This window comes from Nicotiana sylvestris, chromosome 9, assembly GCF_000393655.2.
Source record: "Nicotiana sylvestris chromosome 9, ASM39365v2, whole genome shotgun sequence".
Lineage (NCBI taxonomy): Eukaryota > Viridiplantae > Streptophyta > Magnoliopsida > Solanales > Solanaceae > Nicotiana > Nicotiana sylvestris.
In genome coordinates this window covers 77,477,419-77,549,507 of record NC_091065.1, presented here as the reverse complement: position 1 = coordinate 77,549,507, position 72,089 = coordinate 77,477,419, and the positions used below count along the sequence as shown (strand labels likewise).

The 72,089-nt window shown below is 38.8% G+C and overlaps 1 protein-coding gene and 1 long non-coding RNA gene across 2 annotated transcripts; one reads left to right on the top strand and one right to left on the bottom strand.

The window, feature by feature from the left end:
* Positions 1-23,967: 23,967 nt before the first annotated feature.
* On the bottom strand, positions 23,968-35,762 carry LOC104232716 (mediator of RNA polymerase II transcription subunit 33A-like). Its single transcript, XM_009785975.2, has 12 exons — positions 35,308-35,762; positions 34,437-34,547; positions 32,523-32,870; positions 32,028-32,347; positions 31,540-31,631; positions 30,855-31,191; positions 30,267-30,477; positions 29,234-29,348; positions 27,603-27,764; positions 26,520-27,177; positions 25,851-26,057; positions 23,968-25,395 (listed from the first exon to the last, which is right to left on the bottom strand). The coding sequence occupies exons 1-12, from the start codon at positions 35,595-35,597 to the stop codon at positions 24,263-24,265; spliced, it is 3,984 nt and encodes a 1,327-aa protein (XP_009784277.1). The 5' UTR covers positions 35,598-35,762; the 3' UTR covers positions 23,968-24,262.
* Positions 35,763-56,914: 21,152 nt separating this feature from the next.
* LOC138876995 (uncharacterized) lies at positions 56,915-58,830 on the top strand. The gene is made up of 2 exons (XR_011402320.1): positions 56,915-57,151; positions 57,816-58,830. It is a non-coding gene; the product is annotated as an uncharacterized lncRNA (long non-coding RNA).
* Positions 58,831-72,089: the final 13,259 nt, after the last annotated feature.

Below are 72,089 nucleotides of genomic sequence, written 5' to 3'. Positions count from 1 at the left end.
AAAGACCAAGGGTAGATAAGCTGGTTTATCCGAGTCAGGAACTCCGACCTGATTCCTGCTGAGAGGATGCCATTCCCCGAGGAATGGAACATGAAACGTAAGTACATGCCTTTTGATAATAACTTATCCTTCTTCCTCTTCTCTTTATCGACTTCATATTTTTCTCGATCTAACTCTTCTCCGATGGTGTAGCCGTTGCTTGGTTTCCTGGCGCGGTCCCAGGCCTTGAAGATTGGGTCCAAAAACTAGCCTGTACTTCCTCATACGTGGAGCGTTGCTGGCATGACCTTGCCAAGGGTCGATGGGAGGTTAAAAACCATAGTGAGTGCCTTTGTTTGTTTACTTGTGTTTCTCAGTGAAATACTTACTTTGTTCTATATGCAGGCCTCGAAGATGTCGTTGCTATGCGACCACCCCCACCTGGCAAAGAAGAAACGCCAAAGCCTTCCAAGGAAAAGAAAAGAAAGAGGAGGTTGCCTGCAAATTCCCCGAAGCCAAAGAAAAGCAAAGATCGAAAGCCCAAGGCTGACACCATGGCCCTATCTCCAGAAGCGGCCCAATGCCTTCGGGATTAAGAAAAAGATAAAGAGGATGATGACTGCCTGCTGGTAGCTCAGGAAAGAGTAAGCTCTGATGCTCCGAAGGCCGCTAAACCGACGACGACGGAGGCGGTTCAATCTTGAACAGAAGAAATTTCAGAGGGGAGCTCGAGCAAAGTCCCCGAGCCATCAGGTAGAAAAAGTGCGCCTTGTCCCCGGGGATGCTTGGTAGATGAGCTCGAAGAGCCTAACTCCGAGGTTCTTCAAGGATAGGATAATATCCCAAGTGAATCACTTGGGGTAATCAACATAGATGACTCGCCGCAGGGCCCGATGTTCTCTAAAGGGCAATTCCGAGATGCCCAAGACATGGGGACTCCTGATGTGGCAACGACTCATGAAGGGAGAGATATTTTTCCGGAGTGTCTTGCGGGGATCGAAGAAGGTCCCAATCCCGATGCCTCATTTATTCTTGAGGAGGCCGAAAAGCTTCTCAAACAAGTAAGTTTTGCCTTTCAATACTTCGAGTTTAATCTTCATCTTTCTGAGTCTGACCTTCTTTTCTTGCGAGAAGGCCTTGTCGCTTCACTGACAAGCATTTGCCAAATCTCGTACTGAGCTTGCCCAATGCAAAGCCGAACTTAAGAAGCTCGTGGAGGAGAGGGACAACCTTAAGATCCTTTATGTCAAAAAAGAGGGGGAGATCAGTGATCTCCGAGTTGAATTGACGAAGGCTTGTCAAGAACGGACCGAGCTCGTTGAAAAGGTAATATATCCTTTGAGGGTTTGCTATGTACTTGTTTGTTTTAACGACTAATACTTCAATTTGCAGTTTCAGCAGAAGGGCGAGTTGGTGGAGCAGCTTCGGGAGGAGCTCAAGATGAAAGAGGCTGAGACCCTGGGGTGGAGGCAAGGAATGGACAGTCTTGCCTCGGAGAAAGATACTCTTTGGGAGCAGTTGGCTTCAATCAAACGCCAGCTTCAAAGTGTGAAGGAGGAGAGCCTAGCTCGAGTCTACAAAATCGAAGAGCTTAAAGCTAAATCAGTTGTTGAGCTTGCCAAGGCCAAATCTGACGCTGAGGCATTTATATCTTCGTACCGAGCTGACGTTGAAGAAGCCAATACCCGGACAAAGGAGATCTCTGCTGTGGCCAAAGGTAAGTTATCATGCGCACTGGACCACGCCAGGCGACAGCCCCGAAGGGAAACCCTCGAGGAGGTGCATGCTTGCGGCTTCGACCTCTCTGTCGATATTGAAAGGGCAAATATTTTGGAAGAAGGGGCTGCCGCTATGCTTTTTGATGAGGGTGGTTCAGCCAGTGGCTCCAATAGTGGGGGAGACGAAGGTGAAGTCCTCGAGGAGGAGACTCCCGCAGATGCGGCCCTCGAAGATGCAGTTACCGAAGATGTGGCCCCGGAGTAGCTTTAGCTTTCTTAATTTTGTTTTTGTGTTTTTTGTGCAAGGACCCCTCGTAGGTTATGTAAATATCTTATGCAAACATTTCTTGGAAATATAAAGGAAACTCTTTGTTTCATCTTTGAATTGTGTTGAATTTTATTTTGTCCTTATTTATGGAAATCTCGACTGTTTGATTTGAATGGTCGGTCCGAGTACTGGGCTCAGAACATAATAAACCCTTAGGGTTTTTATTGGTTAACATAATAATTCTCAGGGATTTGGTTAATCCTCGAGCTAATCTTAAATTGATTTGATGTGGGCTCGAAATAATGGGACTCTTGAGTCCGAGTTAAGTGAGGACGAGGTCTCGAGCTCTATATGTTTTGGCCCTTAAGCATTTTACGATGGCCCTTAGGATCTTATATACTGGCCCTTAAGCTCTTCTAAAATTGGCCTTTAGGCTCTTATATACTGGCTCTTAGGCTCTTTAGGTTGGCCCTTAGGCTCTTATATATCGGCCCTTAGGCTCTTTAAGTTGGGCCAATTCGGCCTCTAAAGTGGATACAATTTTTCCCTCTTATCGGCTAAAAAACTTAGTGAAAATTATTGTATACCTTAGCACGTGCTTTTTGTACCTGTTGGGTTTTTCGAGGGTTCGACGTATCGGAACCTTATTAGTAACTTGTTTGTCTAATGATAATCGAATACCTCTTGAGGTTTTTTTTCGAAGGTTGACATTATCGAAGCCTTTAAATTATTCGAGTGTTGACTTTATCGAAGCCCCTTTATTTTTCTTTTGTCGAGGGTAGCCTAATTTAACCAGTTTTTTCAAAGTGTTTGAAGGCCTTTAATTTATAGCGGAAGTTGGACGTCTCCGAGCCGCATTATTTCTGCCGTAGCCTTTTTACATGACCGTAGTCTTTAATGTGGTCGTAGCCTTTGGGTATGTCACTTGGACTTGTTTCCTGATAACTCTTCGAACTTGTTCGAAGTGTTAGTCCCCGAGTATATTGGCCTTGGCCTTTGTTTCGAGGGGATTCCTCTTTGAGGTCTTATGAGTCTGAGTTTTCGATGACTCGGATGTGCTGACTGTCGATGACAGTCCCCGAGTATTTCGGGGTGCATTTGTGTTTTGGCTCTTAAGCCGCATCCCATAGGATTGTAAGTGTAGAGCTCATATAGTAGTAAACTTCTTTGAGACACAAAATGTTTTTTATATAAACAGAATGCTTCTTCAAATAATTGATACATGCGTACATGTTTTGCCGTCGGGGCTCGACTATTCTATATGGATACGGTTCATCTGACCGTTTGGTCCATTACAAGGTTCTCCTATCAAGGCCCTCTTAGGCGTGAAGTATTTTCCTTGAAAATATAACCTCGGAGGATGATACCCCCAGTATTCGAGGTTGATTGAAAAGAAGCCTTGGATACTATTGAGTTCCTCTTAGGTAGCACATAGTTGTTGCCTCGTTAAAAACCTTGCGGGTAAAACCTATTTGGGACAAAATTCTATCTAAGGGAAAAGAATGCAACGCATGCTTTAAAACCTAGGGTCTTCGTGTAAAAAGGGCGCCTTCGAGATTGTATGCCTTCGATAGCTTCGATCGAAAATCTGCAATGAGTTAGTTTTAAACTCGAATGGACAAAAGGAGTCATACCTTAGCAGTATTATCGTTTGAGTAATGATATGTTCCAATTGCTTGGCAGTTGTTTGTGGCGCCCCTTTTTTTCTCTTTTTACGGGGAAGTCCGGGTTTCGACATTTATGGGGGAACAACTCATTTCCTTTTGGTAATTTGGGTATTTAAAGAGTCGTCACCTAACGTATTATGGTGCGTTAGGGCACCTAGAGTAATTAACTCTTGTGACTAGTTTGCATTACCAGAGATTAGGGTAAGGTCTCGAAGTAACCTTGAGGGGAAGGTGTTAGGCACCCCTCGTGGTCCACAATGGTGGGTCCCAACCGAACTTAAACTATATGAATTAGTCAATTATCAAACAAGCAAGTATTTGCAGATAAAGTAGCTTTCCCCATGCATATATGATCAAGGAAGTTCAAATAATGAAGGTAAAGAGATTTGGACCGCTTATGTATATGTAAAGGAGGTTCAGGGAATTTAAACACATATGGGAATTGGGAAAGAGGAGTCCTAGGTTGGTTAGCCTATAGGATCATACCCATGCAATGCCCGGTAATCACTCCTCAATGAGGGGCTACACGTGATATTAGCGCGCATGTCATCATATCCTTACTACCCAATTCCCTCCTCTTGGTCATGACCTAAAGCGTTCTAGCAACCTTAACATATACCCTATGTGTGCACTACACGTCCCTTCCTTGTGGCCCTAAAGGTATTTAGGACCTCTAATTTAGGTAGTTCTAGACTATCCTAAGGTACTTAAAGGAGAAAAATATAGGCGACAACCAAAACAATTAGGACTGGACCAAAGATAGAACAATTAAAGGCTCAAGTTTTACCTCCACAAACAGAGCAAACAAGTGCACGTCTTAAACACAATTTCAGATATTTAAGAGAAGCCCTAGAACAAGATATCTAGGTGAGCAGAAAATATGCAGTATTGAGTTAAGACCAAAGTTTCAAAGACCTATTCAGTTTGCCTACTGATTTTAGACCTGTTGAATATGAGCAGTCACAAATAACAAAGCGTAGTTTTAGAGTTTGTAGGATTTTAGTCGCCCTACAGGTTTGCCCAGGCGTGTAATAGTGATTTCCTATGAGCATGGTATCTAATTATTAATCAGGAATGCAGTAAACCAGTAAACAATTTTAAAGCGGGCAATTTAGATCCTATATGCATGCTTTCTAGTGATATTAATTAACACAGCGTTGAAGACTATTAAAGAAACGAGTAGGTTAGTTAATTAAACTGATTCAGAACCTACAGGTATGATTTCTAATTAACTGATTTTAGATCTTATAGGCATGATTTCTATAATTAAAGCTGATTTTTAGATCCTGTAGGCATGATGTCTAGTCATGTAAAGTAAAGTAGGCAGAACTTATTTCAACCAAAGCAAACCCTATAAGCAGGTTGTCTAACAAAAACCAAAATGAACCCTATAGGCATGTTATCTACCAAAACACATTTGCATCAAATGAACCCTATAGTCATGTTATCTAGCAAAAACCAAAATGAACCATAGAGGCATGTTACCTATGTTACATCTCGCATTTTTCGTACATTAAAATTTCGTCTCTAGTTAATTGACGTAGACTCGGGGGTGAGATTATCTTGACGTCAATGTTTTTACGCTATTTATAAAAAATGATAAATAAGTGTCATGAAGGATAAAGGATGCACGAATTAGAGAAAATGAGTTTCGTTAAAAATGGCCAATTTGGGATAAAATACGGATCAAGTAATAATACCCGATAATTATAAACTAGTACCATGCAAGGTACCATATGACCACGGTAGTATAATATATAAAGTATATATGAAGTATTTTGAAAATAAATAGAATTTTAAGTAATTTGTGATAATTTTTAAATTATGCGGGTAACAGATTAATTACCGAGTAACGAAACATTACCTGGTTAACTAATAAGTGGATAAATTAACAAAATCATCCCCTCTCCCAAAGAGAAATGTGGCAGCCCCCCCCCCCTTTAGTATAAGGTGAGTCATTGTTGAGCTTTACATGTGTCAAAAGTCTAAATTACAAACTCCTATCAAGACTTTTTGTAAGCATTATCAATCAAAAAGGGATAAACATTTCATTTCAAGATCAAGAACCATTTTTACATTCTGTCCTTGACCAAAATGTGAAAGAGAAGGAACATGTCATTCAAATTCAATCCTTAACCAACATTTCATTCAAAAAATGTTAAAAGCAGAATAAGCTGTCCGAAATTTCAAGTTTGTCCAAGTGCGAGTTTCGTCCATATTTCTAAGAAGCAGATTCGTTCAAATAATTTTGGGAACAGGTATGTTATGTCTAAGCTTTTCCTTCATTTTAGCATGATATCGTAATTACACAAGTTCGATATCAAGGCGTAAAGAAAAATTCGTATCCTGGAATTTGCGTATATTTTGCTAGTCTCGCAAATTACATATATTTTCCTAGTTTTTTAAGTTACCATATTCTTCTTCTACATATTCAGTTGAGTATTTCCTTCTTCCGGTCAAAAGAGTAGAGAGTTTACACATATACAGTATTAAAAGTATTTTCATTACCATCGAGCTATAATCGATGGGCAGGCCTCTATTGGGCAACCTCTGATCAGATGGTAAGTTATATACCGATCCTATTATGGCCGAGCGCCTATGAGCGAGCCCAGTTGGTTAAGATACAGAGCCTAGTATGGTCAAATGCTTATGAGCGAGCCTACTACGGTAGAGCAGATATATATGTATACCGAGCCTTATAGGGCCGGACATCCATTTTACTAACAATATTGAGAGAATTGAGTTAGCATCAGCATATGAGCATATTTTTAAATTTTCTTTGACTCCAGTTGTTTTTAGTTATTATATTATCAGTTCAGTTTCAGCTTCAGTATATTGCCTTACATACTCGGTACATTATTTCGTACTGACGTCCCTTTTTGGGGGCGCTACATTTCATGCGTGCAGATTCGGACATACAGACGAGTAGACCTTCTTAGTAGGTGTATGTCCAAGTTTAGCCTTATCGGTAAGCTCCCCGTCTTTCGGAGTTGCCGAGTCTAGCAGTTTAGAGTACATCTTGTGCATATATGTAGATAGGTTAAGGGTAGGTCGGGGCCCTGTTCCGATCACAGTACATCTATCAGTAGAGGCTTATAGATATATCCGGTCAGTTAGTGCAGTATGTTGGACTTGTAGGCCCTATACATATATTTTGTTGTCTTGTCAGTTGTAGTTATTATGACGGCCTTGCCAGCCCAGCTTTATGTTGATGTTTAGTCAGCGTTAGTCTCTATTTAGTTTTATATTTTGCATCGCACATTATCTTGCAATGTGGCCCATGGCCAAAATATGACATTACATGTTTAGAGTCTCTTAGTCGTCAGTGGTATGCAAGGATAGGTGAGGCACTGGGTGCCAGTCTCGCCCCCAAGCTCAAGGCATGATAAAAGTGGTATCAGAGCAGTTCTGTCCTAGGGAATCTACAAGTCGTGTCTAGTAGGGTCTTATTTATAGATGTGTGGTGCGCCACATTATATAAGTAGGGGACTACAGCCATTTAGGAGTTGGTTACCCTTCTTTCAAATCTAAATCGTGTTGTTGCACTGAGTTATAGGAAATTTGAGTTAAACTTACGTGTTGACATTTGCATGCACAGATGATGGTAACTAAGAAGGCTACGGCAAGCCAGAGGAGAGAAACAACAGTAGCTGAGGGGACTAGCAATGTACCCCCAGTAGATGGGGCCCAATCGAAGTTGCAGGGAGAGACTCCTACCCAGCGATTACCGGCTCCTCCACCACCTGAGGAGATTCCTAGGGAGACCGCACATCCAGTTCCCTCTCCGCTTCCATCAGATTAGGACTTGAGGAGTGCGGTGCATTTTTTGGCACAGTTAGTAGCTACCCAGCAACATGCTAGGGCATCCACTAGTGCAGGACCTTCTGAGGGATCTGGGAGTTCAATGGTTCGAGAGTTTATTGCATTGAATACCCCAGAGTTCACGGGGACAGATCAGAGGGAGGATTAGCAGGATTTCATAGATCAGCTTCATAGGATCTTTCAAGTTATGCATGCCACGGAGAAAGAGGCAATTGAGTTAGTAGTTTTTCGACTCCAAGATATTGCCATCCTTTGGTATGAGGGATAGGAAAGGTCTATGGGACGTGACACCTCCTGCTATTTGGGAGAATTTTTCAGATGCCTTTCTTGACCAGTACTTATCGGGAGAGATCCGATAGGCCCGACTCAATCAGTTTCTAGCCCTCAAGCAGGGCAATATGAGTGTTCGAGAATATAGTCTCCGTTTTGACTCATTGGCCAGATATGCACCATCCATAGTTGTTGCTATGCAGGATAGAATCCACAAATTTATAGTAGGGTTGGCCCTAGAGTTGACCGAGGCGTGTGCCACCGCTACATTACAGGATAGTATGGATATCTCGCAGATTCAAGCATTTGCTCAGAATATAGAGAGGGGTAGGAGTCGGCAGCAGAGTACGAAGAGGACTGAGTTAGGGCAGCATAAGAGGATGAGATTTGCCAGATCTCAGGAGCAGTCTCAGGGTAGTTACAGGACACAGTACTTTGAACGGCCACCTAGAACTCTGCCACCTCAGCTAAAGGGTTACAGGTATGACCGCTATACTCAGTCAGGACCAGGTGAGAGCTCTCAGGCATCAAGCTTGTAGTGACAATGAGGTTCGAGACAGATAGGGTTGTTTCTGCCATGATGTGTCATCTGCGGTCGAGGACACTTGGGCCAATGTCGAGCCAATTCCGATGCTTGTTAAACATGTGGACGTCCAGGGCATATGATGCGAGATTGCCCAAATAGAGATTTTGGGGGTATGGCGCAACCAGCGAATTCAACAATAGGATCAGCTATATCCGTGCATCCTTCAGGGCGCGAGTTTTAGTCTTCGGCTGGTAGAGGTCAAGGTAGAGGTAGAGGGTCTAGTTCAGGTGGTAACTAGAATCATATCTATGCAATAGCAGGTCGATAGGACCAATAGTCCTCACCAGATGTTGTGACAGGTATGTTGACCATTTGTTCTCACGATGTTTATGCCTTGATAGACCCATGATCTACTTTATCATGCATTACCCCATTTGTCGCGCAAAAATTTGGTATAGTGCCTGAAATACTAAGTGAAACTTTTGTGGTATCTACACCGGTGAGAGAATCGATTATCGCTAGATGCGTTTACCGAGGTTGTACGGTATCAGTTTGTGATCGTCATACCTCAGCCGACCTATTTGAACTAGAGATGTTGGATTTCGATGCTATCATGGGCATGGACTGGTTGGCACCACGGTTGACTGTCGAGCAAGGACAACTAGATTTCATTTTCCGGGTGAGCCAGTTCTTGAATGGGTAGGTAATACAGCGACACCCAGAGTCGGGTTTATTTCCTATCTGAAGGCGAGGAAAATGATCGCAAGAGGGTGCATTTATCATATTGTGCGATTTAAAGATGTGAATGTTGAGATACCTACACTTCAGTCTATTCCAGTAATCAAAGAGTATGCGGATGTATTTCCAGATGAACTTCCAGGTATTCCTCCAGAGCGAGAGATAGATTTTGGCATCGATTTGCTTTCAAGAACGCAACCAATATCCATCCCTCTGTATAGAATGGCACCTGCCGAATTGAATGAGTTGAAGGAACATTTAAAAGATTTACTGGAGAAGGGTTTCATCAGACCCAGTACCTCACCTTGGGGTGCACCGGTATTGTTTGTACGGAAGAAAGACAACTCGCTAAGGATGTGTATCGACTATAGGCAACTGAACAAGGTAACTGTTAAGAATAAATATCCACTTCCAAGGATAGATGACTTGTTTGATCAGTTGCAGGGAGCTAGATGCTTTTCAAAAATAGATTTGAGGTCGGGATATCACCAGGTCAGAGTTCGGGAGAAAGATATTCCCAAGACAGCCTTTAGGACCCGATATGGCCACTTTGAGTTCCTTATTATGTCCTTCAGGTTGATAAATTCACCTGCCATATTTATGAACTTGATGAATAGCCTATTCCATCCATATTTGGATATGTTCGTGATAGTCTTTATTGATGATATTCTGGTTTATTCACGTTCAGAGGATGAGCATGTGGATCACCTGCGAGCAGTACTCCAAACCCTCCGCGATAATAAATTGTATGCTAAGTTTTCTAAGTGTGAGTTCTCATTAAAGTCCGTAGCATTCTTGGGGCATATTGTATCCGACGGAGGTATAAAGGTAGACATTCAGAAGATTGAGGCTGTGAAATCCTGGCCTAGACCTACCACTCCGACAATGATTCGTAGCTTTCTAGGCTTAGCAGGATATTACCGGAGGTTCGTAGATGGTTTTTCTTCTCTTTCAGCACCATTAACAAAGCTGACGCAGAAAGTGACTAAGTTTCAGTGGATAGAGGTATGTGAACAGAGTTTCCAAGAGATTAAGAACAAGTTGACCTCAGCACCAGTTCTAGCACTTCCAGAAGGTCCAGATGGTTATGCCATATATTGCGATGCCTCAGGTGTCGGGTTAGGATGTGTCCTGATGCAATATGGAAAAGTAATTGCATATACTTCAAGGTAGTTAAGGAAGCATGAGCGGAATTATCCAACCCACTACCTTGAGTTAGTTGTGGTTGTCCATGCACTTAAAATATGGCGGAATTATTTATATGGTGTGCATGTTGATATATTCACAGATCATAAGAGCCTGCAATATATCTTCAAGCAAAAAGAGTTGAATTTGCAACATAGGCGGTGGCTTGAGTTATTAAAAGACTACAATGTTAACATTCTCTACCATCCAGGGAAAGCTAATGTTGTAGCAGATGCCTTAAGTTGTCGATCTATGGGTAGCTTAGTACATGTAGAGGCCGAGAAAAGGCAATTAATAAAAGAGATTCATCAATTAGCTTGTTTGGGGGGTTCGGTTAGTAGACTCTGGCAATGAAGGAGTTGTACTCCAAAATACTGCAAAATCATCTCTCATAGCTGAAATAAAGGAGAGGCAATACGAGGATCCAAAGTTAGTCAAGTTGAGAGAGCGAGTTCCACAACAGAAGAAGTTGTTGTTAGAACTCAAAGGAGATGGGGTTCTCAGATACAGGGGTCGCTTGTGTGTTCCAGATGTAGCAGGGCTACGAGACAAGATTATGTTAGAGGCATATTATTCATGGTATTCCATTCACCCTGGGTCAACAAAGATGTATCATGACATTAAGGATGTGTATTGGTGGAACGATATGAAGAAGAACAGTGTTGTGTATATCGCTCAATGCCCTAGTTGCCAGCAGGTGAAAATAGAGCACCAGAAGCCCGAAGGGCTAATGCAGACTATAAAGATCCTGACATGGAAATGGGAGGCAATAAACATAGACTTTATCACGGGTTTACCTCGTTCCCATCGTAAGTTTGATTCCATATGGGTGATAGTCGACAGACTTATGAAATCAGCTCATTTCCCGGTCAGATCTACATATACAACAGAGGATTATGCAAAATTACATATTAAGGAGATAGAGTGACTACACGGAGTACCTATATCTACTATATCTTACCGTGGGGCCCAGTTTACAACACATTTTTGGAGGTCATTTCAGAAAGGTCTAGGAACGTAGGTGAATCTCAGCACAGCTTTTCATCCACAAATGGATGGACAAGCCGAGCGCACGATTTAGACGCTCGAGGATATGTTGCGAGCATGTGTGCTGGATTTTAAAAGAAGTTGGGATGAACATCTGCCTCTTATCGAGTTTTCATATAATAACAGTTACCACTCCAGTATCCAGATGGCTCCGTATGAGGCTTTGTATGGGCGCAGGTGCAGATCTCCCATAAGGTGGTTTGATGTTGGAGAATTTGGGTTATATGGGCCAGACCTAGTTCAGCAGGCCATAAAAAAGTAAAGTTTATCCGGGAGCAACTGTTGACAACTCAGAGCCATCAGAAGTCATATTCTGACGTGTGGCGACGAGATTTAGAGTTCAGGGTTGATGACTGGGTATTCTTAAAGGTGTCACCTATGAAAGGTGTGATGAGGTTTGGTAGGAAAGGCAAACTTAGCCCCGGTATATTGGACCTTATAGGATCATTTAGAGAGTGGGCCAAGTAGCTTATGAGTTAGAATTGCCCTCGAAATTGGAGTCTGTCCATCCGGTATTTCACGTATCTATGTTACGAAAGTGCATTGGCGATCCTACCCGAATGGTGCCCACGAATGATGTATAGATTACAGAGAACTTATCATACGAGGAAGTTCCGATTGCCATCCTAGACCGACAAATCCGCAAGCTGTGGAATAAGGAGGTAGCCTCCGTGAAAGTACTTTGGAGAAACAACAATGTGGAAGAGATGACTTAGGAGGCCGAGGAAAGCATGAAGTTTAGATATCCCTACTTATTTCCTCCTCCGGAGAAGGGTCCGACTGAGATGTCATAATTATAAGGTACGTGTATAAATTCTTGTGTTGATTATTGTCATTGGTCATGTGAGGCCATTGTCGTTACTGATAATTGTGGTCCGGTATGGCGTTGGATTATTAAGCTTCTACAGGGAGAGTTGTTAGTAATGTTGTTATAAAGGCGACCCTGCCAAAGTTATATGGATCATAGGGAATTGAACATTCGAGGACGAATGTTTCTAAGGGGGGAAGGATGTTACATCTCGCATTTTTCGTACGTTAAAATTTCGTCTTCAGTTAATTGACGTATACTCGGGGGTGAGATCATCTTGACGTCAATGTTTTTACGCTATTTATAATAGGCGATAAATAAGTGTCATGAAGGATAAAGGATGCATGAATTAGAGAAAACGAGTTTCATTGAAAATGGCCAATTTGGGATAAAATACGGATCAAGTAATAATACCCGATAATTATAAACTAGTACCATGCAAGGTACCATATGACCACGGTAGTATAATATATAAAGTATATATGAAGTATTTTGAAAATAAATAGAATTTGAAGTAATTTATGATAACTTTTAAATTTGTGGGTAATAGATTTATTACCGGGTAATGAAATATTACCCGGTTAACTAATAAGTGGATAAATTAACAAAATCACCCCCCCCCCAAAATGAGAAATTACAACCTCCCCCTCTCCCCCCCCCCCCCTTAGTATAAGGTGAGTCATTGTTGAGCTTTACATGTGTCAAAAGTCTAAATTACAAAGTCTTATCAAGACTTTTTGTGAGCATTATCAATCAAAAAGGGATAAACACTTCATTTCAAGATCAAGAACCATTTTTATATTTTGTCCTTGACCAAAAAGTGAAAAAGCAAGAACATATCATTCAAATTCAATCCTTAACCAACATTTCATTCAAAAAACATTAAAAGCAGAATAAGCTGTCCGAAATTTCAAGTTTGTCCAAGTGTGAGTTTCGTCCATATTTCGCAGAAGCAGATTCGTTCAAATAATTCCGAGAACAGGTATGTTAAGGCTAAGCTTTTCCTTTATTTTAGCATGATATCGTAATTACACAAGTTCGATAACGAGGCGTAAAGAAAAATTCATATCCCGGAATTTGCGTATATTTTGCTAGTCTCGCAAATTACATATATTTTCCTAGTTTTGTAAGTTACCATAATCTTCTTCTGCATATTCAGTTGAGTATTTCCTTCTTCCGGTCAAAAGAGTAGAGAGTTTACACATATACAATATTAAAAATATTTTCATTACCATCGAGCTATAATCAATGAGCAGGCCTCTATTGGGCAACCTCTAATCAGATGGTAAGTTATATACCAATCCTACTGTGGTCGAGCGCCTATGAGCCAACCCAATTGGTCGAGATACAGAGCCTAGTATGGCCGAACGCTTATGAGCGAGCCTACTACGGTAGAGCGGATATATATATATGTATACCGAGCCTTATAGGGCCAGACAACTATTTTACTCACTATATTGAGAGAATTGAGTCAGTATCAGCATATGAGCATATCTTCAAATTTTCTTTGACTCCCAGTTGTTTTCAGTTTTTATATTATCAGTTCAGTTTCAGCTTCAGTATATTTCCTTACATACTCGGTACATTATTTCGTATTGACGTCCCTTTTTGGGGGTGTTGCATTTCATGCGTGCAGGTTCGAAAATACAGACGAGTAGACCTTCTTAGTAGGTGTATGCCTGAGTTTAGCCTTATCAGTAAGCTCCCCATTTTTCGGAGTTGCCGGGTCTAGCAGTTTGGAGTACATCTTGTGCATATATGTAGATAGGTTAAGGGTAGGTCGGGGCGTTGTTCTATTCATAGTACATCTATCAGTAGAGGCTTGTAGATATATCCGGTTAGTTAGTGCAGTATGTTGGGCTTGTAGGCCCTATACGTATATATTGTTGGCTTGTCAGCTGTAGTAATTATGACGGCTTTGCCGGCCCAGCTTTATGTTGACGTTTAGTCAGCGTTAGTCTCTATACAATTTTATATTTTGCATCGCACATTATCTTGCAATGTGGCCCGTGGCCAAAATATGATATTACATGTTCAGAGTCTCTTAGTCTCCAGTGGTATGCAAGGATAGGTGAGTCACTGAGTGTTGGTCTCGCCCCCAGGCTCGGGGCGTGACAAACTACCCAACTTTACCCACAGTATACAGCTACCCTCCCTTTTCACTAGTCACCCCAATATTTGTTTATAATTAATTATAACAGACCGAGGATTGAATAAATTACATAAATATAAATATACATTAAGCTATAGGGAGCCTTAAGTAGGCCCAAAGTAATTTCTTGTGTACCACGCCTTCAGTAGTCTCAAGTGCCCAAAGTTTCATAGCCAGTTTTATATCTAGGTATGTCAGAGTTCCCTAAGGACCTCAAGGATCCGGGCAGTGCTCACACCCAGACCTTCCTCAAATAAGGACTGATTTATGTGCAGTATGGAAGTGCCAGCCCTGATATGCCAGAGTTCAGAAGGATCTCAGGGACCTCTAAGCAGTACACATACCAGAGGGGCAGAACTTAATAACATAAGAATAAGTGAGAGTGCTTGAAATGATTTGAAAGAGTTTGGTAAACAGTATAAAGAAAGGTCTTAAGAGTGGAAAGATTTTCTGAAAATCAGTACTAATTTAGTGGTAAAACAGCAGTTGGAAAAGCATGGGAAATAATTTGCAATGAGAACACAAGTCACAGAACAAACAACTTTAGAAAACACTTTGGCAAATAGTTTCCACACAAGGAAAAAGGGGTTGGGGACACATAGAATACACCTTGGTAGAGCACATAAACAACAGGGTGCATAAAGTTCTCAAGGGGGTTCTACAGAACTAATAGGTTAGATATAATGTAGGTCATTGAAACATGAAGCAAAGATCACAGCAGAAACATGTTGAGGACACATAAACAACATAACTAGAGTTGCACTGGAGAGATTAGATAACTTAGCAGGAGTAAGGCAGAACAGGCAAGAACTGAAATGGACATGCTAGGCAAGTATTAACAAGTGTAGACGTGCTAATCACATACTTACAAAAACAAAGTTTTAGGCATGCTAGATAAATAGTAGTCAGGCAAACAGGCTAGTCATATGTGGAATAAGACAGTGTAAGACATGTTAAACAAGATAGTAGACAGGCAAGTAAAGTGGAGACATGCTAATCACATATTTGAATAAGGCAGTATTTGGCATGCTAGGTAAGCAGTAAACAGAAGCAAGAATGAACTCAGGTCTGATGAACTAAGGCAGTAAATAAACACATAGGTTTAGATTCTTAAAAATTAATCAGAAGCATACCAGTTAGAGAAAGAAAACACAATATGTAAGACAGGTGTTGTGCAATTTCCAGCCTTGGCTTGCAGCCGGCTAGACTAACAAAGATCACAAGTAGCAGAGAGAGCAGAGAGCTTTTTAGAGTGTAAAAGGAGTGGTTGATGAACTAATGTTCGTGTCTAGAAGTAAAAATAAAGGAGAGTATACATAGTAGTTAAGAGCAAGGAGAATAAGGTAAAGGAGATCAATCATTCAGCAAATTGAGGAAGCCACAGAATTAATTACACACAAATTAGCGTAATTTCCCTTAATTAAGGGTAATTACGCAACAGTAAAGGCAAAATATATTTAAAGAAAGAAGAATCAAGTGAAACTTAAGCATATAATGGGTAATTGGGGGTAAATAACAGGGGTTTAATTAAGGAAAAAATTAGTAAGTATCGCAGACAATTCAAATAAGGCAAGAAATGAATAGTTAAGACTCAACACATAGGTTTTAACATAACAAATTGGTAAATTAAGAATTCAAATCACCACTGATTTAAGAAGAAAAATATAGGTTTACCATGAATAGACAAAATGAATAGAGACATAGAATCAGTCGAGAAGTCGAACCAAGAACCTTAGTAGAGGCACATTAGGATAAAAATCACAAGACGTTGAATTAAGCTAAAGAAAAATCACAGGAACCAAAGCATAGAATGAAGTCGGTGCACAAGTAACCCGGACAAACTCAGAATCTAAACAAAATGTCGAAAAATTGGGGGTTTTAGCATAATCTAGTTAGGGTTGAAGCAAACTTTACGAAATCAGTTAAAAAACGTATAAGAATAGAGGACTAAATACTCAAAATTAGCAAAACGCTTTGAAGAAAGAAATTTTTGGGAAACCCTATTTTAGGAAAAGGGAAAACCGCTCAAAAATCAAAAGGTTTTTGTAAAACTCATGTGAAATAGGTTCGATCCATCTCAGATCTTGCACAGATCTGAGAAGTTCAAAGGACGAAATTAGGGTTTCGAGAAAAACAACACAGAGATGAAGAAGTAGGCTTAGAAATCCATAGGTCTAAGGTGAAATAGGAATATTTTACTCGAAATCATACCGGAATAGCTTGAAACAGGCAAGAAAGGGTCATAGGTGTAAGCGGACTGACCCTGGTCCCTCGAGGACCTTAGAGATGGCGATAACAGCATAGGAGAGGCCATTAGAGGTCTGATGGTGGTGAGAAATCACCATGAACGGTAGCATATGAGTGGAAATGAGGGTGAGTTAGGGTTAAGATTTGAGATCATTTGAGAGGAGGAGAGGTACAGATGACGACGGTGAGAGGAGAGGAAATAAGAGGTTTGGGGGGGGGGTCATTAGGGTTTAATTTAGGTAAGGGGAGATCTGGACCGTTGATCAAAATGATCAACGGCCAGGATTTAACAAGAAATGGGTCGGGTTGATAAGAGGTTTGGGCTGGGTAGATTTTGGGCCTGGTTTAATTGAACTGGGGTCGAAATTGGGCTAGGTAATTAGGCTAAATCCGAAAATAAGAGGGCCATTTGTTAAATACCCATAAAACAATTTTTTTAAAAAACTAATAGGTTGTAAAAAATGATTTTCATGCCTGGAAATATTTAAAATAATTACTTAATATTTTTAAAAATATAAAAGGCTATTTTTCGATAAAATAATGTAATAATGCATGCGTAAGCTATAATTGCAAAGTAATTGCAATTGCATCTTAAAAATACAAAATGTGGTTATTTGTGCAATAATTGAAACTTAGCACAAATGCAAATGATAAATTAAGCCACAAAAATTATTTATAAAACTATTTGTGATGCAATCAGCAATTGTTTTATAAAATAAATGCTGGGATAAATTAATTAAAATATTTTAAAATGCAGAAATTGTATGAAAAATACTAATTGATGCCAAAGCATAGTTTTGAAAATATTTTGGGGGGAAATTGGGTATCAACATTATTCACCTTCCATTGTGCTAAGTTTGTAAGATCCTTTACCGACAACTCCGAGGACTCAGTACGGTCCTTCCCAATTCGAGCCTAGTTTCCCTTCATTGGGGTCTTGAGTATTGAGGGTGACTTTCCATAGGACTAAGTCCCTGATTCCAAAATGTCGAAGGTTGGTTCTTCTATTGTAGTATCTTTCGATTCTTTGCTTCTGCACGGCCATCCGAACAAGCGCTACTTCTCGCTTTTCATCTAATAACTCGAGGCTAGCATTCATGGCCTCGTGAGTTGACTCCTCCGATGTAGGTCAAAACCTGGCACTGGGTTCTCCGACCTCAACGGGGATGAGGGCCTCGGAGCCATATACTAGAGAAAATGGGGTGGCCCCCGTGCTAGACTTCGATGTTGTCCGATATGCCCAAAGGACCTCGGGTAGAACTTCTCTCCATTTTCCCTTTTCATCGTATAACCTTTTCTTCAGGTTTTGAATGATAGCTTTGTTTGTTGACTCGACTGGTCCATTTCCAATTGGGTGGTACGGTGTCAATAAAATCCTCTTTACTTTATGTGCTTCGAAGAACTCCGTCACCTTGCTGCCGATGAATTATTTTCCGTTGTCACATACAATCTCGACAGGTATCCCGAACCGGCATATGATGTGGTCCCAAATGAAGTCAATAACTTCTTTTTCTCTGACCTTCTCGAAGGCCTGTGCTTCCACCCACTTAGAAAAATAGTCAGTCATAAACAAAATAAACTTAGTTTTACCTGGGGCCGTTGGTAGGGGTCCGACTATGTCCATCTCCCATTTCATGAAAGGCCAAGGTGATAGGACCGAATGAAGTTATTCTCGGGGCTGGTGGATCATCGGTGCAAACCGTTGGCACTTATCACATTTTTTGACAAATTCCTTAGTATATTTTTCCATACTGTCCTAGTAATACCCTGCTCTAATAATTTTACGAGCCAAAGACTCATTGCCGGGGTGATTTCCACAAGTACCTTCATGGACCTCTCGTAACACGTAATTGGTGTCCCCCGGCCCTAAACATACGGCCAATGGCCCATCAAACGTTCTTCTGTACAATATTCCGCCCTCGTCTAATGCGAACCTAACAGCCTTGGTTCATAAAGTCCTCGATTCTTTATGGTCCGATGGGAGTTTGCCATTTTTCAAATAATCGATGTACTTATTCCTCCACTCCCAAGTCAAACTTGTTGAATTTATCTCGGCATGACCCTCTTCAACCACAAACCTCGGTAGTTGGACGACAATCCCCAGGACGATATCATCTTCATTCACCGAGGAACCTAGATTAACAAGTGCATCGGCCTCGCTATTTTGTTCTTGAGTTACATGATCCAGAGTCCACTCTTTGAAGCAGTGCAAAGTTACCTGTAGCTTATCCAAATACCGTTGCATTCTATCCTCTCGAACTTCAAAACTTTTGTTTACTTGGTTTACCACCAACAGTGAATCGCACTTGGCTTCAATGACCTCTGCTCCCAAGCTCCTAGCTAGCTCGAGACCTGCAATTATGGCCTCATACTCGGCCTCATTATTAGTCAACCTAGAATTTTTTATAGATTGTCTAATAATGCTACCCGTAGGTGGTTTCAAGACAATGCCAAGCCTGGACCCCATTACATTTGAGGCACCATCTGTGAAAAGGGTCCATATCCCCGATGATGTACCCGAGCTTAGCAGGAGTTCTTTCTCCACTTCGGGTATGAGGGTCGGCGTAAAATCGGCCAAGAAGTCAGCTAGAATTTGAGACTTGATGGTCGTTCGGAGTTGATATTCGATATCGTACCCGCCAAGTTCGACGGCTCATTTGTCCAATCGGCCCGATAGCTCGAGCTTATGCAAAACATTTCGGAGGGGGTAAGTGGTTAATACACATATATGATGACATTGAAAATACAGTTTTAGCTTTCTAGATGCGCTTATCAATGCAAGCTCTAATTTTTCTAAGTGAGGGTATCTGGTTTCAACATCTCCTAAAGTTCGGCTTACATAATAAACAGGAAATTGCGTACCTTGCTCTTCTCGAACTAGTACCCCACTTACCGCTATCTCGGATACTGCCAAATATAGGTAAAGTTTTTCATCTACCTTCGAGGTGTGAAACAAAGGTGAGCTCGATAGATATTGCTTTAATTCTTCTAAGGCTTGCTGACATTCTAAGGTCCATGCGAAATCCTTTTTCTTTTTGAGCAAGGAAAAGAACCGGTGACTCCGACCTGATGACCTCGAAATGAATCGGCCCAAAGCAAATATTCGACATGTTAGCCTTTGCACGGCCTTCACACTATCCACGATCATGATATCCTCGATGGCCTTGATTTTATCGGGGTTAATTTTGATGCCTCAATTTGACACCATGAAGTCGAGAAACTTAACCGAGCTGACTCTGAAGGCACATTTCTCCGGGTTAAGCTTCATGTTGTATTTCCTCAACATCTTGAATGTTTCCTGCAAATGAGCTAAATGATCCTCTACGCATAGGGACTTAACCAACATATCATCAGTGTAAACTTTCATTGTTTTACCTATTGTTCTTCGAACATTTTGTTAACTAGGCATTGGTATGTAGCTCCTGCATTTTTTTAGCCCGAAGGGCATTACGTTGTAATAATAAGTTCCAAATTTAGTAATGAATGAAGTCTTTTCCTGGTCCTCCGGGTTCATCTGGATTTGATTGTACCCGGAGTAGGCGTCGAGAAAAGTTAGGATCTCGTGGTCGGCCGTGGCATCGATCATACGATCGATGTTGGGTAGTGGGAAAGAATCTTTCAGACATGCTTTGTTCAAGTCCTTATAGTCTACACACATTCTAAGTTTGTTTCCTTTTTTACGAACTACAACTACATTGGCTAACCATTCGGGGTACTTTACCTCCAGAATAAACCCTATTATAAGAAGTTTGGTTACCTCGTCATTTATGAATGCATGTTTCACCTCGGATTGGGGCCTCCTTTTTTGCTTCACCGGTTTAAACCTGGGGTCAGTACTTAGCCGATGTGTGGTGATTTCCGGTGGAATCCCTGTCATATCTAAATGGGACCAAGCAAAGCAATCCATATACCTTTTTCTCGGAAAAGTATTCGATCAATATGACCTGCTCCAATTCCTCGATCGTTGACTTAGTTGCATCGGACTCTTCGAGAACGACGAAAGTTCAAGGAGTAAGGAAATCCTCATCTTCATCTTCGATTACCTTTTGCTCTGATTCCGTCGAGGTTGGAGGCGGTGATTGCTGTTTGGCCGCCTGTTTATATTCGATGCTCGATTTCTCCGAGGTTGAAGGCTTTGGTATCAGTACCACTTCCTCGATTGCAGACATCTCCTTCGCAGGATGTTGCTCTCCGTAGAACATTTTTACTCCTTCCTCTGTTGGGAACTTCATCATCTGTGAAGAGTCGAAGGCACTACCCTCATGTTGTGCATCCATGGTCTTCCAAGGAGTGCATTATACCTCATGTCACCTTTCTTGTATGGTCCCGGCTACATTTACTGGCAGGATAATCTTGCCCTTTGTCATTTTGCTTGCCATATTGAAGCCATTTAGGACCCAGGATGCAGGTACAATCTGATATTGCAGGCCGAGCTGTTCGACGACCCTCGATCTGATTATGTTTGTTGAGCTACCTAGATCCACTAAAACACGTTTAACTTGAATTTTATTTAAAATGATAGAAATTACCAGGGCGTCGTTGTGTGGTTGAGATATGCCTTATGCTTCCTTATCGCTGAATGATAGGGCATCCTCGGGCACATAGCTACGAGTCCATTTTTCTCTAGTGATCGACACCTTGGTGCGTTTGAATACAGGTCGTTGAGGGACATCGAATCTGCCAATGATTATGTGGATTACATGTTGTGGTTCTTCTTGATCATTTTTCCTTGCATCTCTCTCCTTGAAGTGGTTTTTGGCTCGATCACTGAGGAATTCTCGAAGGTGACCCTTGTTGAACAACCGAGCTACTTCCTCTCTCAACTGCCTGCAATCTTCGATTTGATGACCATGTGTGCCATGATACTTGCACATCAAGTTTAGGTTTCTTTAAGAAGGATCGATTTGTATGGGCCTAGTCCACCTGGTGTCTTTGATTCTTCCAATAGCTGACATGATCCCTGATGCATATACGCTGAAATTATACTCTGACAATTGAGGTGCCTCTGTGGGGTCGGTATGCTTATCGAATCCACTCTTACTCATGAATCCCCGAGAGCTTTGACCTCGATCGCTTCATCGATCATTTCGAGGAGTGTTTTGACCCGAGATGTGGTTGCTATGATCGACATAAGGCTGATATCGCTCCTTGTTTGATCTCGACTCTCTATCTGTATCCCTCGGGGGCTTGGCTGCAAACCTGTTAGGATGAACTGAACCCAAGGGTGATCCTAACTGATCGTCTTCGACCCTGATTTTTGATTGGTAGCAGTTGTGCACATCAGACCATGTCACAGCTGGATATTCGATCAAGTTAGGCTTTAATTGTCGAGACGCAATCGAGCTCCTTTCATCCAAACCCTGCATAAAAGCTTGTACTGCCCAGTTATCTGAGAGTGATGGTAACTCCATTCGCTCCATCTGGAACCTAGACACGAACTCCCTCAACATCTCGTCGTTCCTTTGTTTTATTTTGAAAACGTCCGATTTTCTCATGGCTACCTTTATGGCCCCGGCGTGTGCTTTCACGAAGGCATCTACTAAATAGCAAATGAGTCAATAGAGTTAGGAGCTAAGTTGTGATACCAAATCATAGCTCCTTTCGACAACGTTTCTCCAAACTTTTTTAACAAGACTGACTCGATCTCATCGTCATTCAAATCATTTCCTTTGATCCCGCAAGTGTATGAAATAACATGCTCGTTAGGGTCAGTTGTCCCATTATATTTGGGTATCTCGGGCATGCAAAAAAATTTGGGAATGGGCATTGGAGCCGCGCTCTGAGGGAATGGTTTTTGTATGAATTTCTTGGCATCTAAACCTTTCAAAACTGGAGGTGCCCCCGGTATTTGATCTACATGGGAGTTATAAGTCTCCACCTTTTTATCATTGTCCTCAATCTTCTTTTCCCCGAACTTGATCCTCTTAGTGAGCTCTTCTAGCACCCTCATGATGGTGGGGTCAGTCCCCAAGTTATTTCCTTTTGACCTCTCCGGCGCTGGTTCAACACGTCGAGCGTTTTCACGTTCAGCTACACTCAGAGTCTTATTCTGACTTTGAAGTTGGGCGATGTCGATTTGCTGAGCTTGAAGCATCTCGAATATCACTTGGAGGCTGATTCCCCCATCTCCCATTCCTTGTGCTCCTTGGCCTCCAGATTGGACTTCCCTGCGTACATTCCCTTTGGGGTCCGTGCCTAGATCTGCATTCAAAGCAATGTGCGAACTAACATCAACTGGTTCCACATTTGACACTTCCCCTGAATTTATCGGTGGTACACTGACCCCTGCGTTGCTATTTTCTCCAAGACCTTTGTTGTCATGAACATGTGCGTTTTGTGAGCTAGACATGTTTCAACCTGAGAATCAAAAATTCTTAAGTGTACAAGCAACGTGTGTAATGAGAATCAGTAAAGAAATAATCACTATTATCTTTAGCCCCACGGTTGGGGCCAAACTGTTTACCTCGAAAATACGAATAACAATTAAACTTGATTAGTGGTTTTAAAGATATGTGATTTAGTTCAATACCAATTGATAATCAAGAAATATGAAGAAGAAATGAAAGAAATAAGTGAATCAAATCAATGTTACTCAGCAGTAGTGACCTCGAGCTTAGTGACCTCGAGGTGGGTTTAGAACAATAAGAACTATTAAGCAAGAAAAGTAAAATAAGAGCAGTAGAGCTAAAGGACAACGCTGATGAACAGTAGGCGAAAAAGTAGAGAGTATATTCTTTTCTCAATGATTAGATGATGTTACAAAATGATTGGGGTTCCCTTTATATAATAGGGGAACCCTAAATAAGGTATATTTCTATTTACAGTAAGGAATATTCTTGGTACAGCTGTCTAACCGCCTAGTATGGAATTGTACAATCCTAATCCGGGATTTGCGCTACGATCTTGGGAACGTGGCAGGAATCTAGCTCATTCTGTTACAAATCCATAACGGTACTATCTCAGGGTCGGGCATACTTTGCCTCGGTACTCCTCGTACTCCTATCTCCGATCATTGCATTCTATCTTCGAGTTTGAGTCTGGTCCACCGGGCTCGAACTCGACCTCGCCCGGGCTCAAGCTTAGGACGGACCTCGAGCCTATAAGTCGAAGACATATGATTTTGAGCATATACACTTACTATAGACAGTTCGTCATTATTAAATTTTTTGCTTCAGTATGAATCAAACCACAAGAAGCTACTGAGGGGAGGTGGAGGCGTTTTAGCATTTAAGTTAGACTTGCTCTTTTTAATTTCCTTCTTTTGTTTGTCATCTCCTTGCTTCTCATTTTTTTTGAACTTTTCTAAACTCATACATTATAGTATGACAAAATCCTACATACGAAATTCATTTTGTTTCGGGAGCTTGTTAATCCTTTTGCTGGTCAAATTATACTTTTGGTTTTGACCCAAATCTTAATCGTTTACTTCGATCCCCCAAGGAGAAGAGTAGATCGAACTAAATCAAGATTTTCCCGTCTAGCCCAAAACTGAACTAGCATTATTGTCGGCCACGTTATTTTGGGTCTTGTACTGAATGAATTTTCTTAACAAAATGAGGCTTTGATTAGTTCACCTTAATTCCATTCTAATAAAACGATTAACTGCTTAACACGAACTTTAGCGAAATATCATAAAATACCACTATATCTGAGACAGATTGGCAACTAACTCCCACATGTTACCACTATATCTGGGCTCAGCTACATGGTATACGTACAAAATCAAAACTTGTACAAAAGCTAAAGCTCCTCTGATGATCTAAGAGGCAATGGTACAGGCAAGTTTCTCGCTTGAGTACAAACTATTGTAGGAGTAACATTAACTGAACCCCAACTCATCTAACAAAGTTGAAACCACCTTCTATAATCATTTCTGCAGCCGTGCCCATTGCGCCAATACCACTACTACCCAAAAGAGCCAATGCTAACTCCTCCTCATTCCACTGTTTCAAACCCATACTTAGCCTCTTCAAAATATCTACATCCACCTCTAGCATCCAGCCTGGTGTGGATCCCACCATCAAGCTGACGAACCCTGAAACATAAGCTCTCCAGGTAGCTTTGTTGCAACCGAGGGATATTTTCCCATCCAGAGCACTGGCAAGGAACTCCAGGTGTCCCCCAAGAATAATTGATCGATGCTTGGATGCAGGTGATGATGAATCCACTCCCCATGCAAATGTTCCAGAGAGCACTGCAAAGTAAGCAAGGGCATAACCCCCCAGCATTGCAACTAGCCCTCCCGACATCCCACCACTGGGCTCCGACCCATGTGCTGATATGAACCAAGATGGCAAGGTTTCTTTAATCAATGATTGAACCAAAGCTACACCACCTGTGATCCAAACTAATGAAGCACCCAGTGAAGCTGCAAGCTTAACACGAGTCATTGCTGCAGCAAGAGAAACCTGACCATACCTCATACCATATTTACTTTTCTTTAGTTTCTCCAATTTCTCAGCAGGTAATCCACTACTTGCGATATCTCTGACAAAATGCATCAAAAGGGAGACGACTTCCTCGGTCATAAACATGGCATTTCGGACAGCTCTATGGATGCGCAAGTAGAGTATACCAGGGGCAACAGGAGAGATGCCACCAGAAAAATGAGAGCCAAAACCATGACCAAGAAGTGCACCTACCCCGCCATTGCTTGCGATGGAAGATGTAGTTAGACCTAGTGTAGCTGCAAAGCACATTCTAAGCAGTTGAACCACTGCATCGCTATTGTGGTGGAACACAGTCCGGGATGCAGAGAAAACAAGAAAGTCACTCCACCGCTTCACTTTTTGGGCCCATAGTGCAACCATGACAGGCATGCAGGGCCAAGGACAAGCTGTAGCCAAGTTACTCAAGGCTGGGCCCATCAGATTCAGAAAGCGGTCAGTTGATCTATCAAGTTTGTATGTAATGGTGAGGCTCACAAGGGCAGCCAGGGGCAAAGGAAGGGTAGCTGGAGAATTTCCACCTACAAACAGAAAAGCATAAGCTAGACATGCAGAAACAGATGAATGAACAGTTAAAACTCGAAACAGATGGACAGGATATGTATGAAAGTTCAGGGAAGTATAGCAAAGCTTTTGAATCCATCAATGATAGAGACCGGTTTTACACGCATCAATGATTGGGAGGTTAATCTTAGCACCAACAAGTTAGTTTAGCTGGCATAACTTGGTTCTCTAAAAGTACAGGGATCAAACCCTATTATCTGCACCTCCCACATGTGATAGCAAGAGAGAGAGAGAGGGCATTTCCACCCTCCCATGGAGAAATTATCACCAGAGATAACTGGTATATCCAGTAGGTGCCAAACCAATAGGTATGGGGAAAAGATTGCACTTAAACGAGAAGCAGGAAGCAGGTTTCTTACGCCACACTTTAGGTCTTGAGAATGTAATCGCTTCAACTTAGATAAGTGCTTACCTACAGTGAGACTTGGGACATTCACACCTGTTGCAGCTAAAATTTTCTTTATCTGTTGCTCCACTGTTGCTAAATTTGCAGCTGGGCTTGGCCAGTCAGTTCCATTCATAGAAGCAAGCTTCCAGATACCCCGTGTCACTTCAGCTGAAAAGTAGCTTACGATTGTTGCCAAAGACGCCGGGAGAAAGTCTGCCAGATCCTTAAGACCTGAGATGGGAAACTGCATCTGTCAAATACTAAAACATACAATTCATTGACTTAAACAGAGAACCAGCAAAATCACAAGTTAAGAAATACATGTTAGTTTCATTTTTCTTTCTTTTGTTTCCTCTCTTTTGAGTGAGAATGTGTGTCTTGGACAGGTAAAGGGGAGGTGGGTAGGATGGGGATATGATATATTTCCCATCAACACTTTATGCCTCCAGATGAAAGTGGAGGTTCTGACTATCCATTTTTATTTGATGTAGAGTTACCATCGTAGCATTGCACAAATATGTCTCTTATATCTGATAATTGGTCTTAAAAGCTACATCTCTCTCTCTGTCTCTCTGTCTTGAAAGTGTCCTTGCATGCTCGGCTGTCTAGTACATTAAACAAGTGCTCCTGAAGGCTAGACACTAAGTCAATGGCAATTGCAATTTATAACAAGTCCAGACCAGATTCTCTAACCTGTGGCTAGTTCACGTGGTGACAATCTACCATGAGCACATGCAGTGAGAGCAGCATCAAGCACAAAAGGAACAGCTTCCAGAATATCCCATGCAGGCAGTTTAAGGTGGAGAAATACATCTTCATTTCCAGGCCCGGATGAGCTACTGCTTCCAGAAGTAGTTGGTGCCAGAGACTGACCAGTTCTATTTATCTTTCTGAACATGAAGTTCAGCAGTGCTTCAACAATCTGGTGAACAGGAGTTCCAGGGAGAAGACCTGAGAGAGGTGAACCAATGCATGCTTGATGTTGCCTGTACCACAGTTTTAATTTTGGAAAAGAATCCATAAATATGGGTTCTCCAGATAATGGACTTGAAAGTCTAGACAGCCGCTTGATTTTGCTTTGATCTTTCTGCAGATCATCAGAGGATGCCAACTGGGAGTTGCGCACCAGCAAAAGGTATTCAGGAGTTAGACGGGATCCCACTGGAACAACATCCATAACATTCTCACGAGGCGGCTGATCGAACCTCCACAACTTCAGCAGAAGAGTAAATGCATTCGAGAAGATGGCATGTGAAGAAATTTCTTCAGACATTACAATCCATGTCACGTTGGGTGCACACGAACCAAAGGCCTCACAAATTGGCATCAATGCACCAGCAAGCTGTGGAACCTGGAAAATGCAACGCATAGACATTAGTACAAAATGAACAGCCTGGTTTTCTCCATCCTAATCTTATGACAGCTGCTAACTCTGGGTACTTTATTTCAGGCTTCAAGGCCCTCAAAGGTACATAAAAGACGGTACTTTATTTCAGGCTTCATTTGTGGCATGGCTAAAGTTTCCAATATTTGTACAGGCCCCTGATTGCATACAGATATATTTTTCCAAATTTATTTGTGATACCATCAAATTTTCATGAAGTGTACACAGAAGAATTTATTTCTGAACATTTGTCATCAGGTTTCAAGGTTGAGTGGCCATGCAACTGTAAGCTAGACTCTCTGCTTTTTAATGTGATTTTCAACCACACAAGCAACATAGGTGACATTTAAAGTAAATTATAAGAAGATAGGTGAAGCTGAAGTTCAACGTACCAATCCATGCAGAGAAACAATCTGAACACAATCAATAGATGACACTCCGATGAGAAGAACATTCAGGAATCGAGCATAGCCAATCAAATGGCTTTCAGTTCCAGAATAATTAGCAGAAACAGGAGGCGAAAGCAACCTGGTGATGAACAAAACAGTATGTTCCTGCAAACATGCAGATGAAACACAGAGGAAATGAGTGTGTCGACATAGAAATGGCAATTTTGATAATGACTTAGCGGAAACCAACTTCTAATACAAGTACACTATTATCTAAGTTCTTTGGCAGCTCAAATTAAAGTAATGTGCCCTAAATTACTGAAGCAGAGCATCTTAGGTAGTCTTCGAGGAAAAAAAATCACTCTTCCAAAGTGAGTTATTTTTGCGTGTGGGCTTAAGGGGTTTTCCTTTCTTAACTCCAGATCTATTCTCTTCCTTCTCGCCGTCCATCAATCTTCATTGTCACCATCTGCTAGGCTGCTACCGTTCCGCCTCTTGTTCTACAAGTCATACGAGCCGCCAATCAGCGGGTAGTGTCTTGCCTTCTCCAATCCTAGTTGCATACACAGCAGATACATCCTTTTTCTTATAGCCTGTTTGGCCAAGCTTCTTATGAGGTAAAAGTGCTTTTTTTTTTCTAAAATTAAGGTGTTTGGCCAATCTTTTGGATGGAAAAAAGTGCTTTTGAGGAGAAGCAGGAGCAGGTTTTGAGAAGCAGGAAAAAATAGCTTCTCTCCAAAAGCACTTTTGAAAAAAATATACTTAGAAGCATTTTTTATAAGCTTGGCCAAACACTAATTGCTACTCAAAAGTACTTTTCAAACTAAGTAACCAAACACAAACTGCTTCTCACCAAAAGTACTTTTTTTGAAAAACACTTCTCAATATAAGCTAATTTTAGAAGCTCGGCCAAACAGGCTATTAGTCTCCCTTAACCAACTGCCAACCGTGGAAGGGGGAAACTAAGCTGTTTCTTCATCTCTTGATGTTAATGGGATTTAAAGATGGTGTCCAGGTGAGGCCCTCGAGGCTTTGGTCTAGTGGTAAGAGTGTTGCGCGTGATGAGTGGATTAGAAGCATGCCAGAGGTCCGAACCCTGCATACAGTAGTCTTGGCATTTAAGTCGAGAGGGGTAGAGGGGCGGGCCCATTATCCATCAAGTTCCAAACCATGTGCCATTAGCCTTCGGGGATTTCTCAGCTATTAAAAAAAAGAGGTCCAGCTGTATTCTCAACCTCCCTCTTTGATTTCATTTCTTCACTTCTCTTATCCATGGATTGGGGATCTACTGCACATGCCAATGTTGGAGTTTCTCAGCCTTTGCACACTACTTGCTCTGTAATTGGTTATAGTAGTGGGTTTAGCTGTATAATGTAAGCGGCATTGGGAACCCGTACTAACTACTAGGACATTGGAAATCTTCCTGTCTTAAACGGGTTCTTTGAAAAGGGGGAAAGGGGGAAAGAAAAAAACAAATATGTTTTTTTATAATGGACAAAAATAAATGTGTATAGAAAGAAAGCTTTCATAAATAATGTAGACTCTAGAGGTTTTGAACAAAGAGAGTTTTGAGGTTCAACTACCTAAAATAGTAAAATACACCTACTTTATCTAGAGAGAAAGGCAAGTATTACCTGTATATTCCAACCACGAGCAAGAGAAGCACCACAGAGAATAGTAGCAGCAGAAATCTTGTCATCATCCGAGCCATTGACGGCAATGTCATATATTTTCTCTATTTCTGCTAAACTTCCATCAAATCCATGAGCTTAATTTCAGTTCCATACCACTGTATAAATTTCGAAAAAGAAGATCTGATATACCTGGCTTCAGGACAGAAAAGGTTTTAACTGAAGACCAGGCAGTTGCTAGGAAAAATAAGGGAAGATTTTGATTGCACAACTGCATTTTCCAAATTTTGACTACAAACATGCCATACCCTCGGTGATATAGACTGATAAAACTGAAAGCCGAATTACTAACCCCTAAACCAGATCTATTGCCCAATTTACTGCACTTTTAAGAGATTTTTTTCTAGTAAAATAATCCAAAGTTAGAGCAAATATGAGATTGACCCTTCAAGGGAATTTCTTTACTAGTAGTTTTAATTTTCTTTTCCATTATAGTTGGTTTGCCGTCCAATCTTCATCACTTCCTCTCTACCAAGACATTACTATCTTCTTTCCACCTACTCAAAATTGGCATAAAAAACTCATCTGCCTTCTGCCATTAGAGCCCATTGAAATTCCTTTTAATAAAATATTTTAATTTCTGCCAATCTGGCTTATTTCCCATAACCTCTCCTACCATTCCCGAACTCTAGTAGGCTGAGCATTCTTTATAACTTCTGGAACTTTATTATTTAGTCATATTAATTCAGATTCTGATCCACTCGGCCCGTTTTATAAGCCAGCTTAGATGGAATAATTCATGTTGAAGGCCTATCTTTATTTCAGTCGGAGAGTATCGTTTTGTGAGTAGTTAAATGTGCATCAGTTCTCTTATCTATATCTTTTCACGCTCTCAACATGTTTGAAAACTCCAACTAGGAAACATGAACCAGTGGCACTCTGTAGAATATTACTATTTGAAGCAAGTATTCCGGGCAGAAGATAATGAACAAATTAGGAGACAAGGAAAACTTTCTAATTGACAACTCAGTTGTACCTTGATGCTGGTGTTGATACTAAAGAACTGACCATTGGAGGAGTTAAGGGAGACCCCTTCATCAATGATGACCAGCCAGGCATTTGGCCCGAGACACTACGAGGCACTTGATCGCATCTACCTTTTACATATCCGGGCCACAAATAAGCAGACGTGTCCAAAATGTTTCTAGCAATGCAAGCTTCGACAATCAAGTGCCGCAGGTTTCCAGCTACAAATTGTTAGAGATTAGCCTAAAAACATACATCAATAGTCTGACATACTAGCATAGAAGAGAAGTAACAGATGCACCATCAATGAAGTTAAGTTTTCCAATCATACCATCCGCACGCAATCACCCATCAAAAATAAATAAATAAATATAACAAAACAAGGGAAGAAACAGGAAAATAACATAAATACCCAACTGAGGACAAAAGGCAAAATTGAGAGTTTCATCTAACTTACCATTGACATGGATGAAGATGAGGCAAACTTGATTAGCAATTTCGTCAAAGTAACAGCATAAAGCAAGTTAAACCACATGGGACAACTAATACAAGACAGACGCGCTGAAATTTCTTGCAGTTCAATAAAGAGATAACTCACCGCAATTGACAGGCATGTCATTTAAGCTCATTCCCTCAAAATAGCCACTCCCAACACGTAAACCTGAAAGGAACATCATTGCTTTTGCGGCAGCTTGATTTGCCAATGGAGCAGCAGGCAATGGTGGGGTCAACAAGCCTTCATAATCGTCAAGTTGCTGAAGGGTAGATAGCAAGTCTTGGTGACGCTTTCTGGAGGACTCTTTAGTTTGATTGGTAGAGCTACAATTCCTTTCCTCCTCTTCAATAAGATTCGCTATTGCTAGTGGTGTAATCGACAACAACAAGCATAAGCAAGTATCTAGGCGAGGTACAGGTCCCTCACTTGGATCCCTTTCCTACATTGACCAAAAGCGGTTAGAAGATTCCAATTATGAAACCAAAAGCAAATCCAGCTCCCCTTTCCCCCACCCACCCACCCACAACAGTGACAAACACACAACATCATACATATTTCCAGAACCTTCTACAGAAAGAAATGCAATGGTTCAATAATAAAGCAACCCTAAATTCAGCTTTAGCTAATGCATCGATTTACTTTCCAGAATTTAAACTTGAATTGTTTCCTGCAATATCACATTGGAAGCATAGTTTCCCAATTTTTGTTTTTTTGGGACTGGTAACATGTTTCCCTAACCTGAATTCAACTTAACAATGAATGGAAGGGATTCATCATGAATTCTTACTCTATTAACAAGCCTTAGGGCTGCAATCCATAATCCAAGAAAAGTGTCCTGCCAGGTTGTAGAGTTAACTGCCTGCAGAGCCTTCACTAGACCTGCAATACAACTTCAGTTTAGCAATGTCATTTAGAGCAGGTTATACTCACTAACAACTTAGGGGTCGTTTGGTATGAGGTATAAGAAGGTATAGGGGTGGTATAAAAATTTAATACCACCTTAATACACTGTTTGGTTAGCAAACCAGGTATAAGTTATCCCGGTGTTAATTTTAACACCGGGATAACTTATACCTTATAGAGGGTGGGGTAATTAGCACCGTATAACTTATACCTTCTTCTTAGAAATTATACAATAGTCATTCTTAATACAACATACCAAACAGTGAACAACAATCCCAGCATAACTTATCCCAACATAAGTTATACCGGCATAACTTATACCGGCATAAGCCCTATTCCAACCAAATGACCCCTTAAGAGTACTATGTATACCGGTGAGTGTTTCAGCAGCACTTGTAGCTGCTACTTGTGACCCATCAATGGTGTCCTCTAGAAAGAGATCGAAGGGGAGCCACAGCACTGATGGACTAGCACCATGACACTGATCTGCAGAAGATGCAAGCGAACCAGACACCACTACAGCATGAAACTTTTTCTGTGAGCTTGTTTTGCGCTTTCTAGAGAGGACTACATGATTATCTGATGTTAACTGCAGCAAAGCCTCCGGAGAAATATTCTTAGAGTTTCTTAAAGCTGATGAGTTTGACACGAGAAGTCTTAAATTCTGGGTAAAAGATTCCCAATGTCCGGGCCTAAAGAAAATATAAAACATGAACAATGAGCCACTGCAATATCAATTTAGTTGTATTTATTAATTGCTTAACAAAACAGTGAAAAAAGGCAACTGGTAATATGCAAACTTGAGTGAGGGGTACTGTCACTATTAACAAGAGCAGCAGTTGAGAGAATAAAGGTATATGATCTTACATGTTCTTGCGTGCCAAATAAAGGATCGCAGAAGTCACTTTATCTCGAAAAAATTCACCAATTATTTCAATAGCCATAACTGTGTTCATTTTACATAATCCTTCATGCTTTTCTGTTCTTCCCCCAGCAAAACCATCATGATTATTCAATCCCATGTCTTGAGATGTAATAGGCCACCTGGACTTCTTTTCAGCAGTCAGTTCCATCAATCCCTCATCATCAAGGGACGCATCAAGTAACTCCCATACAATAGCAAAAACAAATTCAACCACAATTAGACCACTTTCAGATCCTTGAAGTCCAAATATCTGGTAAAGATGTAATGTATCATTTATTGCTTCCATAATCCTGCAAATTTATTCACATTTATTAACTGTTGATACTAAATTAATTGACCGCCTTTGCACTAGTTCAAACAAATTCAAAATAAATTGGCAATTCTGAGTCAATATACTTCTCATTTAAATGGATATCTTATGACCTCTGGGGTAATAAAGACAGGAAAATTCCCGGACCATAAAGTGAGAAAAATAATTATAGTTCCTATGAGTTCCACTTATATCATTTTCAGAATAATGATCATCTGAACTTTGCTAGATGGCACTTAAAAAATCCTCATCTTGGAAAGGGGTGCTCTGCAAGCGAACAATTGAAAATATATAAACAAAAGAAATTACGGGAAAAAGAAGCTAAGTTGCTCGGACACGGGTGCGGGTATCCGACAGGGGGTGCGGATCTAGAGGTCGGATCCTTCGAAATGTAAAATCTAAGATTCGGAGATACAGATCCTAGTATGGATACGGGTGCGGGGATCCGGCTAAAAATAATTCAAAAAAAAATAAAAATATAAAATATAAAAAAATATCTCTAAATTATGAAAAAAATTGTGGAATACTTACCTACAGCTTGTAAAGTGTGGATTTCTTTTTTATTTCTCAAGTTGGAGGCATGATTTCTTGATTTTCTTCCATTCCGAATTCTCCTAATGGTTAACTTTTTCTTATAGTTACCTTCATATACAGTTAAATATTAATTTTATAATTTAGATTAGATCTCTAATTATTATTATAAAAATCGAACTTACTGTGTGTCAAGTTTTCACTACAAAGGGTACAATAGTATTAAATATAATAATATCCAAATAAAGTCAAAATCTTGCACTTTCCCAATTCTCGAATGCTCCGTCTTCCCCAATCTCAATTGATATTCTCTGCTGCTCTTTCTGCTCGATCAAGACGAGAAGCAGAAAGTAAAGGGTCCATTTCCAAGATAAGATATGTCATTTTCTTCAATTTACCCTAGTTTGGGTTCTGATCTCGGGAATTAAATTGTATCTCTTCTCGAATTTTTTCACCCGTCATGGTCAAAGCACCCAAAATCTTTTGACCAGATCCGGTACGAATCCCATACCCGCACCCACACCAGTGTCGTGTCGACCCGGGTGCGGCACCTAAACTGCCCTGTCAGAGCAACTTAGGAAAGAAGAGCCCTTTAAATAAAGATTTTTGGAATAAGAATCTCAATTAATATTTTCCTGAAAAAGAAGTGATACTCTGGCCTCCGGAACGGTCAAAAATTGGAATGTTATCTACTGAAGTTATCAACTTAATTAGGTGGACAAAGTGTCCAAGGAAAGGAAGGCCAAAAACCTACTTTACTATTGACTCAAAAGTAAATAAATGTACGCTTTCCTTTTTCACCCCAATTACCTTTCCACCTTCTCCAAGCTCACCATCTAACCAGAAAATCTAAACAAATTTAATAAATGAATTCCCACGGTGTCAACTCAAATGCTATATCGCATCAATGTTTTTTAAAGCTAAGATTAAACTTAATAAAATGCAGATCAAGTATTAATGACCAACATGCATAAAAACTCGTCTGAAGTAGTAAAGGATGTGAAACGAGGCATACTTTTGATAATTTGGACCATTAATCAGAGACGCCAATGAGAAAGCATATCTTTTTAGAAGTTCCATATAGAGCCTATACGCCACTGGATAGCTCCTGCGAGCAGGGATCACTCTGCAAAGAGAAAAAAGGAAAAAGAGCATGAACAAAAAACAAAGACTAAAAAACCATTAACCAACCACCACACCTCAATCCCAAACTAGTTAGAGTTGGCTATACGAATCTTCTATATCTATCGTGTTCTATAACAGCCAATTTCACTTTTTTTGTAACTGAGAAATCCATTGTTCATAGCCTTGAAAATTGATGGATAATGGACTCACCCCTCTACCCTTCTCCACTTAAATATCATACTTGGTTCACGGATTCAAACTCATAGTCTACCAAAGCCCTAGGGGCTATAGTATACGAGCCAATTTCATTACAATACAAAACATCACGATAAACTAATAAAGATAAATGCATTTCTTAAATTGTATAACCACGTCATCTAAATTATTATTAGAATGGGACACTTTCATTAATCTAATTACATATGTCTCAACATTCCTCTACGTGGGGGCTCATTATTTTCTATTAGTACAAGCTCGTGAAAATACTTTCTATTATTGAGTAGTTATTAGAATTTAACCTAGCAACTATGTCGAATAGGTTATCACCTCATCTAAAAGCTTAAACTTTAACATTAGAGTTGAACATTTTGTTCAATTATATTAACCGCCTGAATAGGTTGGGTATTAAACTTAAGTTCTATGGAATATATATATATATATATATATATATATATATATATATATATATAGACACACACACACAATCAGGCCACTTAATAACATTGATCGGTAACCTCGAACAAATGGCAAGTAAGCTATACCTGGTGGAAAGAAGAGCGAGAACGAACATAGGAGGGACAACACGAAGGGTCAAAGCTTTCTCTAGAAACTTCCAAGCAATAGGAACGTTATTAGCCCAACAGATATGAGAAACGAGAAGGTTCGCTACGTCGGTGGAAGGCATGGAGAGTCCAGCAGAGTTAAGGTTGGAAGAAAGTTGGATGGCCCACATCAAAGGGTCGGTGCCTTTCTGCTGAGCCGACTTGGTCAGTTCCATCACTCCGTCCCATAGGTTTGATTGTATTTGTACGGAGGACACCATGGCTGCCATGGCGATTTACTTAGGGTTTAAGCTTTAGATCTGAAGATTTTCTTCTATCATGAATAGTACTAGAGCTGCTCAAAATTTGGACTAATGGGGAAAGAAGTTTCGAAGTGTTGGCTCTTTCGTTCTGTGCAGGGGAAGACTTGGTAATACAATTGAGAGTCAGTTTTGAAGGCTTTTGCTTCGTTGATTCTTCTCTTTTTCTTGACCCCTATTACCTTTGCTGGACCCACTTATATTTTTGAGTCGTTTTCAAAAAAATTGCCCAAATATTTGATTAACGTTATAAATTAAAGACTGTAAAGTAAATAAATCAAAGACAAGTATAGGGAGAGAGATTGATATATTATTGAACTTTCAAACTGACGTAGATAATAAACTGAAATCTCTTCTATTTACAGAAGAAAGGAAGCTGCTGTGTAAGCTGCTGTGTAAGCTGCTACTACAAGCTGCTGTGTAAGCTGCTACTACAAGTTGTTGTGTAAGCTGCTAGTACAAGCTGTTATGTAAGCTGTTGTGTAAGCTGCTACGCAAGCTGTTGTGTAAGCTGCTACTATACCAGACATGGATAATCTTCTACCTAGGGTAATGTTTATCCATAACCGGGTACCGAAGTGATAAGCTCTTCAGGAAGCTTATTTCCAATAGAGTACTAAATAGATAAACATATTTACGGTGGAGTCTCATATAGATAAGCTTCTTCAGGAAGATTATTTACAACGGAGTACTAAATGAACATCCATAATATAATATATTTATAACACTCCCTCTTGGATGTTCATTAAAAGATAATGTGTCTCATTAAAACCTTACTAGGAAAAACCACGTGGGAAAAAAATCCTAGTGAAGGAAAAAGAGTACACATATTTAGTAATACGCATTGTTAGGTGCCTCATTAAAAACCTTATAAGGAAAACCCCATGGGAAAAAACCTTAGTAAGGGAAAAAGAGTGCATCGCGTATTTTACTCCCCTGATGAAAACCTTGTTTCAAATATTTGAGTCTCCGCATTCCAATCTTGTATACCATCTTCTCAAAAGTTGAAGTTGGCAAAGATTTAGTGAATAAATCTGCTGGATTATCACTTGAACGGATTTGTTGCACATCAATGTCACCACTTTTCTGAAGATCGTGTGTGTAGAATAATTTTGGTGAAATGTGCTTCGTTCTATCTCCTTTTATAAATCCTCCCTTCAATTGGGCTATGCATGCAGCATTGTCTTCGTATAAAATTGTGGGTCTTTTCTCACATTTCAAACCATATATTTCTCGAATAAATGAATTATTGATCTCAACCATACGCATTCCCTACTTGCTTCATGAATAGCTATTATCTCAGCGTGATTTGAAGAAGTAGCAATAATAGATTGCTTTGTGGAGCGCCATGATATGATAGTACCTCCATATGTAAATACGTAGCCGGTTTGAGATCGAGCTTTATGGGGATCAGATAAATAACCTGCATCTGCATTACCAATACGATCTGCACCACTTTTGTTAGCATTAGCAAGATAAATAAGTGCACCATCTACACCGAGATAGAGTATTTCAGGACCAAGGAGCTCTTCATCCTCTTCTAGAGGTTGGAACGGATCCTTATTCACTTCAAGTGATTGAATATTCATTGGTATACTTAATGGGTACACTTTGTCCATGTAAAAGTATTTTTAAGACCCTCTTGGAGCTCTTCCGGAGTTCCAATAAGATTTATGTCACCAACATAAGTAGCAAGTGTAACAAATTTTGATGACATTTTCTTTATAAAAATATATGGACAAATAACATAATTTATGTAACTTTCTTTCAGCAAATATTTACTGAGGCGATTATGCCACACGCGCACAGATTGCTTTAAACCGTACAAAGATCTTTATAATTTGATCGAGTACATTTCCTGAGATTTTGAATATGCTTCAGGCATTTGAAATCATTCAAGAATCTTTATATAGATTTGATCAAATGAGTCATATAGGTTATGACTCTCATTTAAATGGCATGACATCTTCAGGTGTCTGGACTACTGGTCCGATCCTCACAATATTTTACAGTATTGTGCACTATATTGTATCAAATATATCGTCGACGATCATTTTGTATCGGTTCGCAATCGACATAACTTGTTGAGATCTCATCACTTTCTTTATATTCAGGTACCTGAACTTCTTCTGGAGTTTCATGAAATGTTATGTCGTGGGCTCTTCTAGAGCTCATTTCCTCCTCATTATGATCATTAGCTCCTTATCATTTTTCAAGGATTGTTACCTTTGGAACCGATTGGTCTACCACGCTTCATGCGTATAGTAAACTCTATCCTTCGGGGACTTTAAATTTTAATAGGAGCATTTGAAGCTGAAATATGATATTTGATTTTGGATCAGCAAATGCTTCTGGCATTTGACTTGAATTATCTTCTAAGTGAGGATCATATTAATGATAATTCGATTCATATAGCATATTTTCAGCTGTTTATTCTATCCCCCAAATGTTAGAAAACTAACATATATTCCCAATCTTCTTTGGGAAACATATCTTTGTGCATTGTGATAGAGAAATTAATCATATACCACACGTCAAAAGATAGTAAAAATATTTGGTTTCTGATCCTAAACCAATTGTGAGGGGAGGACTTATCATATATTATTGGTCCGATACATACAAGTGCTGCTATATGCAATCTAGAAAATCTTAGACCAACACATGAAGTTTTGTTCTCATAAGCAATAGTTTAGCCATTAATAGGAGGTATTCAATGCTAAACCAGCTTGGATGCAAACCAGCATTACCAAGATGAACTTTCTTGATTTCATAATCTGAAAGTTTTACTCTTAGTTGAGAAAAACAATTTCAAATGCCAAACTGCAGGTTGACAATGAACACACATGTAACCATCTTATATATGCATCTATAAGTGGTTCACATGATAGGTGAATGAGCCCATATTCACCTTTTATATATTTCAGAATCAGGGGTATTAGTCCCAACTTTAGCTGGTATAATCAATTTATTATGAGAACAAGCAACACATAAGAATTCTTGAAGAATCTTCTAGTTCTTCAGTATATGCTTATCTGAATTCTCAAATAACTCATTTAAAAATGGCAAATGAAAACTTCAAGTTTATCATGGCATGCACTATCTTTTAGTAAACTTCTGGTTTACTATGACATAAACTTTTGCATTAGTAAACTTCTGATTTACTGCGGCTACTTTTGTATTTGTAAACTTCTGGTTTACTATGATACATGATATAGTACAAAATTGAAGAATAAGGCGGGTAACTTCTCACATACATATTATTTTACCCCCTATGATTGTGGAAACATGAAGATTTTCAATCTTCTAATCATTTGTAGTCTCAGTATGATTGTCATTTATATTAGTAAACTTCAGGTTTACTACAACATATATTTTGACCATAGTCATATAATATGAATGACATATTTGTATATAAGCTCTTCGAGAGACTTCATTTATTATCCACAATCTAATATTTATCGGACACTACTGGTGTCATGTGTCTTCTAGACAAACAGTTAGCTCTTCAGGAGTTGTTGATACATTTTGTATTATCAAATATTGTTCAGACACTTCTGGTATCCACCAACTTTGTAAAAAATATCTCCTTCAGGGAGAAACGCCATTAACATTTGAATATTTTATATCAAAGCGGTAACCACATAGTCATTACATCCTTCAGAGAAAGATACACGAGTTGTTATTTACTTCGGGGAACTCGATAACTAACCATAACATATTAATGTGGTTGTAGTAGAAAGCATTCTACAAGAATACTTTTGCCTTGGAATGATATTTAATAAAATTATCCAAGATATTTTATGTACAACGGGTACGTGCGACAATGATCTTTATGTCACAAAAATAAGATTTATATCCTTTGTTATTCTACCTCTTCAGGAGGTAAGTTGTGGTGTTTATTCATTCACTCCAGGGAATGAAAATGTGTTTCAAAAATAACTTTGAATAGCTTATTATTTTATTTAAGCACAGAAAGACACAGTTTCATAATATTTTCCTGCTTCAGGAGAAAATTTCAATTGTGTTACTTCTTCAGGAGCAAATTTAAAATACGAAATATTGAGTATATATTCCCTCAAACATATTACCTCTTCTGAAGGTGAATTGTAATATATTCACATCAAAAACGCGTTCATATTTACGAGCTTTATTAATATTGTCACATTCACTTCGGGGAATGGATTAATATATATCAAAAGTTCTCATTCTTCAGGGAACGAAACATAATTATTTAAATGTGAATTAATCACACCAAATTGTGTGACGGCTTAGAACCTCTTTTAAGATATTGCTACTTCAGGAGCAAATCGAGGCATGCAAGTAATGTAGAGAAATTTTCTCTAATTTATATTCAATTGTAACCATAGAAAGCCTAAATTATCACTTCTGGTGGTCATAGGCATATACCATTTCTGGTAGTTGTATATTATTTTCAAACTCTACTAGAGTTGCAAGCAAACTTATTGTCTTTGCTCGCCTTTAGAATCAAGTTATAGGACTTCAATATAAGGGTTTTCCTTACCTGATAAGCATGAAATGCTTTTAAAGTGGTGCTTGTGTTTTATACATGGTAGATGATGATGCTCATGAAATCATCGTAACCAAGAGCGTGACTTTAGTTAGGACACATATCTTCAACCGGGAGGGACGTTACTGCCAGCATCTCAACACCTCAGTTGGTTAGACTTACTTAATTTTAAAGCTCTACCATTCACCTGAGATAGGAAAATCAAATTCGAAGTAAGTGCTCAAAATGACAGAGTCTCGTGCTGATAATGTGTTATAAAATAAAGAATGTAAAGTAAATAAATCAAAGACAAGTATAGGGAGAGAGATTGATATATTATTGAACTTTCAAACTGATGTACATAATGAACTGAAATCTCTTCTATTTATAGAAGAAAGGAAGCTGTTGTGTAAGCTGCTGTGTAAGCTGCTACTACAAGCTGCTGTGTAATCTGCTATAACAAGTTGCTGTGTAAGCTGCTACGCAAGCTGCTGTGTAAGCTGCTACTGCAAGTTGCTGCGTAAGCTGCTACTATACCAGATATGGATAATCTTCTACCTAGGGTAATGTTTATCCATAATCGGGTACCGAAGTGATAAGCTTCTTCATGAAGCTTATTTTCAATAGAGTACTAAATAGATAAACATATTTACGGTGGAGTCCCATATGGATAAGCTTCTTCAGGAAGATTATTTATAACAGAGTACTAAATGAACATCCATAATATAATATATTTATAACAAGTAAAACATAATACTACTCCGGCTTCTACATCATTGCGGGATATTGAACAAAATATTTTTCAAAGTTTGGTATTAGAGCTATAAAAAGATGTTTGTGTGAAATAAGTTTTGTATTTCCTCTTTTTAACTATTCAACATTCGAAGTTTCAGTTAATACAAAAATAAAGCTATGTAATAAAAGTTTACGATTCCTAGAGTTTGATTTTGATCATTTCAGTTAATCATTATATCGCACTTAATGGCGAGATACTTGTTTAGTTTGATGCCTTAAAATGGTTTGTGCAGTCAGATATTTGGAATCGTCCCAGCTCTTAAATGTGGAAAGTGTAGGATCAGTCCGAGGACGAATTGAATAAAGGACTAACGTAACGTTGTATAATGTGGAAAGTGTAGGACCAGTGTTAGGGGTTTGAAGTTATTATGCACTAACGTAACGTTGTATAATCTACAGTTAAATATCTCTATAACATTCTTATATGATAACCATTCACTATAAAAATTATATTTTTTTCGCAATCAATTTTTATGTTATGTTATACTAATATATATCCTTTATAACATCACTTCATTATAATAGTCAAAAAATATCGTAAGTGATTCTATTTAATATTGGTAGGTAATTTAGGAAAAACAATAAGTAAGATGCTAAGTTATGACAATGTATATAAAAATCATTATGTTATTACTGTATGTAACTTAAATCTTTAGGGGAAGAGGATATGGTCAAAATCTAGGTTTAATCATATGAATTCAATTATGTGCCCATCTTTAGGAGTAAATAGGAGTTTCAGCATCTTTTTCAAAGTGTGGATTCTCAGTGAGATTGTGGTCACCTAACTGCATTGCAACTTCCTAGCACAAGCTTGTTTGACCAAAAATAGGAATTTCGGTCAAAGCTTGTTTTTAGAAGAATACAGGTTGCTGATAATCAAGTAGAAATAAGAATAATCGATGTAAATAATAGCTTAATAGAAAGCAAAGTAAATCAGTATATTCCAATAGTGTTTCGTGTCCTTACAAATGTTCACTCCTCACCCTTTATAGCTATTTCTAAGTAATACGTTTTTCTCCTTTCATAATGGAGTCATTATGGATAATTAATGACATTTAATGTAACGTTATAACTGACAATCGTAACTGTTCCAATACAGATTCTATAACGTTTTCCGTAATTAATGCCTATTAATTACCAATAATACGTATCTATACCCCTTTTGCTATTTAGGTTCATTCTTTCGATGCCTTTTCAGAATATCAAGAGGTTCGAGCACCTATCCCTTCTGGCTTTCTCGGATCTTTGCCCATGCCTGCTAAAGCTCGTGCCTCTTCAACTATTCTTCGCCAACTGTCAGTCCTTTACCAATCCACGTGTCATGACACGTCACCACATAATTAATTCGATATATTAACTTGATTTTTCCCAATACAGATAGTCCTCCCCCCCCACTTGCCATTTATTCATCAATAGAATATTTGGGAAGTGGATCTCATTAAATCGGGAATTTTGCCGCCATTACATTTTCTCTGGTACTGACGCTGCATATGTCACTTCCATTTAATGCTCATGATGTGTGGCATCTTCTGATTGGTTCTGAAAAGATGATTGGTTCTGCAACTTTTTAGCGTCTTTTAGGGCTTTTTTGCGGCTCCATCAATTACGAAGTGACAGTTTTCATCATGACGTTTCCATCATTACACCGTTTTCTTTTATGGTTGCTTCTGAGTATAAATATAGCTTTTGTCTTTGTCTTTCTCATAAAAAGTTTCATATTTTAGAATATTCACTCTTGTTTTCTTTTTCCTCGTACTGCCATGTCTTCTTCAAACCCTAATCTTCGAAGAGTCCCCATTGTTGATGATCTTCCTCTTGCTTCTGTTAGAAGCAGAAGAGGAGGAAGATTACGTAGTTTAGGGTCTTCATCTATACGGGGTATTTCTTTACCTCCAGCAAGTTCTACTCTTCCTTCTAAAACTAGGGGTTCTCTTTCCCATATACCTTCATCTAGAAATAAAGATTCTAATGAACCTGTTCGTGAGCCTTTAGTAGATGAAATTGTCCCTGCTGAACTATCTTTTTACACTGATAGAGAATCGATTAGGAACCAAGTTTCTTCTATGTCTTCTTTAGATCGTGTTGATATTTACCCTTCTCAAATCACCGAAGGTCTGATCTCTGTTGTTCGTAGGGATTGTCATTAGAGACCTGATTTCCCTATTATAATTCCTAATACGAACCAAAGAATTACATCTTACTTGACCGGATTTTCTTTTGTGTATACATATCCCTTTACGCTGAATTTTAAACCCCCTATTGATCTTGTTCTCATTGAATTCTGTCGTTTTTTCGACGTTTGTCTAGGACATATTGGCCCCATTGTGTGGAGGGTTGTTGCTTGTTTAAGGCATTTAACAAGGTTGGCTAACTTGCCTTTTACTTTTTTCCATTTGATTCATTGCTACTCCCCTAAGCTTTTCCGTCATGGGATTTTTACTTTAGTGGCGAGAAGTAAGAGAGTGTTAGTTAGCCCAGAGGATGATAAGGACCGTGATTGGTATGTCAGGTTTGTTGCTGCCCCCACTGTTGGTTTAGTGGGCGAAGAAAATGTTTCATTTCCTGAAAAGTGGAATTTTGCACGTACGTAAGTTTTTCTTTTACAACTTTCTCTATCTTTTCCCTTTATTTTTCCCGCTACTGTTTAATTTTTTCTTTTTCCAGCAACCATGAGAACTGTTGATGAGATTCCCAATTTCCGTGGTTGGGTAGAAAAGTTATTGAAAGTTGCTTCAATGGAAGGTAGATCTTGGAAAAATCTCTCGCATAGGTTTGGTTGGAAGGTTAAAACTCATGGTAAATGCTTTACTCATCTCCTTTTCATATTTTCATTCACTTTTCCCTTAGAATTTGTTTTGACCCTTATTTTTATCAGGATTTCCCATTCGTGGTGTAAGTGTTGATGTAGTCGTGGCTTCCAGAGTTTCTTTGGAAAGAGCTCAAGAGATAATCTTAAGTTCTTCATCAAAAAGGAAGGCTGATACAACTCATGATTCTGAAGAAGAGGAGGAACAAGATGGATGTTCCTTGATTAAAGGCCGCGGGCCAGAAAACGAGTTTTCTTAGATGATGAAGCGACTCCTCCCCGTTCTGTTCCCATAACCGAGGCTATTGAAGCCACCTTGGTGAGCTCTAATGATGATACTCATGCGGCAGCTCGTGACTCTGATGATCAGCTTTTTTCTCGTGGGTTTGATAGCGAAAATTTGGATTTGGTTTCCGATGAAGTACCCCTTGCCTCTTTTACCATGCATGTCCCTTGTGAGCACGTGATTTTTGCCCTAAGCAAATTATTCCCAAAATTCAAACAAAATGATTCTTTTTCTTTATTTTTACAATTTTTGTGCAGTTTGGCGTCATTTTCTGATAGTTGTTGCATTTTATTTATGCATGATCAATTCATATAAAATACAAAAATATGCATTTGCATTTAGGATCTAATCTCATATGTTGTATTAATCAGCGATTAATTTGTTTTATAATAGAATATATGGAAAATAACAAAAAGAGTCCATTATTGCATTTTTAATTGTTTAATTGCGAATTCGTCCTGGAATAGTTTTTAAAATAATTTTAGGAATTAATTGGTTTAATTTTGAAATATATTGGGAATTTATTTTAAATTTTATAATTTTATAAAATTAAAAAAAAAGAATATACAAATTGAAATACAAAAATTAAATAAAATAAGTCAAAAGAAAAGAAATTAAAACATTAAAAAGGGCTGCCCATGATTTGGGCCAATTAAACCACAACCCAGACCTCCCAAACCCGGCCAGCCCAGAACCCCTTCCCCACCCGGTCCAATACACTAAAATCAAAACGACGCCGTTTGGCGTCGATCAATCCAAACCGTCGAGGTTAACAAGATCAACGGCTCAGAGGCAGGGTAGGCGTACTATAAGACTGTCCGAAACGTCCCCCCTACCCCATTTCCCATCGTCGTCCTCACCCCTCTTAAACCCTAGCCGCGCCGCCCTGAAATCCCTAGAATGCCGGTGGCGGCGCCGTCGTCCAATGGCACCGAAATTCACACCTCCTCCTCGCCTTCATATCCTCTTTCCAAAACACCAAAAATCATCCTTCGAATCAATGCCTAGCCTCTCGAATCTTGATTTTAAAACCAGACCCAAAATCCTATTTTTGTCCAAACAGCCCCAAATCGATACCTGATAATCCCCTGACCTTCCTCATCTTGAATCCCTAGGCGAAATCCCTCGAATCTTTCTGAAGCTCAGCAAATATTGGATCTAGGGTTGGTCAGCTTGGGCCTGTTTTAAAGAGCTTCAAAGTCAATGGATTTCTGTTAACGTTACATGCCTATTTTGGTTAAAATAGACAAGTAACGTTAACCGGAATTCAATTTCGATGGGTTAATCCGCGTGGAGTCTGAGTGAGTTTCTTTTCTAATTTCTATCTGTTTCTTTTGTTCTCCCCCTGTAGTTGTGAGCTTTGTTTTCTTTGTTAGTTAGAAGTATTCATGCCTGCCTCTTTTTGTTTGATTCTAATTTCTTCTCTTTTGCTGAATTTCTGTTAATCGTTTAAATAAGTCGTCAATTAATCGTTAGTTTAATTAGGTTCTCCTTTGTTTTGTTCATATGAGGTTTGATTTGGAATTTGTTTAAGACTGATTTCAGCTAGTATTAATTGTTTGTTCAATTTTAGTGTTAATTGAGATAATGTTTAAGATAGTTTATTTGGGTATAGCTGGATAATTCATTCGTTAGTTAACTTCAGTTAGTTTTAGCTAAGGGTAAATGGGTTTGGTGTAGTCAACTGGGGTCAGTAATTTTAAGAGGAAATAGGGGTAGTTTGGGCATAAGGAATGGGTAGTTTCTTTAAGAATGGTAATTTCGAAACAAGAGCAAGGGTAGTATAGGTATTGTATGGGTAGAAGAATACCCTAGGGCCTTCTAGAATAGTACTTTAGTGTAGATTTTAATCAATTTAGGACACTAGCTTGGGTAACAAGTCAAGAAATAGGGGTTTAAATGAAAATAAGAAGAGGGACTGTTGGGAAAAACTGAAAATCTGAGGGCTGCCCTCATTTGTGCCTATAAAAGGGCATGCCCTTCACTTCATTCAGAAGTTTTGGGGAGCTCCAAATAAAACTTCCCCCAAAAAAACTTCTCAAGCCTGCAGATCTGAGAATTCAAATGGCAGCTCAAAACTACTTTTAGATCTTAGCTTTCCTTAAGAGAAAATCAAAAACTAAAACAGTAGAAACTTTCAAAAAAAAATTAAAAAAAAAAATCACTGTTCCATTGCCTTTTTTGTTTAGATCCTTTCTGAATTCCTATTTGAATGTCTTCATTTCTGTGCTAAATTCGAGTTATTAAAAGTTTCTGGAGCGAACTGTTGCTTTGTTCAAGTGATTTTGGGCATAACTGAACTGGTTTGGGTGGAGTCATTGTCTTTGAGATATTTTGGGTTCATCTTCGAGTTTATTTGGGTGATTTTGAGTTGTAGTTGGCAGGTTGAGTCTATTTTGAGCTATTTGGATGACTGTTAGCTTCAGAAGTTGTGTTGGGAGTAGTTTTGAGTCTCTTTAGGTTTCTGCAAGTGAATTTGGTCTACTATCGGTGTTGTCTCTTCTCTGAAAATTATTCTGGGCTGTGTCTCAATTTCTTGGGCTGTGTATTGTTGCTGTTTGATCATCTCTTGGTCTACTGTTGTTTGAACTGCTACTGACTCACTCTTCTCCTTCATTATTCTTCAAATCTCCAGGTACAATACTCAAACCTGACATGAAATTGAATATTGATTGGCTTGCACGAAGCTATTGGAAATTCAAGTTGAAATTCAATTAACTATCTCAAGTTTGATGTTGTTTAATACTTTTAGTATACATGATTAAGTGCTTCAGTTCTGTATATTTCTGTTTTTGGTTTGTATCGAGTGTTAGTGCATGCTAAGGGCTTAGGTTGATTTTGTTGCTTGGATCTATTGTATAATTTCAGAATACTGGGTGTTTTAATACCGTTCGAACTCAAGTGTAGGAATGGATTGCTTTTAAGCTTTCAAATGGTGATCATGTTAAGCTTAGTTGCGCGGCTTTTGCGTTTCTGACTTTGAATCTACATTGGCACTTTCAATTTTGAAGTCACGTTGTTGTTTTGGTTAAAGGTTTTAAATGCTATTATAGCTTGAAATGGTGGCACAAACTGTATATGAGTTTTATAACATCATGTATGGCATCTTTGCTATAGAATATGATTTGGTATCAAGGAATGCATTTCATGTCTGTTTCAGATTATAAAAATAATCAGCACTTGATCGGCCTTAGGGGGTTCTCATGAATAGCTAATTTGTTTCAAGTAGTTGCCGTAAATCCCACAGTTGGGCCGGTGTCTTTGGCCCATTGGCGTTCCGAGGCCTCTCATCTGAATCAGCCTAGTTTAGATTTCTTCTTTGTCCCCGAGCCCAATCTCCTAATTTACATGGCCTTCGTAATTAAGCCTAGGAGTCATAGAATAATTGAGGCGCGCCATGCCAAATAAAACCTCAACATGCATGGCCCTCGTTTAATTAATCATGTTTATCCTTAGAATTTGGGAGGGCCATTTAGCAAACTTCACGGCCTTCCCCAAAATAATATTACATTAGAATCTTTAGGCGCGGTTTTAATAAAATTACTTCCTTAAACTCGGGTGCGCATTGATGCGACCCAAATCTAAATCTCAACGAAGTCGAAATGGGTTGACAATCACGGGTGCATTGATTGCGACGTGGTTCGAAACGCGTTTTCACGACGTCGCAATTCTTTTAAAATAAATAATGATAAAAAGTGGTTTACGAATAAAAGGCACATAAGCTAGCATATATTAAAATCAGATAAAATACAACTGTTGAGCGACCGTGCTAGAACCACGGAACCCGGGAATGCCTAACACCTTCTCCCGGGTTAACAGAATTCCTTACTCGGATTTCTGGTTCGCAGACTGTTAACAGAGTCATATGCTTCCTCGGTTCGGGATACAACCGGTGACTTGGGACACCATTAATCTCTCAAGTGGCAACTCTGAATAATTAATAATTAAATCCCGTTCCAATTGTCCTTTAAATAGAAAAACTCCTTTACGCCCTTGCGGGTGTAGTGAAAAAGTAGGTGTGACTTCCCTGTGGCCCGTTCTTTGCCAATTGTGACTGCTACTGTTACTGCTCCGCCCCAAATTGTTATGACTTCCTCTATAGTTCCCCTACTACCGTTCCCCGTACTGAGGTTGGTTTTTCAAGTGGAATTAGAACGATGAAATAGATTACCATTGAGGTCCCTGCCGATGGTAATCTTTTGAAAAAGTCAGGTCGGGCTGACGTATGGTTGAAACCTCTGATCGGTCCAATTGAGAAATCCAAGCTCGAGAGTCATAGCTCTTTGAATTGGATGAATGACATAGTGCAATCATCATTAAAGGTGTCTGCTTCTTTTTACACTTTATTCCTTCTTTTATTAAGGTTCTTACCCCTTTCTTCTTTTTTAGATCAATCTTATTGGCATAGAGATGATGGAGAGGGTTTCTCATACGGAGCAATTAATGCATGATTATCATATTGAAGCAGACAACTGGAAAGAACAATATGAAAGCCTTCAACTTGATATGGAAGTGTTAGAAGAAAGCAAGTTCAACTTAGAGCAACAGTTGAAGGTTTTGACTTCAGAGTTAGCAGTTGAGAAGACTTCCTCAAATCAAACTGACAAGGATAAAAATCTCCTCAAGACATCATTTTCTGAGCAACTCTCCAAAGCCAGTGAAAAGATTAGAGGGTTGACGGCATTGCTAAATGAGAAAGAAGTTTATGCCGGTGAACTTGTGAAAACACTTACCCAGACCCAAGAAGATCTTCGTGAGTCTTCTGATAAGGTCAGATTTTTAGAAAGTTCACTTGCTCCTCTGCAATCTTCTTATGATGTTGCTTTGGCCGAGAAAGAAAAGCTTAAAAACGAGATTGACCAATGGGAAAGAGATTATGAGATTCTCGAGGACATGACTGCTATTGAAGTGAGTTGGGCTATTTTAAACACACGCCATGATACGCTTGTGGAGGCTAGCCAAGAGGGTTTTAACTTGGACACTGAGTTAGCCAAAATAAAGGAGACCATTGAAAAACTCAGCAAGGCCAAGATTTTCATTCTCCCATGGCTGATACTCCTGAGCATGTTGAAGATGATTTAGGTATGGTGAATGCCCCAGCTCCTTCAACTCAACTCGAACCTTCTGCTGCTAATGATACCGCTTTAGATTCTTCTTCTGCCCCTTAGTGAAAATTTATGAAGTGTAATTCCCTTTTTTTCTTTTCTGGTGGTTTTACCCCTGTTCCCATTTGGGGGTTTAGTTTTTGGAAATGACAAGTCCCCAAACCTTTTCGGGACATTTTGTAAAAATGACAATCGGTTTATGACTAAGTTCATACTTAGTCTAAACTTAATATTATGAAGTTTTTGTTTAACTTAATTGTCTTGAGCTTCTGTTTTGCTCTTTTTTGCCTTTATACTCAAGGTCTTGTTTGTTAATTCGTGAGTTTTTGTCTTGCCCTTTTTGCATTTTTTCTTTTTTTATATGCTTTGTTGACTTCATGAATATCTAAATCAAACATGAATTTATAAAAGAGGACCCTTTTATATTCGAAATTTAATGAAGAAGACGTCTCAACTTCATAACGGTGTAAATATACGAAAAAAGAAACGAGAACACACATGTTTCTTGAAATAACTTGGATAAAGTTTTCATTTGAGCTTTTGTCAAGTTTAAATAACATCTTACATGTATTGAAATATCTTCTATAACTTTTTCGTAACTGTTTTCTTTACAACAGATTTGCAAAAAAGGAAATAAACTCCAAGGGTTTTCTTTTTTAAAACCCATAGCTAATAATTGCCTTTAACCTAGATATTAGAAGATTTTGAAATCTATATGAAGGTTTTTTGACTGGCTTGTGTTATTGGCTCGTGACTTTGCTCTAAACTTGATACATTTGATAAGTAAACTTTGGGCTTGACTTGAATTTTAATTGTTTTCAGTCTTCTTTGCCTTCTTTATACATATATCATATGTATATTATATAGTCCCCCAAGTGTTTGAGCTTTGAAGTATGAAATCTCGAGCACTTGATTAATCCTTCCATGCGGTCTTTTTCCTGAAAGGGAAAAACATAGGGGACTCAGAGGTATGATTTTAGATGAAGACTGCTTAACCCTTTTAAATTTCTATCAAAATAGTTGTAACCATAGACCGGGAATTATGTTCTTTCCACGTGTCTTTTCAGGTCGTAATTCATCATTTAGTGCGGGCTAGCTTTTTGCCTATCATCTAAAATCGTTAGTAAAATTTTAACAATTCAAAATAAAAGTTTAAAATGAGGGTATCTGCCCGTGGGTATTTCCTTTCCTTAGAAATAGTATCTCTTCAGATGAACGATATTCCAATGTGAAGGTATAATCTTGTCATCCATTGTTTCCAGTTCGTATGCTCCTTTTCCTGCGATACCGTGAATCTTATAAGGTCCTTCCCAAGTTGGACTTAACTTTCCTGCATTCGCTGCCCTCGTTGATTGGAAAATTTTCTTGAGTACGAAGTCCCCAATCTTGAAGTATCTGAGACGAGCTTTCCGGTTATAGTATCGTTCCATAACTTGTTTTTGCGATGTCATCCTTATTAATGCAGCTTCCCTCCTCTCTTCAAGTAAATCCAGGTTTATTTGCATTTCTTCTTCATTTGACTCCTCAGTTGCTTGTGTATATATCGTGCTTGGTTCCCTTATCTCGACTGGAATTAAGGCTTCAGCTCCGTATACAAGTGAGAATGGTGTTTCCCCTATACTTGTTTTTGTGGTTGTTCGATAAGCCCACAAAACTCCAGGTAACACCTCTGGCCAATTTCCTTTAGATTCCTCCAACCTTTTTTTCAAATTGTTGATAATGAATTTATTCGTTGATTCAGCTTGTCCATTACTCACCGGATGGTAAAGCGTTGAAGTAATCATTTTAATTTGCCAACTCTGGAAAAAATTTATGATTTGCGTGCCTATAAATTGCGGGCCATTATCACATACGATTTCCCTTGGTACGCCGAATCGGCATATGATGTTTCGCCAAATGAAATCTCTGACCTCTTTTTCTCGTACATGTTTAAAAGCTTCTGCTTCTAAAAGGTATTCAGTGGGTACTAGTAAAAATCTTACTTTGCCTTTGGCTTGTGGCAGTGGACCCACTATATCCATCCCCCACTTCATAAAAGACTATGGTGCAATGATCAGATGCAATAATTCAGCAGGTCTATGCATGTTGTTACCGTATCTTTGGCACTTGTCACATTTGGCTATAAAAATTTCTGCGTCTTCTTCCATTTTTGGCCAATAATAACCAGCTCTAATCATGGTTTTTACTAAAGATCTTCCTCCTGCGTGATTTCCACAATGTCTCTCGTGTATTTGTCTCATCACATACTCTATTTGAGAAGGTCCGAGGCATCTTGCTAGGGGACCACCGAACATTTTACGATAAAGATTGCGTTGCTTTAAACAATACCGAGCAACTTTTTTGCGGAGTGCTTGAGCCTTTTTCTTATCTTCAGGTAAAATTCCATACTGCAAAAAAGTAACAATCTCATTCCTCCAATCCCAAGTTAAATTATTGAAATTTACCTCGTTTTTGTTTTGATCAAGTACTGAATGAAATAAATGAATTACATAAGCATTTTCATCATTTGTCACCTCTGGAGCAGATGCAAGATTAGCTAGGGTGTCTGCCTCAACATTTTCCTCTCTTGGTATCTGCACGACTTTTCAGGTTTAGAATTGCCTAACCAGATCACATGCCTTTTTCCATATATTGCTGCATTCTTGCCTCTCTGGTTGTATAAGTCCCCAGTATTTGGTTAACTACGAGCTGTGAATCACTTTTGATTACGACCTGTTCTATGCCAAGCTCGCGTGCCAGTTCTAAACCTGCAATCACAACTTCATACTCTGCCTCATTGTTAGTAATAGGGTGACATTTTATGGCTTGTCGTATGGTTTCTCCCGTAGGTGGTACCAAAACAATACCTAGACCTACCCCTTTCACATTCGATGAACCATCAGTAAATAAAGTCCAAGTTCCTGGATTAGGCTCATTGTATATTTGTAGTTCTTTTTCTTCTTCTAGTTGTATCTCTTGGCTAAAATCTACCACAAAATCTGCTAACACCTGTGACTTTATTGCAGTTCTAAGTTGATACGTAATGTCATATTCACTTAGCTCTATGGCCCACTTGGCTAACCTACTTGATAACTCTTGTTTATGTAATATATTATGTAGGGGTAGGCAGTTACCATAGAGATGGGATGACATTGAAAATAAGGTCTTAATTTCCTAGATGCCATAATTAATGCAAGTGCAAGTTTTTCTAGATGAGGATACCGAGTCTCAGCATCTAATAATGACTTGCTAACATAATAAATTGGAGACTGTTTAACTTGGTCTTCACAGACTAAAACAGCATTGACCGCTACTTCTAAAACAACAAGGTAGATGAGTAGTTTCTCCTCGTCTTTTGATTTCGCAAGCAACGATGGATTTGACAAGTATACTTTCAAATTATTAAGCACTTGTTGACATTCCTCAGACCATTCAAACTGATCCTGCTTTTTTAGAGCTGAAAAGAACCTGAAGCATTTTTCTGATGATTTGGAAATAAATCTTCCCAAGGCTACTATTCATCCCATCAGTCTCTGTACTTCTTTTTTACTTGTAAGTGTATCAGGAATTTCCTCAATATATTTAATCTGCGCGGGATTTACCTCAATGCCACGGCTAGAAACAAGAAATCCCAAGAACTTACCTGATGAAACTCCAAATGCACATTTCTCGGGGTTTAGCTTCATGTTAAATTTACGGAGAATCTGAAATATATCAGACAAGTGTTGGATATGATCCCTTGCTTGTTGTGACTTGACCAACATATCATCTATATAGACTTCCATGGTTTTCCCTAAATGTTCTTGAAACATTTTGGTCACCAACCTTTGATATGTGGCTCCAGCGTTCTTGAGACCAAATGGCATTACTTTGTAACAATAAGTCCCCCTGTCTGTTATAAATGAAGTTTTTTTCCTCATCTATGGGATCCATTTTAATTTGATTATACCCTGAATATGCATCTAAAAAACTTAACAATTCATGTCCTGCAGTGGCATCAATTAGTTGATCTATATGCGGTAATGGAAAAGAATCTTTAGGATAAGCTTTGTTTAGGTCAGTATAATCTACACAAACTCGCCACTTACCATTCCTTTTAGGTACTACTACAATATTAGCTAACCAATTTGGATATTTTACCTCACGGATGGACTCAATTTTTAAAAGTTTTTGTACCTCGTCTTGAATCACTTGATTTTTGAAAGATCTTTGCTTTCTTTTCTTTTGTTTGACAGGTGGATATGACGGATCTTCATTTAACTTGTGAGTCATTACTTTCGGAGGTATTCCTGTCATATCAAAATGGGACCAAGCAAAACAATCCACGTTAGTTTTCAAAAATTCAGTCAACTTACCTTTCATTTCGTGGCTTAGGTTGGCCCCAATGTAGACTTTCCTTTCAGACCAAGGTGCAAATAATACTACATCTTCCAATTCCTTAATCGTCGTTTTGATGTTTTCATTTTCCTCTGGTTCTTGGATGGAATCGGGCCTCGAGCCTACATCTGTTCGCCCGTGTTCAGTTGAGGCTTGTGTTGCAGCATCCTCAACTGGATTCTGTGAGTGCTATTTTTCTTCATTTTTTGCGCTTAAATCTGCTACGGAATTGATGCTTCTAGACGTTTGTTGATCACCATGGATTTGTCAAATTCCCTATTGTGAAGGGAAATTAATAACTTGATGTAGGGTAGATGGCACAACATCCCTTTCGTAAATCCATAGTCTACCGAGAATCATATTGTAAGCCATGTCCATCTCTACCACCTGAAATTTCGTGTCTTTGACAACTCCTTCTGTGAATGTGGTGAGTATTATCTCCCCTTTTGTTACGACACTCGAGTTTTCAAAACCGGATAAGGTGTGCGCCTTGGGTATCAGCTTATCTTCAGCTTGCATTTCGTTTACCACTCTTAGCAAAATGATATTCACGGTGCTACCTGGATCAATCAAAACTCGTTTTACATTAGTGTCATGTACAAGTAAAGATATTACCAGTGCGTCATTGTGTGGGGTTAGTATGTCATTTGCATCTGCATCATCAAATGTAATACTTTCTTCTTCCAAAACACGTCGAACTCGATTCCCGTGTGACTGTAATTTTTGAAACTTTCTTGGTTTCCGTATATGTCACGTCATTAATTTCTTCTCCTCCGCTTATAACATTAACAGTCCTTTTTGGTGAAAGGGGTTTAGGGGGCTCCTGCCTATTCTTCGTATACGCTTGCTTACCTTTTTAACTAAATAATTCGGTTAGATATCCTTGCTTTAACAAATTGTCAACTTCACCTTGTAGCAATCTACAATCTGCCGTTTTGTGACCACGATCGTTGTGAAACGCACACCAGAAATTAGGATTTTGCCTATTCGGGTTTGATCTCATTTCCTTTTGCCATCGCACCTTATCTCCCATACTTCTTAATACTGCTACTAACTCTGATGTGCTAACATTGAAATTATAACCGCCAAAATTTGCCTTCGAGCCTCTATCATCATCTCGCGTCTTTCGCGCATTTTGTTCTTTTCCAAACCTTGATGATGAGCCTGATTCTCTATCTCCCGATCTATGATCGTACCTTGAGTTATCCTGCTTTGAACGTGAGTCTCTTCCTGCCGGTCCTATGTAGGGTTCGTACCTATTTTTACCGGACCTTTTTTCAGTTTCAGCGCATCTTGAACTTACCATCTCCTCTTTTTGAGGCTAAGTGATGGTAGCTTCTTCTATCCGCAGCTTCGTGCTGTATCTGTTGTAAACATCATTCCAATTTGTTGCTGGAAATTCACATAGACTTTCCTTAAGTCATCTCGTGGCTTCTGAACTTTTCTCATTTAGATTACTGGCAAAAGCCATAGCTGCCCAGTTATCAGGTACGCGTGGCAACATCATCCTTTCACGCTGGAATCTGTCTATGAATTCTCTGAGCAGCTCCGAATCTCCTTGCTTTATTTTGAAAATATCCTCTATTCTTTTTTCGACTTTTGAGCTCCCGAATGTGTTTTGATAAATGAATCTGTAAGCTCAGCAAAAGAATTTATAGAATTTTCGGGTAAAAGAGAATACCATGTTAATGCTCCCTTAGTGAGTGTTCACCGAATTTTTTGACCAATACTAATTCAATTTCTTGTTTGGTCAAGTCGTTTACCTTTACACCGGTTGTGAATGCAGTTACGTGATCTCGTGGATCAGTTGTTCCATCGTATTTTGGAATATCGGGCATCTTGAATTTCTTCGAAATTGGCAGAGAAGCAGCACTTGGCTTCGTTGTTGTGAATACTTGTCCATATCTATTCCTTTGATTACAGGCGGTACTCCAGGTATTTGCTCTATGCAGTCGCTTTGCTCCTTGAGCTGTTTCTGCAAAGTTAATACTAAATTTTGTAAATCAGAATTAACTGTGTTACCTGGTTCTCCATCACGAGACTCGTTGGGAGTTCCACCACTGCCTGAATTAACGAGTCCAGAACGAGAGTTTTCCAAAGTGTTGTTATTTGTAGTTGGTGTTGGGGGTACAACTGACAACTGGCTGGTAAAAGCCTGGAGAGCTTTGTTAACCTGTTGAGCAATTAATTTTTTAAGAGCTTCATCGATAGCTTGTTCATTTGCAACTCTGTCATTTTCATTTGATTCAGATCTGTTTGGAGTCCCCTCTCGTGATTGTCACTGAGATTGTTTTAGCGAAGGAGGTGGGGTTCTGTCATCTTGTTCGGTCAGTTGATGTTGTGGATCTTGGAGTGGTAAATTGTGTTGGTTATTGTTGTTGACATTCGACATGGTTATTCTTGATAAAAGAATTGATTTGGAAAGCAAATGATTATCAGATTCCCGGTAACGGAACCAATTTGTTTAACCAAAAATAGAGATTTCGGTCAAAGCTTGTTTATAGAAGAACACGGGTTATTGATAATCAAGTAAAAATAGGAATAATTGATGTAAATAATAGCTGAATAGAAAAAAAGTAAATCAGTATATTCCAATAGTGTTTCATGTCCTTACAAATGTTCATTCATCACCTTTTATAGTTATTTCTAACTAATATGTTTTTCTCCTTTCATAATGGAGTCATTATGGACAATTAATGACATTTAATATAATGTTATAACAGACAATCGTAACTGTTCCAATACAGATTCTATAACATTTTCCATAATTAATGCCTATTTAATTACCAATAATACGTATCTATACCCCTTTTGCTATTTAGGTTCATTCTTCCGATGCCTTTTCAAAATATCAAGAAATTTGAGCATCTACCCCTTCTGGCTTTCTTGGATCTTTGCTCGTGCCTGCTAAAGCTCGTGCCTTTTCAACTATTCTTCGCCAACTGTCAGTCCTTTACCAATCCACGTGTCATGACATATCACCGCATAATTAATTCGATCTATTAACTTGATATTTCCCAATACAAAGCTATGACTTCTTTAAAAGCTATATTGGAGTGCTCATATTATACTATAATTAGGGGTCGTTTGGTTATGTTAGATAAAAATATTAATCCCGAAATAAATAGTATGAGATTGTATTTATCATATTTGGTTACGGATGTTAGCTAATGATGAGATAAAGTTTATACTAAAATAATTTAATTAATTGTCCCACATAGAAGATGGGATAACTAATCCCATGAAATACCCTTGTTTATCCCACGTGGTAACCAAATGATACCTAACTTTACACTCCATGGGGTCCACTGGAATTGCAAACAAGATTTTGCATGAATTGTTGGATGTTGGGTCTAAGTCATGGATCGCTCTATGTCGGTAGACCCGACCCATTTTTTTATTGAAGGGATCAGATGAAATAGTGTAGTGGGGGCAGTTTTTATTGATAATTGTTGTTTGAATGCTCTTAAATATAAAAGTTCTGATCTTTGGCAAAGTGTGAGAAACGCAAGAAAGGAAAAAACAGAGAAGTAAGTTCTCTTCTCTTCTTCCACATTAACACATAAAAAGTCATTTAGTTTGTGGTAATTTTGCTTTGTTTCCAAGAGATTCAAAGTGGACTTTGGAGCAATTTTCTGGGTAGTAACTTCCACTCTGCTGCATTAACAGGTACATAAATCTTGTATTGATCTTGAAGTAATCCATGTCCCCGTTAATTATGTTTTGCTAACAATGGCATCAGAGCGCATGTTATTTGTTTTCAAGTCTAACACCGATTCTCTTGAAATACACCTTCGTTGTAAATCACTGTTAATTTCTTTTTGTCCGGAGAAGAAATAGGTACAGATTGCTAAAGTCAAAAGTAATAATAGCTATGAATAGCACTGCAATCCTTATATGACCATTAAAGTTGTGGGTTCTATTATCCTAGCCATGTGTTAGATGGCTTACTTTGTAAAAGATATATAAAGAGTACTCATATATAAGAGAATAACTTTTTTTTTTTTTGATGCAAATAAAAGAATAAATGATTTGGTACAATTATGATTAGTATCAGATGAATCGCGTGAAGCCTGTAGATTGATATTTTTAAAATAAATATTTTCTTTATACATGAGTCAAAAAGCAAGTATTGTTAGTCCTTGTTTGCTATGAGAAATGATGGCTCATTGAAAGTACTTTGAGAATATAAATAATTGCTTAATTTACTACTCTACTGTTAAGAGTTACACCATTTTAAGCTTGTTTAAAATTTTTGTTACTTCAATTATTTGAGAAGTGTACAAATATTTTTTGTAATTGATTCTATATATTGTTCTCTGTATGTGAATAGCCAACCAAGAGGTTGTGAGTTCGAGTCTCCCCAAGAGCAAGGTGGGAAGTTCTTGGAGGGAAGGATGCCGGGGGTCTATTTGGAAACAGCCTCTCTACCCCAGGGTAGGGGTAAGATCTGCGTACATACTATCCTCCCCAGACCCCACTACGTGAGATTATACTGGGTTGTTGTTGTTGTTGTATGTGAATAGCCATGGTGCTGCATCACTAAATGATTTTTTGTTTGTTATTTTTATGTAAAAGCTTGAAGCCATGAATATGGTCTCTGTAAGGCAAAGTAATGTATTAAATTTACTTGTATGTTTGGATTAAATTTAAGATGTGAATTGTTTATTCACTTATTTGATCTTAATGAAGAATATTCTTTTTGGACCATAAAAAAAACATTGTTTATTAGAAGGGTCAAGTAATGTATTTGGAATATTGTACTTTTTTTTTTCAAAAAGTAATGATCTGAATAACTTCACTGTCTTCTTAGTATAAAACATTAGTTTAGTCTCAATCCCTCAATTGATATTCTTCTACAAGTAATTGTGATGTATGCTGTCACATTGAATGGTTGTAGCAATTCTTATTGTTTCCTTGTTCTTATTTCATACATAACTAAACATGGACAAGTTTGAATTACTCTAAATGGGAGTTCTCGAAGTCGAGAAAGGAGACAGCATAGAAGGATACGTCTTTGCAAGACTTATTTCTGTGATGATTCAGACTCAGAGCCTGAAGTCATTAGGAATATCCCAAGAGCGAGGTAAAATGAGTTAAGGGATCAAAGGGCTTAACGAAGGAAAGGAGAAAAGAAATTTAGGGAGTTTAAGGAATTTAAAATGGGCCCTGATGCTACCATTCCTGAACATGTACACATTTTTCAGTTAAAAAGAGTGGAATTGTCTAATTACTTAGAGATTACTGATTGGGAAGCATTATTATTTTAGCGAACTCTCTTCGAGAGCCTTGGGATGAAGTTTTAACTGAGATTTATCATGATATTTGGCCTAGTGCACCTTTCAGCGTATATGTGCAAGAGTTAGTGTCTGATTGGTGCATGTATGTCCAAGCAAACGTGTAAAATTATTATATATTTTATTTTAATAAAATTGAAATTATGTTGTTTGTCTCACTAGTTACATATATTATTTATTAGTTTATTTTGTAATGGATTGAGACTCGAAATAAAGTATACACTAAGAAATGACTTTAATATTTTAAAAATATTTAGATATAAGTGATGAATGAAAACGTAGTGACCTTTCGATTCTATACTAAATGTAGAATTAATATTATAATTAATTTGATTGAGTGTGTAATCACATACAAAAATTGGCTGCAATATGTATTGATGAGTTAAACTTATAATATTATCTCTAATACCAAACATGGTATCGAAAAGAAAGATTCTATGCACGTAAAAATATTGTAAGTTCAGTTGATGATGATCTCATCCACGAATGTGAGCAATATCTTACTATTCAAGCCATGTGGGCACATTTAAGAGAGGCATATAGTGGTACAACTGTGACTCGCCTTAGACAGCTGAAAATCAGGTTTGATACGTACAAACAACGTCATGATCACAGTGTCAAGCAACACTTAAGGGTGATTTCAAACATGATTCCTCAAGTGAAAAGTGTTGGTCATGTTCTCTCCGATGAGCACCAGGTTCAGGTAGTAATCCGGTCTCTTCCCAATAATTGGAAATATTTAAAGGTTAACTTGACCCATAATGACATTATCAAAATTTTTGCTGATGTTGCCCGTCATGTAGAGCTTGAGGACGAGCAACTTGGTGCTGCTAAAGTTGTACCTAGTGCCTTTGTGGCAGAATCAAGTGGTACAAAGAGATCAAGTTTCAAGTGCAAGAGAAACTGAAAAAATGATGGAAAAGGCAAGGAGATCGGAGATGGATCCTCCAAGAAACGAAACAAGCCAAATTTCAAGAAAGGAAAACGGTTCTACAAGAAGAAAGACAAGAGCAAGATGAAGTGCTACAACTGCCAAGTTCCAGGATATTTTGCTCGTGAGTGCACTGAGCCAAAAAAGAAATTTCAAAAAGCATCTCTTAGTGCTATATATGTTTCTAGCACTGTTTTACCGACTGGATTTTATCCTGTGTGGATAGTAAACTCAGGAGCCACCAACTATATAAGCCGTGATAGAGAAGCGTTTATAGAGTTTCGTAGAGTTCCATCTGGATCAAAACATGTATATGTGGTAAATAATGCAAAGCTTGAAGTCAAAAGGATAGGCACATGCAAAATGGACATACGTGGTGCCTAATCTTTGATGTTGCATGACGTCCTATATGTTCCAGATATTCGACGAAACTTAGTCCTATGTCTGTTCTTCTAGATATAGATTCACTTTGAACTTTGGTCGCAATGATCTTAGAATTACTCTAGATAATATTTTTTATGATTTTGGACATTGTTATGATGGTTTTCTTGTGTTAGATTGTTGTATACGGTAGAAATCGGGGCTACCGATTTTGTAGGCTCGAGAGTCACTTTAAGAGCGAGATCGAAATAGACTAGCAGCGAGCCCGATGGGAGGCTTCGAAGATTAAAGTATCCGATGAACATCGAGGCCGAACGTGACCGACCTCGAGATAACGCCGTTACGAGTTTGTAACAGAATGATCAATATTCTCGCCACGTCCTCAAGATCATGGCGTAAATTACGGAATAGATTTGTACGAGTTAGTACTAATCCGTACTAGGTGGTTAGACAGCTATCCCAATAAGATTCCTTACTATAAATAGAAATGTACCCTATTTTGGGTTCCCCTATTATATAAAGTGTTGATACCCAATTTTTTCCTATGTATTTTTATATACAAAATACTTTCAAAATAGCATGTACATATATATATAAGCATGCCCAAGAGTTTTGGTATTTTTCCTAATTTTTAAGATTTTAAAATCAATTTATTGTCTATTTTTAGCAATACAAAATCCAATAATTACTTCCAAAATCATCAATTTGGGTGAATAATTTATTTTATTTCTATATTTATACTAAAATATAGTTAAGGTGATTTTTGTATATTTTTACAAATTTATTTGGTATTTAAAAGACTAAATTGCATATAATTGCAATTATAGCCTACTTTAAGATTAATAATATTTTATAATTGTAAAATTGGGTCCAGTATTTTTAAATCAATATTTATATACTATTAATTGTTTCAGTACTTTTAATTTGCTTTTTAATATCATCTTCACTATTTTTTATAAAATAAAAAGGGCAATTGGCTATTTAATATTTAGCCCCATTTTTATTTCAATAACAACCCCATTACATTTCAATTGTAGCCCTTAAGTTAACTCAATTAAACCAGCCCAATTCCATTTGGACCCAACCCACGACCCAATTCCAAATGACCCGTCCGGTTCCTACTATTGATCTAGGTCGTTGATCATTTTGATCAACGGCCATAAACTACCCTTACCTTTTTAACCCCAAACGACTACCCTAATCCCTCATTTCCCATCTCTCAGCCTCCTTTGAAACCTCTCATCCCTCAAACTCTCTCAAACTCTCCGAAACCCTAGCCTCCTTCTACCCTTCTTCAACTACCACTCCACCGGAATCCATGGCTTCTCAGGCCACGGATGGTTGGTACTCACTCCCCTCCATTAGTAAACCATGGTTGTTCGAAGCTTCCAGACCTGACCTCGATGGTTCTCCTTCAGATTCTTCTCAGATCTGTAGGTCTATGGCTTCTCCGGCCATTACCCCGACATGTTCAAGCGATATGAGTCTTTTCGACTCAGGATCTGACTTTCCTCAAGACTTTTCTCATTTTTAGGTTTTCTCTGCAACTCTAAGCCATCTGAGGTTTTGTACTCACCTATTTTTTCTTAGATTTGTGATATGTCTGGGCTTTACTTGACATTTTAAAAAGGTTTTTCCCCAAATTTCTTTTTCAAAATCGCTCAATTTCAATTTTAGGGTTTCTGAAAAAGTTTCTTCAAATATCTTTCCGATTCTTTCTGTTCTTTCTTCATGTGTGTTTACCTATGTTATACTCGTATGCTTTCTTTTCTACTATGCTTGAGTTTTCTCTCTTGTTTCCTTTCTGTTATGCAAGATTCTTCTACTTTTGTTGTTATTTCTGTACTCACATGTTAATCTGTGTTATGTTTTCCTTACTCTTCTACTATATGTGTTTACTGTGAGTTCTTTGATGTTGTTGGCTTTACTGGACTATGTTTGTGTTCTTACTAAGCATGATTCATCTGTTTTTGCCTAAGTTTGTATCACGTTTTCTTCTGAACTTGTTTAAGTTCTGAGTTTTTTTTCTCTCAAAACGTGTTCTCCATGCTCTTAACTGTGTATCATGTCTGTTTGTTTCTCATAAGTCTTTGGAAAAGACTTTTGAGCCTCTATCGAGTGGCTTGCCTTCTCATCTCTATTGTTTGATTCATCTTGAAACCCAAGTATTCAGGGTTTCCTTTGGCAATTTTGATTTTTGTGTTTGAATTAGGGTTCCACTTTGGGACCCTGGACTCTCAGACTCATTATGAGTCTACAAACGGGACTTGCAACCTTTCTTGCTTATGATTCTGAACCTCTCTTTGATTAAACTCTCTTCTAAATAAACTTCTTGATTCACATGTTTGTATGCTTTTATATATGAGAACTCTTCTTTCAAAAGGTCTTTACCAACTAATTGATTGATTTCGAATTCCTTTTAATAAGTCCTGACTGATTGTTACTAATTTCCTTTAATTGAACCCTCTTTACCTATTCCTGACTTGGTTCATTCGAACTAAGCCTGTAATTTTGGTTTCATGGCTGTTTGATTGATTCCCTTGCCATATTTGGCACAAACCGTGTACCATTGATGGTTTTACTTAAATAACTTCTATGTATTTACCCCTTTTGTGCTACTTTGAAAGGTTTTAATTAAAATTTATTTCCTTAACTAGCTTTTACCTGTTGGAATCAGAATCCCTTAACCAAAGGGAGATTGATTTCAATGGTATTTCCTTGCCTTTCTTACTTATTTCTCTGCACTATAAAAGAGACTACCGTTCTGCACTTTTGAGAAAACTTCGAGTTCAATACCTCGAACTTTTAGATCAATACTTTCAACTTACTTACACACTTTATTGCTTTGAGTTCAATACTCTTACAACATTTTGTTCTTTTCTGGGAACTTTTGGAACTTTTGCTTGCAACTTGACTTTTTCAAGGCTACTTTTACTTGTTTGTTTTCCTTGAAACTGGTATGTTTCAATTTAGCTTTCCTGCCTCACCCCTATGTGTTTATTTACAGTTTCCTGCAATCCTGTTTACTTTGTTGTTCATGATTAATGTTAACTATGTGTGTTCTTTCCTTGCATCTGTTTTCTATTATGAATCCCTACCCCTATTCCCTTCTATGTGTTTGAGTTAAGGTTCATGGCCTGACAGTATCCAAATTACTGCCCAGGTCCAAACCTGATCCTCAATGGATCCTAAGTCCCAATTTTGGCTGACAGGCTGGTCGGGGATGTGCCAACACTCTTAAATTGCTGGGCATGACCACCAGCCTTCCATGGCCTTCCCTAATTCACCTCTATTCACATACACTTACTCTTAGATTCTAAGTTCTGTCCCCCTCTTATGAGCCATGCTTTGGGACCCTGAGTTCCCTCTAAACTTGGACATTTGAGGGCTGACTCTTCCACACTGCACTATAATCTAATTCTGCAAAATGTGTTTGGGGTGTAAGCACTGCCCTGAATCCCTTTGAGACTCTTAAGAACTTTGACACATCCCGAATAAGAGAAAGGCTTTTGGAAAACGGATCCTGGAAGTTGGTTTATCTCATATTGCTAGACCTTGAGTCTGAATTAGGCTATTTGGTTGCAGCTGGAAGTTCTGATGTATTTCTTTTTGATTCATTCGGGTCTGTAATAATTTGTAATAATTATGGGGTTCCAGTGAAAAAGGGGAGGGTCATTTATGTATGCATATGGGTAGACAGCATGCTCATAGGGATTACTACTTAGAAATTCTGCATTTATGCATATCATATAGTACTCCTGCCTATAAGTCGTCTCATTATTACATTAGAAACCATGCCCATAAGTTTCTGCATATAGAAATCATGTATAAGTTTCTGCACTTATGCATTTAGAAATCCTGCCTATAAGTTATGCATTACACGTAGAAATCGTGCCTATAAGTTGTTTCATTACTGCATTAGAAACCATGCCTATAAGTTTCTGCATATAAAAATCATGACTATAGTTTTGTTTCTGCATTTCTGCATATTCATCTGTCGTTAGGCAAACAATCATAGGTTTAATAATAATAAACTTCATTCTAGATATCATGCTTATAGGGCTCCTGCACTTACATAATCGTTTTAAAATCAATAACGCTTAGAAATCATGCCTATAGGAGCAACCGTCTGAATCTGATTCGTCTATTTTATCTAAAATCAGTAGTAATGTTTGTTTAATATATGCAGATTTTAATTGGTTCTAAAATCAGTAACCCTTCTTTAAAATCAATATACTTCCACCTAGGTAAATAGTAGGTAATTGTTTAACCGTGTCAGTTTTAATAAATTGCAACCAGATAAGGCCTAATTCAGACTCCTCATCTGAGAAATATGTGATGAAGCAACATGTCCTAACGCTTTAAATTTAATTCAGACTATAACCAGTATTTGAAGTCATGCTAAATAATTTGCTCCTTTAAGTGAGGATGCCTGTTTGAGCCCTTAAACTGCTATTTGTTTCCCCTACTTACTTATGTGTTTTGTTTGTCGCATTAGAATTTTCTCCTTTTAAAACTCTGAAAAGCCGCAACCTCCCTCCCATTAGGACTAGTAGTCCCAAATGCCTCCGGGACTGATAGGATCGGGACGGGTAATAACATGCAATAAGTAACGACACTATTCCGCGTTTAATACCTTAACAGGGTGGGAAAGGGTAGATATGGACATGATGACCGGTGCGTTAATACTATGTGCGACCCCTCTTCTGAAGAGTGATTGATGGGTATTGCATTGATGTGATCCATATTGTTTGTAAACCTAAGACCCCTTCCCCTTTACTTGTTATCCCTTTTTTTTAACTGTCCAGACTATTTGCTTAAGATTTCTGTTTTCTTTATCTTTCTTCAAACTTTCAATTCACTTGCAACATTATGTGTAAATCCCCTTCTATTTGAGACCTTTATTTGCTTACTTGTTAGTTAAAGTCACAATTGTAACATGGCCGGGAACCACACTAGTGGATCTTGGGGGTGCCTAACACCTTCCCCTCGAGATAATTTCTAGCCCTTACCCGAACTCTGGTTTTCTAACTCAAACTCTTCTTTAGTGTCCTAATGCACTTTAATCATTAGGTGGCATCTCTTCAACCCAAAAAACCCAATTCCCAAGAGGGAACGAGTTGTCCTCCCAAATGTCATGAACCCGATTTTGCTTTTAGAAAAAGGGGGCGCGACATAAAGGGGACCCCAATCATTTGTAACCATTATCTAATCATTGACAAAGAATATACTCTCTTACTTTTCTTGCTCATTGTTCATCAGAATTGTCCTTTAGCTTTATTATTCTTGCTTTATTGTTCCTGACCAACCTCGAGGCCGCTGAGCTCGAGGTCGATACTGCCTAGTAACACTGGTTTGATCTACTCATTTCTTTCATTTGTACATTATACTTCTTGATTATTGATTAGTATTGAACTAAATCACGTATCTTTAAAACCACAAATCAAACTTAATTATTACTCGTATTTTCAAGGTAAATAGATTGGCGCCCACCGTGGTGCTAAAGATAATAGTGGTTATTTCAGTACTGATTTTGATAACATACATTATTTTTACATTTGTTCTTGTCAAAGATTCTTTGTTTTCAGGTTAAAATATGTCAAACTCACAAAACGCGCCCGTGCACGGCGATAACGGTCTTGGATTTCATTGGGAAAACAAAAATGTAGCTGCTCCAAGAGCTAGTGTACCACTGATTAACCCTGGAGAAGTGCCAAATGTGGAACCCGTCGATGTTAGTTCACACATTGCTTTAAATGCGGATTTAGGAATAGACCCCGGGGGAAGTGTACGCAGGGAAGTCAGATCTGGTGGCCAAGGAACACAAGGTATAGGAGACGGGGGAATCAGCCTCCAAGTAATATTTGAGATTCTACAAGCTCAACATATTGCCATCACTCAACTTCAAAGTCAGAATAAAACTTCAATTGTGGTCAAATTGGGGAACACTCGACGTACTAAGCCGATGCCGGAGAGATCAAATAGTAATGGCTCGGGGACTGACCCCACAATTATGAGGATGCTCGAGGAACTCACCAAGAGAATCGAGTCCCGAGAGAAGAAGATTGAGGATAATGACAAAAAAGGGGAGACTTATAACTCCCGTGTTGATCAAATACCGGGGCACCCCCGATCTTAGAAGGACTAGATTCTAAAAAGTTCGTGCAAAGACCCTTTCCCCCTAGTGCGGCTCTGAAGCCAATCCCCAAGAAGTTCTGTATGCCCGAGATTCTCGAAGTATAACGGTACGACCGATCCGAATAAACAAATCACCTCATATATGTGCGCCATCAAAAGAAAAAACTTGGAAGATGACGAAATTGAATCCGTACTACTGAAGAAGTTTGGGGAGACTCTGTCCATGGGTGCCTTGATATGGTATCACAACTTACCCCCTAATTCTATTGATTCGTTCGCTATTCTTGCAGATTCTTTTGTAAAAGCACACAGCGGAGCCATTAAAATCGCAACAAGGAAGTCAGACCTTTTCAAGGTAAGGTAGAAAGATAACGAGATGCTCAGATAATTCGTATCTCGGTTTTAAGCAGAGAGAATGGATTTGCCTCCAGTCACTGATGACTGGGCTATTCAATCTTTCACTCAAGGTCTCAACACTCGGAGTTCTATAGCTTCACATCAGTTGAAGAAAAGTTTACTTGAGTACCTGGTTGTCACTTGGGCCGACGTACATAATCGGTACCAATCAAAGATTAGAGTCGAGGATGATCAACTGGGGACTCCTACGGGGTCCATTATCCTAGTAGGCCGATGGGTAGGATCAAAGGAGACGTCGATCGAGAGTTGAGGTCGAATAGAAATCAATATCAACCGTATAATGCAGACCGTAGAAGCAGCGAGTCTGGACAAAGCTTTGCACGAAATGAGAGGGGAAATAATCGACGTCAAAATTCACGGGGGCTTGATGCCGAGGAAGATCACGTTAAATATTCAACATTCGAATAAAGGTACAACCCCAGTCCAATCCTTTCTATTTTTTTGACCAACACTTACATGTTTTCGACAAGGATCGACACGAAGCTTTGGACCTTAAAGCACGCGTTGCACTCTTTTTCCCTTAGACTGGTTTTTGTCCCAAATAGGTTTTTCCGGCGAGGTTTTTAACGAGGGAACCATTGTGTGTTAACTTATAGCAATTCAATGGTATCCGAGGTTTCCTACAATAAGCCTCGAGTATTGAAGGGCATTTCCTTAGAATGTCTACTTTGTTGCAAGGAAATCACATTAGGACATTGGGTATCGATGGGAAAACATTGAAATGGGATGAACCGTGTCCGTATAGAATAGTCAAGCCCCGATGGCAAAACATGTACGCATGTATCAATTATTCGAAGAAGTATTCTTTCTATATCAAAATACTTTGTCTATCAAAGAAATTTGCTACTATACGCACATCATACTTGTGGTTCCACGAGAAACGGCTTAAGGGCCAAAACGCAAATACACCTCGAATACTCGAGGACTGTCATGGACAATCAATGCATTCGTGTATCTGAACTCGAATTTATAAGACCTCAAAGAGGCATCCCTCGACGCAAAGGCCAAGGCCATCATACTTGGGGACTAGCCTTTCAGACAAGTTCGAAAGGTTATTAGGAAACATGTCCAAGAGATATACCCGAAGGCTACGACCATATTAAAGGCTATGACCATATTAAAGGCTACAACCATATTAAAGACTATGGTCATATTAAAGACTACGGTCATATAAAAGGCTACGGCCGAAATAATGCGGCTCGGAGACGTCCGACTTCCGCCATAAATTAAAGGCCTTCAAATACTTTGAAAAACCGGTTAAACTCGGCTACCCTCGGCAAAAGCAAAAAGGGCTTCGATAAAATCATCCTTCGAATAATTTAAAGGCTTCGAAAAACCCTTAAAAGGTATTAACATGAACAGGTTCTGATCTATTGAACCCTCGAAAAACCTAACGGGTACAAAAAACACATGCTAAGGCATAAAAAACTTTTCACTAAGTCTTTTAGCCGAAAAGAGGAAAAAATTATAGTCGTCTTAGAGGCCGAATTGGCCCAAGTTAAAGAGCCTAAGAGCCGATCTAAAAGAGCCTAAAGGCCAATATTAAAAAGCCTAAGGGTTATTTTCATTTCGAGTTCGAGCAAGTACTCACTCGATTACTAAGCCCAAGGGCTACCCGAGTTCGAGAAAATTCTCACTTGGGGACTATCTATGAAGCCTAAGGGCTAACTCTATTTTGAGTTCGAGCAAGTCCTCACTCGATCATAAAAGCCCAAGAGCAATCTTAACCCAAGTTCAAGCAAACCCTCACTCAGGGTCTATCCATAAAGCCTATGGGCTAATTTTACTTCGAGTTCGAGAAAATCCCCACTCGGCTACAAAGCCTAAGGGCTATTTTCATTTCGAGTTCGAGAAAGTCCTCACTCGATCATAAAAGCCCAAAGGCTATATTAACCTGACTTCGAGCAAACCTTCACTCAAGGACTATCCATAAAGCCTATGGGCTAACTTTACTTTGAGTTCGAGCAAATCCTCACTCGGCTATAAAGCCTAAGGGCTATTTTCATTTCGAGTTCGAGCTGGTACTCACTTGACTACTAAGCCCAAGGGCTACCCAAGTTTGAGAAAATTATCACTCGGGGACTATCTTTCGAACCCAAGGGCCACCTCATTTCAAGTTCGAGCATGTCCTCACATGGCCAAGCTATTTTCATTTCAAGTTCGAGCGTGTGATAACTAGGGATTCTAGTCTATTTTATGCTCCTTTTTGCTTAAGTTTTGGATTTAAAGTCTGTACAAGTATTCCTAAAAGCTAACTTATTGTGCTTGCTTGCAGTGTTTGGTCAAAAAGAGACAAAAAAGTCAAAACTAGCTCAAAAAGGAGTGAAACCTGTACAAGTCAAAGCTGAGGCAACTGAGCGCTGCAGCGAAAAATCAATCGCGAACGCGGAGGATCCACCATTAAGGCGGTCTTGATCTCGCGGTCTACAGTGGCAAAGATCAGAGAGTTTTCATTTGGGGGTTTTCAAGTCACTGCTGATCGCGGTGATTTTATGCGGTAGCGGTGCCTCCACCATGACATCGGTCCTTTTACCACGGCCAGCGGAAAAGAGATTCAGAGAGCCTGAAGTTGAGCTAAAAGTTGAAGACCGTGGTCCGCGCTTGATTTCATGCGGCCACGGTAGCCTCACTGCTGCAGCGGTCCATTTTCCGCTATTAGTGGTACCTCCGTCAGGGGCATTTTTGTTCGGAAAATTTAGCTGTGTATAAATACTTCTTTTTTAGATTTTTAGGTCATCTTTGTTTAGCTGAGCACGTGAACGCCGTCTTTTAGCCTTTTTGAGTAATTTTGTAGCTTGTTTAGCAATTAGTCTTAGATTCTTAACTTGTAATTACCTTTTATGACTTCTATTTCATCTCAATCTATGATTTCTTCTTTAATTATGAGTAGCTAAACTCATTAGCTAGGGTTGTGGATAAACCCTAGTGTGAGTATTTAATGGGTCTCCTATTTTTGGCTTAGATGTTTATGGGTGATTGATATTTGGCCTGATTTGTACTTTTTATGTTGAATTGGTGGTTGCAAACACTAATTTGTACCTCTTTGACATAGGTTCTTCTTGAGAAAGAGAGCTTAAGTCTAGGAAATTCAGGCCAACAAGGAATTGGGTGTATTCAAGAGATTGATAGCCCCAATTAAAGGGTTAAACCTAGAGATAGTAATACCCGACTTGAGCCAACTTTGCTTGAACAAATTGAACACCCAATTGGGCTTGAGAAAGCCAATTAGGGCAAAGTCACTCAAACTACCGAGAGGTATAGCGTGAGTAGCTTCGTGCATTGGCTATATCACGATCCCAACTATAACATTATTGCCCTAAGTTTTAGATCTCGTTAGATACTCACCTAGGAGTAAGTCACTTCCTTAGTGCCTTTTTACCCATTTAGAAAATCCTACAAAATATCTACTTAGCTTAATTTTGTGCATCATTAGTATTAAATTAGAAGTAGCAAACAAACAAAGAATGGTTGGAAGTGCAATTAAGAACACTGCACATTGCTAGATTAGATAGGAATCCAACTCCAAACATATCTTAGCTCTATGTGGATTCGATCCCGGCCTTTTCGGGTAAAAGCTGCATCGACTGCTCTTGCCACTCTATAGTGGTGTAGGGTTGGACCCGATCAGCATGCACTCACTCAACTATCAAGCCCAAAGGCTACCTTACCTCATCGACTATTGAGCCTAAGAGCTGCTCAAACTCAAGTTCGAATGGTCTTTCGGGGACCATTGATCAGAAACATTCGAGGGAGGAACTTATTGTCAGTCATTACCATCTCAAACTTTGGACATTCAAAAGGAATTTTACGATAAGGCGCTTTGACCCGCACAAAAGGGTAACAGATTCAGAAGCCATGGAAGAAAAAAGGTTTTGTTTAAACCTTTTTACAATAGCTATAGGTCATGATCAAGAGTTCCTCTCAAGGTCCGATTAGCCACAAAAGCAAAAAATTACTAAGAGCACGAAACCTAAGCAGCACGGTCCTTAGAGGCAGACATGTCTTCACCCTCAAAATCTTCCCAGTCACTGGACTCGGTAAAAGTTCTCGGAGTTTTCCTCGGTAAAGGCCAGCTTCCAAGCTTTCGTTTCCTCAGTCGTTTATATCACGATGATGATGTCGTGGCAAATCGGGGTAAAGATCAAGGCCTCAATTCGTTTCTTGGTGTTATACTCTAAGAAACGCGAGGATTATCTGTATACGGTAGAAATCAGGGCTATCCGATTTCGTGGGCTCGAGGGTCACTACAAGAGAGAGATCGAAATAGACTAGGAGCGAGCCCGATGGGAGGCTTCGAAGATCAAAGTGTCCGATGAACATCAAGGTCGAACGTGACTGGCCTCGAGATAATACTGTTATAAGTTTGTAACAGAATGAGCAAGATTCCCACCACGTCCCCAAGATCATGGCGTAAATTCTGGAGTAGATTTGTACGAGTTAGTACTAATTCGTACTAGGCGATTAGACAGATGTCCCAATAAGATTTCTTACTGTAAATAGAAATGTACCTTATTTTGGGTTCCCCTGTTATATAAAAGGGACCCCAATCATTTTTGACCATTATCTAATCATTGGCAAATAATATACTCTCTTACTTTTTTTGCTCATTGTTCATCAGAATTGTCCTTTAGCTTTATTATTCTTGACCAACCTTGAGGCCGCTGAGCTCGAGGTCGATACTGCCTAGTAACACTGGTTTGATCTACTCATTTCTTTCATTTATACATTATACTTCTTGATTATTGATTAGTATTGAACTAAATCACGTATCTTTAAAACTGCAAATCAAATTTAATTATTACTCGTATTTTCGAGGTAAACAATTGTAATCCTTCTACGTATAACTACAATGTTGATCGTTATGTTATGGCATGTTATTCTAATAATAATGGTGACATGACATGCAAGATTAGGTCACATAGGGTAGGATCGAATGAATAGATTGGCTAAGGAAGGGCATTTCGGTTCTTTCTCCAAAATTGAAATGCCAATTTGTGAAAATTGTCTTGCCAAAAAGATTACACGTAAACCATTTGGAAAGGCGAAGACTGAGTTTCTATTACAATTAATCCATTCGGATATCTCTGGTCCAATGAATGTGAGGGCTAGGTCTGATGCTTTATATTTCATTACATTCATTGATGATTTCACGCCCTTTGGTTATGTCTATTTGATTTCTCATAAATCTGGAGCACTTGAATGCTTTAAAAAAATATTTGAATGAAGTTGAGAATCAATTAGACAAAAGGATTAAGACCTTAAGAACCGATAGAGGGCGTGAATATCTATGAAAAGAATTTGACGAATTATGTAACGAAAAGGCTTCACCAGACAATTAACTATTCCTTACATACCTCAGCAAAATAGTGTAGTAGAAAGGAGGAATAGAACACTATTGGACATGATAAGGTCCATGATGGCGCAAACAAATTTACTTATCTCC

Bases quoted from the DNA above. Each gene is read 5' to 3' on its own strand.
- LOC104232716 (XM_009785975.2), bottom strand. From the start codon at position 35,597: ATGGCAGCCATGGTGTCCTCCGTACAAATACAATCAAACCTATGGGAC. The intron at 31,632-32,027 runs GTATACATAGTA...GTTGTATTGCAG, and splicing joins TGCTGCTGAAACACTCACCG to GTCTAGTGAAGGCTCTGCAG. The intron at 27,178-27,602 runs GTACGTTGAACT...TGCATTTTCCAG, and splicing joins TTGTTTCTCTGCATGGATTG to GTTCCACAGCTTGCTGGTGC.